Source organism: Populus trichocarpa, chromosome 1 (genome assembly GCF_000002775.5).
Source record: "Populus trichocarpa isolate Nisqually-1 chromosome 1, P.trichocarpa_v4.1, whole genome shotgun sequence".
In the NCBI taxonomy this organism is placed as follows: Eukaryota; Viridiplantae; Streptophyta; class Magnoliopsida; order Malpighiales; family Salicaceae; genus Populus; species Populus trichocarpa.
Genome location: NC_037285.2, coordinates 30,405,258 through 30,459,550, shown reverse-complemented (window position 1 = coordinate 30,459,550; position 54,293 = coordinate 30,405,258). Strand labels below are relative to the sequence as shown.

The following is a 54,293-nucleotide window of genomic DNA, read 5'->3' as shown; positions in this document are numbered from 1 at the left end:
ACTGGAGGGGTGCAGGTTGCCATGTTGGCTTGTGGTGGCCACGAAGTGGTGGTTGGATTTGGATTGTTGAGAGGAATAAGTTGGAAGGAAAGACACTTTTTTGCTGTATGACCCTGAATGCCACAGATTTGGCAATAACCAAGGTATGACCTTGGTGTCGGTCGACTACTGTTATGTGTGGGTGGAGCAAAATGAAACTGATTTGGACCTGTGTGGCGTGAGTGCTGGTTGCCATGTGAACGCCAGTTTCCACCATAACTTGAGTGATTAGGCAGACTACGATAGACATTGGGAAAGGGAGAGCGCTGGTTGCGACTGGCTTGTAAGGCTGTTGGTGGGAAAAAGTTAACAGCTTTGGGAGTTGTATGCAGAGAGGCTTCAAACATCAAGAGCTTTTCATGAAGCACATCAAAGCTTATGGCATTCTTCCTGGCTTGCACAGCCCTTACCAGTTCTCGATATTCATCACCAAGTTCGTCAAGAATTTTATCTGTCAGGTCTTCATTGTCAATTGGCGCACCTAATACTGCAAGTTTATTAGCTTTGGTTTTGACAGATTGTAGAAAATCTGTTATACTGAGAGTGCCTTTGGTTAGCAATCTAAATTGTGATTTCACTTGTTTGATTCGTCCTCTGGATGGAGTAGCATATGTGGCAGCAAGAATGCTCCATGCTCAAAGAGAAGATTTTGCTCTAGCAATAAATGGGATGATTGTAGGTGTAATGGATCCAATGATAGCATTGAGGATAAGCTGATCTTAACGTATCCAGATGATATATTCTGGATTCAATTGTTCGGTTGTGATGTTGTTGTTGTTGGTGGTAAGGTGTTCTGATGGACATGGCTTGGTACCATCTATGTACCCGTGTAAATCATAGCCAACAAAAAGTGTTTGAAACTGTAGTTTCCATGACAGGTAATTGGAACTGTTTAGTTTGAGAGGAGCTTGTGCTGTGACATTGATAGTCACCAGATTTGTGGTTAAGGAATCACTCATTGTGATTGAAAGCAATGACAGAAGAAGAAGAAAAAAATTTAATGAGATTGCTCTGATACCATGTAAGATATTGTAGGGTTTGTGTGAAGCACTGTGTAGTCAATTAACTACAAGCAGTGTATATATATATATATGTTGTAGAGAATCTGCAGTCAGTTACAGCAAGTAGAGTTTAACTCTACTACAATCTTATCAACCTACAACCTTATCCTAATCTTTATCTCTTAGGAATTTAAATTCAAATAGTATATACAGGGATACTTGCTTACAGGAAGTTGATATCTCAAATAAAATTTACCTGTATTGGACAGATGGTTTCACGTTTCTGATTCCATCAAAGATAAACAATTCAAGAATCCCCGTAACCAAGCATGCTTTTTGGTCTAAAACTGAGCTAGTATTTGATATTATAGTAAAGATATGTTAGAAATTAAAGTCAACATCAATGGAAGCTTCATTTGTGGATAAAACATCAATAAATAAATGAGATTGTAATCAGGTAATGTTTATTTTTACATTTTAAAAGTGTTTTTTAAAAAATTTAAATTTTATTTTATTTTTTTATTTGCTTCAAATTAATATTTTTTTGTGTTTTTAGATTATTTTGATGTTCTAATTTCAAAAATAGTTTTTAAAAAATAAAAAAAATATTATTTTAATACATTTCTAAATGAAAAGACATTTTGAAAAGCAACCGCAACCACACTGTCAAACAGGTTCTTAAGAAACCGTTTGGGAACGCGTTCCTAAAAAATTCAATTTTTTTTTTGCTAAAATTTAATATATTTTGTATGTTTTGGATCGTTTTGATGTGCTGATGTCAAAAAAGATTTTTAAAAAATGAAAAAACATCATTAGCATGCATTTTGGCAAGAAAAGTTATTTGAAAAGCAACCGCAACCGCAACCACACTGTCAAACATACACTTAGATCCTAAACTTCATATATTTGTTTGACAATTTACCCTTTTAGACTAAATGTTATTGCTTTATAAAGAGAGTAAATGGGTTGTACAAAAACAAGAAAATAAATAGAAGCTTTTTTTATTTCTTTTCTTCAATATCAATTTTATTATAGTATCAGAGTAACATCTTAGTGCTTGATATTACTCACTTTTGCTTTTGCCAATATTTTTAACCACTGTGACAAACTTCACCAGAGAAGAAGTCAACGAAGGTTATGGATTTCAACGATCCCTAATATATTCACCCTTCATATGACATTCGGCACACTATCATCACTTAACCATTGAAAGGTGACAATTACGCAACGTGAAATCACGCTATGATGGTGTCTCTGGAAGCCAAGAACAAGCTTGGCTTTGTTGATAGGGCAACCATGGAACCATTAGATAAGGATCCTAAGCATGGAGTTTGGAGAAGATGCAATCAGATCATGAAGTCATGGATCCTCAATTCAATCAATCAAACCCTGATCAATACTATGATTTTCTCTAACACAACTGCTGAAGTATGGCCAGATCTTAACGAACAATTCTCACAAGGAAATCTTTCTCGTATTTTTGAACTCAAACAACAAGGGATCGCTGAGCATCGGCAACAACAACAATCCATAACAGTCTACTATACAACACTAAAGTCCTTTTGGGATGTGTTAGGATCGTACAATAATCTATCTACATGTAATTGTGCAGGTTTGAAGCAGAATGAGTAAATGGAAGAGCAAGAACAAATCCTCAAATTCCTCATAGGGTTGAATGACAGATACTCTTCCATCATGGATAAATTCTTTTGATGCAACCATTTCTCAATATCAGAAAAATTTACTCACCCCTGCTCCAAGAAGAAAAATAGTGACAACTTGTTGATGCTCATGACAACACTATTCACGCCATGCATGTGAAGTGAAGCATAAAGAACACAAAGAATAGGTAACCTATAAACAACAAAGGGAAATACTTGTATTGCACACACTGTGAGGGGGATACACACATATAATTGACCAAACCCATCGAGGCAGAGAATGCAAATCGGTACTTTCCTGAATTCAAAGAAGAGGAATACAATCAAATAAGAACTTTAATTAGTAAAAACCAGTTTTGTGGCAATGTGACAGGTAACCTCGATCCCAAATATTATACGGCTTAGGTTATTGATAGTGGTGCAAGTGACCATATATCCTCATTCTCTCATTATTGGCATCAAATTAACACCTTACCATAACATTATTTGTTTGCCTAATGGCTCACAAATAGACACTTTGTCTATTAGCTTAGTACAATTCAAACTTATTCCTTAAAAATGTCCTTCATGTACCTTCCTCTCGTGTTAATTTACTACTAGTTAGTAAACTTACTCGTGATTTGAATTGATTCAAGGGTAAAAATAAAAAAATCAAACATTTAATAAAAGAAACCAAACAAAAATCTAAAATCAAAATAAAGAGGATGAAACATGAAACCAAGACAAAATAAGAGGAAAAATAACATTTCAATCAAAGATAAAATCAAAAATAAATTTAAAGTTCACAATATAAACTAAGACATAAATTATATAATTAAAAGCAAGAGGACTGAGCCAAATAACAAGATAAAATAAGATGACAACATGGTAGCAAGACAAAATAAGAGGACAACATGAATTTTCTGATTGGACATGTTTTTCAAGGTAAAGAGAGAGAAAAAGAAAAGAAAAGAAAGAAAACATCATCGGAGTCGAACCGCCTATTGAACCACCACATGCACCATCTCATTTGGAAGATGACGCATTGATCTTTCTAACGCCATCATGGATGGGCAGTTTCCACCATCTAAATTCTCTGCATGCTTCGCTGGAAGCATGTAAAGTGGCTTAACACGATGGCACGTGAACAAAATGCACCAACAAACTTTCTTCTTTAAATATTTTTTGAAAAATACTAAATTACCCTTGTCTTGATTCCATTACTAAAAAAACCAAAATAAAAGGATGAACAAGCATTTATTTCCAAGTTTAAAATTTTTTGATTAAAGAAGTAACTGAGTAAATTTACTATTCATTCTCAAAGCAAAAGATGAGTGAGCCCTCGCATCCTAGTTAACATATATTTGTTTCAAGAGGCACCAAAGTAAATTTAATGAGTTTTTCTAAACAAAAAAAACAAAATCGCAATTTTTTTTTAATTTCAAGAACACCTGTCATTATACTATACAATTAAAAAGAGAAAGACATCCTAGACTATAATAAAATAATAATAACAGATTAGTTCATGTGCAATTACAGTTACACCCCCTGAGGCATAGTGATTTCTCCACCTCTTTTAGTTTTTTGTTTTCTTAATAATTTTGCACTGGGACAATTGAAGCAGCAAGATAAGAAGCACATGACAAGAAATGGCTAATGTGTAAAATGATGAGTGAAATAATTCAAACACAATGGCCAAAAACATCTACATTATTTACTCACATCATTGATCCATTTAATACAAGCATGGAGAGGACTAAAGTAAAAAACAATCTCTCCCGGTCCAAATCCCACTGTCTCATTTCCATACACTGTAAATGCTCCCGTTATGTATTTTTCAACAATCCTACTGGTAGTAGATATTGACAAAAAAGTAGAAACTGAGGAAATGAAATTGACAAATTCTGATTCAAAATTGTCCCCAGAGTGAGCTGCCTTTGCAATCTAACAAACCACCAGGATCCAGTAAAGGTCAAAGCAGCATAGATCCTCCAAATCGGCCTTTAAATATTTACAGAAAACAGTGTCAGCAGACTAGTGTGGATCTCAGTGTCCATCAAGCTCTCCGTTGACCTTTTCAAAGATTTCCATCAAGATCGAATCGTCTGCACATATATGCAGAGCAACTTCATTCAGAATATCAAAAAAAAAAGAAGGTAAATTCTTAAAGATGCACTGAAGCATGTAGCTGCAAAAGAAGCACGGAGAATTACTAATGCATCATTACACTGATGGAATGCCCAGAGTAGATCCATGCAAACCAGCCAGTCAAGTAATACGCAATTCTAAAAACAATTCTGGAAGTGACTAATACGTGTGAATGTTTTTTTTACTTTAAATTTCAAAAGCAAACCAGCTAATTATTTTGTTACAGAACCACTTATAAAGGGCTGGCTTCTCAAACATTTCAAAACAAATCATTCAGAAAAGATGCAGTGATAAAGTCTACCATCTTGGGGGTGGTCCTTCCTTTCAGTGTCTTCCTAGCTGTTTCAGCAAATGCTTGTGCTGCCTCTGCGTCAGCTTCTGCTGTCTCAGCCTCCCTTGTTGCCTCTTCAGCTACTGCTATGGCAGCTTCTGCCTCCGCAACTGCTCGAGCTGCTACCTCAGCAGCCTGTTCTGCAGTCATAGTCCTCATCCTGCCCAGATCCAAATCAATCTGAGACATTGTAAACATATTGAAACCATCCCTTTCAATTTTAGGAGAGATCCTCTGTCTTCCTTCCAATAGTAAGGGAGAAACCCTTCTTCTCTCGGCAAACACTGAAGTAGGTGCAATTCTATACTTCCGTTTAACCTGCAAAAATACAAAGCTGCTGGATGAGATCAAGCAGCTGGATGAGATCCAACATTAAGACAATCAAAGTACAATTAACGAGAAAGTATACCAACATGGTGACAGAGTATTTCTTTTTCTAGCTGAAGCAGGCTTTACACAAACTAGACATTCAACTCAGCTTAAAATCTTTTTTCAGACTCGAATTCTAATGGGAGATGAAAACATAATTGAAGAAAGACAATATATAATGTTGTGGATGATACACATCCTCTCACTGACTTCCTTATACCCCCAAACTTCAGGAAATTACTGAGCGTAAAAAATAACTAGCAACTAACAAAAGCAAACCTCTAGATCTCTAACATCATCTAATGTGTCCAGCTGGTTATCAACAATAGTCGGTCATAATCCATGTGTCTAAATGCATCACTAAATGTTCAATTCTGGTCCAAAAAATAGCGTTACTCGTAACAAATAAAATTATACAGGCGACATTTGAATTAACAGCATTTAATATTCTACGCCATTTAATTGCAAGCATAGCAATTACTAGTGTCGAATAAGTTACCATTACACCACAATATTGGAACATAATTACCTTAATCAGTTTACCATTAGCTGCCAAATACTTCAATTTCGCTGATAATATCCTCTTAAAGTCATTTGGTGGCCAATATTGTTCCTAAAAAATAAGACAGGAAGGTAAGCTAATTAAAAAAAAAAACTTCTTAACATGAAATTATATAAAAGACACAATATTTGCTGCAGAATGATTCCTTCAACATGATATGGCCAAAAAAAGGGAATGACAACAGCAGAAAATGTCAACAAAAATATTACATTGCCCAACAAATTGTTATTAGCACCTGTCCTGGATATCATCCTGGCTGGAATTTGTTGGCTCACCATATTATTAGTCGTGATGAGTGAGTAATTGCAATATAAAAGGGCGGTAGGTTTTAAATTTATTTTTATTGCATTATCAAGTCAGGCAAGGGCAATCTGGTGTAAATTGCTCTAAAATTATTATAAAACAGTTATATATATATATTCCTTGAAGCAGAAAAGTCAAAGTAGGACCCTTGATATTGTTTGGCTTCAGACAAGCTATATGATAGAACCTTCTAAAAATAACCAATAATTGTTTATCTCTGTATAAGATAAATAACAGAGAATTATCTGAAAACCATCCAGTCATGTGGATCAATCAAATTTGAACAAAATCCAACTCTGAAATGATTGAACAATAATAATAATAAAAAAGCACCTCAACCTTCTGTCTAAATTGTTGAAGCAATAGTAGTATTGCCATTTTTGTATTGCCTGTTTTAAAACTTAAATTTGCAGATTTTGTGTCTAATTCTTAAATTAGCAGTTGCATTAATAAAGGCTCATGCTACTTTTAAGTTGGATCTACTACAGCATTTACAAATGGAAGAGTACCTCTATGTATGAAGCAATTGCTGTCTTATGTGAGCCCCCAGGCTCCTTCAAGCTAGTTATTGCCTCCATTATAAGATTATCCAGCCTGCAACAATGGCTACTGTTTATCAAAAGTCATAAAAAAGGTGAATAATATCTAACAGTTACTGATTGTGCTTCATATAACCAACCAATGGCCACATGCACTAAAAATTCTTCAAGGTCAGATAATGAAATTATAACAGGAAAAAAAATCTGAAGTCTCAAACACACTAAACAAACAGTTAAAAGAAGCTAATAAAATGTGACACAAGAATGATAGCTAATGGGTGGCCAGTGAATACAAGAGAATGCACGAATTCAGTGATAAGTGCTTGGTTTCTTCTTTTTTTTCTTTTTCTTTTTTTGCTGATAAAAAAATGTCCAACCTTACAGTAGTTCTCTTTGGATTAGCAACCAGCAATGCACCACTGCTAACTGCAAGAGGCTTGGCATCTGAAATATCTTCATCGGTTTGATCAACAGCCATAGGGTTCTCATCCTGTCTTAGGACATGGTGCACCATCTTAGGTGCTAACTTAGGCTTCTCTCTTGATCCATAGCCATTTACCATTACACTTATGTTTCTCCATTTGTCCTACCCACACAAAACACCAAACAAATCTATCACCCTGAATTGCATCATAAAAACATAAGACAAACCTCTGATCCCACAAATTCACTAAATTGATCAATCAAATAGCGGAACATCTAAAGCTTACAGCAAATTCTACAAACATGAACGCCCTCCTTTAAAAGAAATGCTTAAGCAAGCTAACCTTAAGATCCACATTTGAACGCAGATACAAGACACCACTAAATTCTGGATCTTTAAGAATCGTGCGCCATTTTCCAGCTCCATGCTTAATAACTCCAGCTTTTAGCGCTGCTTCTTCTTCTGCTGTCCATTTCTGTTTCGGTGCACCCATCAAGCGTACCAACAAATAAACTCCTCAGAAACACCTATCAATTACCAGTACGTCATATAAGCAAATGCAAAAGAAAAAAAAAACCAGGAGAGAGAAATTAAACCATCAACAGACAACACAATCAAAACCCGCAAAAAAAAAAATGATTCTAGAAATCAAACAATACACGTCCATGACATGTACAGCTACTCCTAACATTTTTTAAGCTCAAAGCATAGGAAACGGAATTTCCATGCATATCTTAACTAATTGAACAAGCATGCTATTGATCTGATCAGAAAAAAAAATTATATATACAAAAAATATCAAATTTCCATAATTCACACACAAACCAAGTTTTTCTAGCTCAATTTTTATTCAATTTCACTTGCTCACCAAAATTACCAACAGAAATCATTGAAGTCTAGCAAAAATATAATTCTCCAAAAGAAACCCGAAAAAGAACACAGATTCTCAATTCTTATTGAAAATCGCCGCTTAACAGCATCACAGAAATGAGAATTGAAATCGGATTCCGAAAACAGAGCGACGGTATTGAAATAGTAGAGAATTAATGACCACGAATCGATGCTATCATCTAACGAACCCTAAACCGGTCGGAAGATTTTTTAAATGACTGAAATATCCTTGCTGAATAGAAGAGAGTTTTTCTTTGTTTTTTTATCAAAACATTCTGTAGCTTCTTCGGTCAATGACTTCTAACCAAATCTATTGTTGCTTCTACAAGCTAATAGTTGGCTATCACATAAATATTTATCATGATGTATAAAATATCTATGTAGTTTAAAAATAATATTTATGAGTTAAATAATTAATAAATTTTTTAATTATAACAATTTAATTTAATTTTTTTAGTTAAGGTGGTTAATACCTGGTATATAGTAAGCCAAAGTGGCTAATAATTGATAACGGTAAAAGGTCCTTTTTGATAAATAAAATTTGAAAAATATATATGCTAAAAATAATGAGAATGAAGAGATTATAAATCCTTTATATAGATGGTTCAGGGGTATTTAGAGCCCTTAAACTTTGTCATGTTGCTAGAATGGAGGGGTCAAATAGTCATTTCCTCCTTATAGTATTAATGAGGCATAAATATCTCTTACACAATATTAATAAGAGATAGATATTCCTTATGCAATATTAATGTTTATAAAAATATAGCAAGCCCTTGGAAGACTTTTATACACCTATGCATGTAGAGATATGAGTATTTTTAACATTAACATTTTATGTTAAAATTCATAAGAATAACACAAATGAAGCATCGTGGCCCAACATGGGACCTATAATGATCGTCGGTTCAATACTTACTTAGGCTTAATGTATAGCTGAATCCAAGAATGGTGGGTCTAGCAGCTTACTCGACCCATATGTACTTGGACTTAGCGCATAATTGAGCTCAATGATGTTGGGTCTGACAGCTCGCTAGACCCATATGTGTACTTAGATTATCACCTTGTCTTTGGCCCTTTTAAAAATGAACTTCGACTAAAAAATAAATTTTAAAAATATATTGATCCATCAATAGCTCCCCAAGTCTTTATGTATTGAATATGTAAAGATTTGAAAGGTTGTCATCTTTAATGAGACTTTTTACTCCTCCATGAGATAGGTTATCTCAAGTAGGATTGTTGGGATTCTGTCCTTATTGAAAAAGAATCTCTAGGAAACAAAATAGAGCAATGTGCATTTAATGTAGTAATTGAATAGATTTCTAAAGATTTTGTGGTGTCATGAAAGGTTATTCATCCAACAATGATGATGAGAAATTATTGCCTTTATAACCTTTGTTATAACCCAATTTTGACTCATTTGCTTTTAATTTAATTTTAAGGGGGTTAAAATTTGAAATTAAAAGATCAGGGATTGATTTTAATTAAAGGTATGATTTGTCAACTTGTGAAAAAACTAGGGAATACAATGTGTTTTTGTCATTCTCTCCTTATATTAAGATTAAGATAATGATAGTTATACTTTTTCAAATTTGATTCTTAATCAAATCCAAATTTCAAGAAGAGAATGAGTTTGTTTGAAATTTTATTTTTCATATGTTATGAGACTTTTGTATTATAAATACAGATCTCAATGCATAAAAAAAAGGACAAATCAAAGATTTTGGAAAGGCCATTGCTAGAAAACCTAAGAGAGCACATAAATATATATAAAAAACAAAAACCTAATTTTTTTTACGGTGCCGACACTCTCCCTTATCTTCACCGTTTTTTCCTTGGCTGGAAATCACCATAACCAGCGAGCACCAAATCTCCCCCTCCTCACAAGCTACAACCCCTCATCATCAGGAAAAAACAAAAAAAGACTAGAGCTCATCTTTTTCTCTCCCAGTCACCGGCCACCAGCAAAGGAAACTAGTGACCAAGCCTCTCCCCATCAACTCTCAACCGTGGGGAAATCTAAAGAAACACACACACAAATTTCCCCTCACTTCCTTTTCTGTGGCCGATCCCTCAGACCAACCACACATTATCTCCTTCCCCTATCAGCAGCTCTCATTCTCCCTCAGCCGACTACCAACAACAATGGAGAAGCAGCACTTGAAGATCTTATGGCTACAACCACAAGCAGCTTCAAAACAATGAAGAGTTTTCCTCAAAACTCAGCTACAGCAGCAACCTCTTCTCTTTTGTCTAACACTTCAAGCAACACCAATATCGTAATGCAACAGCAACAATAGTCACATCCTTCCTCCTAGAGCATCAAATAGCAGCAGTAGCACGACAACCGAATATTCTTCCAGCCTCTATTGAAGCAACATTTGGAAGATCTTCTTCGCGCCAGCACCTCGTCTCCACCTTGAACAACAGGTTGGATTGATAACCGCAAGCAACACCCGACCGTCTCCTTCAGCGTCACCTCCAGCAATAGTCATGCCCGGGTAAATTCTTATTCTTTCCCTATTTTGATAAATTAATTACATTATTATTGTTGCATGCATGCCTGAATTATTCAAGGACAGGGACTGTGCTTTTGTTGGTTGAGTTTTGTCAATGGAGTATTATGTGGGGGAGGAGAAAACAAGGGCGTCTTATGGCAACCAAAAGAGAACAAAAAAAAACATGCGTGTGACCTGATCCTGAAGGATGGGGGTAGGGGGACGACGACCGGAAAGAAACACCAAGCTTTTTTTCTTTTGATTTTTTTATGGGGTGGCTGCACACAATGATGTTCTAGGTTTTTTCCGTGTAATGTGCTTTACTCTGCTTCTTTGTAATGTCCTCCCCTCGGTTTTTTGTAATGTCCCCCCTATATTTATAGTATAGGAATCCCACTCCATATGAAAAATTAAATTTTAAACAAATTCATTCTTTTCTTTAAGATTTGAATTTGATTAAGAATCAAATTTGAAAAGGGATAACTACCATTATCTTAATGATAAGGATAAAATGACAAAAATACATTGTAGTCCTTAGTTTTCCCACAAGTTGACAAATCACACTTTTTATCGAAATAAATCCCTGATCTTTTAATTTTAAATTTTAATCTTTGTAAAATTAAATTAAAAGCTAATAGACCAAAATTAGGTTATAACAACCCTGACCACTTTCGCTTCTATTTTTCTTTTACTTTCACTCTTTGTAATTTCTCTGTAAAAACAAATTGTTGAAAAAGCCTTAAACAAAACTTGCTCTGTTTGTTAAGAAAAAAATTGTCATTCTAGGTATTCCAACCCCTAAAATTTCTCTCTTCTTCCTTTTTATCAGAAAAAATGAACTCTAAAAGAGTTATATCTGACCCTAATAGTTTGGATGTTGCTTCCTCTAGTGATGAGTTCAGGTTCCAACTAGAAATTAGAGGAAGCAATAAGGGACAAGAGTCCATTAGACTGGGCTCTAAAACTAGAAGGGGTGAAACTTCAATGTCCATCTCTGAAAAGGGGGGAAAGTAGTTCTTAATATCGAAGAAGTCCTTTCCTTGTTACTTTTAGGGGACACTTGGGAAGAAAGAGGTTGCCTCAAGCCCCTAAAAATGATGCACCTAGCACCATAAACATAGATGAGGTAGCCTTTGTAAATGATCAGTAGCTAAAAGATTACATGGCTAAATTGCCTTTCAAGGATGAAAGAATTATCCAAATGAACTTGGCCTCCATCCAGGGCCACTTTGAAATTATTGCCCCAATATATATGTACGAGTTGGGGTATAACTTTCCTCTCCAAGGGTTTATGAGAGAAGTTTTTTGGTATTATATATTGGGTCTAGGCCAGCTATATCCCAACAAATAGATAATCTTATATGCTTTTGACAAGTTTCTTATGCTCGTTGGAATCAAGCATACCATAAATATCTTTAGAATTTGTTACCACTTGGTTATCGGTACTGATATTGACAATGATATGTGCTAGTTTTTTACCTTTGCCAACAAACTCACTAGATCCATTAAAGGGACCTTGCAGAGCAAGCCTGAACTTGTCAAGAAGTGAAAATGGATGTGGATGACAATGATATATAATGGGACGGTCAACCCTAGAGATAAGATGCAAGAAATCTAGGGTTGAGCCTAATATTTAAGAGTACCCCCTCTAAGGTGAACAATAGGCCCTGTTTGAGCTCGAATGATGATAAAACATGTAATGTGTTGGCCTCGACCTCAACCGAACACGACGTTAAGAAGATGACCAATGGGAATTACCATGCCTTGTTGCAAAGTATGCAGCTTCTTTATCTCTTGTTTTTGTGCTTCAAAATATTCATTTCTGACCTTGGTTTTATGTAGGGTTAATAACCAAAGGAAAATGAAAAATTTCAGTAAGGTCTACGAATGAGAGTTTGTTTATATCAAGAAGAGGATCTTCATCTCTTAAATTAAGTGGATCTAGGACCGAAGTAGAGATGAAAAATGATCTCATCAACATAAATGAGCTTTCTTTTCCTAAAAAAATTATTCATGAGAAAGCAATGGCTGGAGCTACTACTCTCGTGGAAAAGAGAGGAGCCACCACTCCTCTGGTTAAGGGTTAGCTGGAGTTGACCCTTCTTGAAGTGATTGTGGGTGTTGCTATCATTTTTAAGAGAAAAATGGTCTCCACCCCTGTGGAGTTTAACATTGTAACCTCAACTATGAAGACCTCTCATGTGGCACTGCCAATACATTTACCCTCGATTTTAGTTGTATAGACCTCTTCAATTTTTAGGACTTTTGCCCATGATGTTTTTCAAGGAGTTAGATAACTTGGGTTTGAGAATGCTTATGCCAACCTTATTTTTGGTCGAGCCCTTTATGCTTTCCCTACGTTGATCAAAGAGGAAAAACAGTCCATGAAGGCTATTTTAAGTGAGAGGTCTAGCTTTAGAGAAAATGGCCTAAATATGGTGAACACCTATAAAAGGTCCAAACCATACCTTCATACATCTTGATGATGTCTAATGAGAGCTACAACTACCATCTAACTTTTACTGGATAAATGGCCTTCAATGTAGAAAACTCTCTTGTCTGACCTAACTATTTTAGCTTATCACTATTATTTTTAATAATTATTTGTTCTTGGTAGATTTTGATGATGTGCGCTCATTTTAAGAGGTGTTGAATGACTAAGAGGAACCAAGTAAAGAAGGGCATTGCTAAGTTTAGGGCAAACCATATTACCTTTTAAAAAAGGAACCTCAATATAGCTTATACAATGTTGAAGGATGAAATCGAGAGATTAGGTCCTTCATATGAGATCCATTAAAAAAGAGTTTTGTCTGGCCTATAATGAAATGGACTCCCTGAAGTAGGGGATAATTGAGATGAAGGTATCTCAATATGCTCTGAAGGTTAAGCTCCTTGTTGTTAAGAAAAAAGCCTAGAGCTCTCGTACGTTTTTAGAGGCTCTGATGAACTCTTTTGAGGAGTTCTATAAGTTTTTTGAAGGGTCTACAACTCTATCTTGGATAGTTAGGGACAAGATATTTCTTGTCATATCCAACTTGTATTTCTTTAATATGTTTAGAGGAATGCAAGTGAACTTCGGTTTTGCCTTACATCCCATCCTTATGCCCTTCATTGATGTCTTTCCTATTAGGGCTGCAGCTACCCAGCATGGAAAATACCTTACTGAAAAGTCTGACCTTAATATTTAAACTTTAACCCCCCCAACTCCACTTAGCTTTGTAAATAACCCAGATCTTATGAGGTTTGTCACTTTATAATGAATCATTACATTTTATAAACTTGGTATTTTATTCATTTTCATGTTCAATGAGAAATATTTTGTTAGATTTGTGTAGTCTGTGGGTCCAACACACATACATATTAAAAAAATTTAAGAGAAAATCCTTTATGCAGTTTGTATGAGTTGAATGCCTATACTTAGAAAAATATTCAGGAGAAAATCATTTATGTAGTCTATATAGTTCCAACACCCATACTTAGAAAGATTTTTAAATTGTTGCAAGATTTGAACTTTGCCTAACCTTAATAGGACTCTCCCCTTACTTGGAACCAACAGAAAATCTAAGTTGCAAGTATATTCTTATTCAAAAGTTCCTACTCCTTTCTTCTAGCTGTATGTGAACTTATCCTTGGTGAATTGGTGATAAACCCTTAGACATCGCTTAGAAAATTGGTGAGGGCATCACCTAGAGGTTGGTGTCGTTGAATTAAAGAGGCCCTAGACCCATCCCTTTGAGAGGTATGCAATCATACTAGGAAGACTAAGTCAATCTCTTAGAGAATTGTGCAATCGCATTAAGGATATCGAGACAATCCTTTCCTTGGATAAATGTGCAATCATACTAGGGAGATTATTGATCAATCCTTTTCAAAGGAAGTTGTGTTATCTTATTAGAAAGACCATGTCAATCCATTGGAATATTATGTAATCTCACTAGAGAGATTGAGTCAATCCCTTCCCTAGAGAAATATGCAATTGCACTAGGGAGATAGGGTCAATTCCTTCCTTGGAGAAATATGCAATCACATCACACTAGAGAGATCCTTAATCAATACATTCCAATGTGAGTTGTGCTATTGCACTAAAAAGACCATGTCGATCCCTTAGGGAATTATGCAATCTCACTAAGGAGACCAAGTTAATCCATTTCTCGGAGAAATATGCAATTTCACCATAGAGATATTTGATCAATCTATTCAAAGTTGAGTTGTGCTATTGTATTAAGGAGATCACAACAATCTCTTAGAGAATTATACAATCATTATAGAGAGACCGAGTCAATTATTTCCTTGATGAAATGTTCTATCACACTAAGATCCTTAATTAATCCTTTCCAAGATAAGTTGTTGAGAGGTCTTTAGGCATTACATGGAGAAAATAAAAACATAGTCATTTTGAATTAATCATTCATATATATAAAAAAAACTTACATTCTTAGTCATTAACTGTGGTATATTTTCAAATGATCAGAGTGTCAAGCGCAAGAGAGACTCTTCTCGTCCATATCTTGTAGATGGACAAGTAGAAGAAATTATATTCTGACTTAAAGTAATCAAATTATTGCATAGCCTTTGGATTCTTTCCCAAATAATGCACATTGAGTATTCATAGTAAATCATGTCTTCCAAGCTATTTTGGAACATTCTTGATCATTAAAGTAGTTTTTTTATACTAAAGTAACTTCATCGGTACCATAAAAAAAAGCACAAGAAAGTACAACATTCTTTTTTTGATTGAGTAATGCCAAAACAATTTATAGAGCTCCTCTTGACTAATATACTAGCGCTAAAACATGATATAATTTTAGCATAGAGGTCGCTAAAACCTATGATAGAGCCAGGATCTAGGTTGTTATACCAGGCTTGTTGGGCCTGATTTTGCCCTTGAGTGTCAAGTACTACCTCATTGAGGAGTTACACTTACTTGATGAGTTGTTGGAAGTTAGGTTGGGTAGAAATGTCCGTTATGATATGGAGGTTTGTCACGCGTCCTATTCTAGGAGTGTTTTGATTATCTGTCATTAATAATGATTAGGGATGTCAATAAACTAGTTCTGGAAGAATAATTAATGATTTTTTTTTCATTTTCCCACAAACGATACTAATGATGATGTTTCAAAATATCTAAATAGGTTAGGAATGAGGCTTATGTGTTGGATAATTAGTTAATTTATTGGTTCTAATAATCTGATTCATTCTTCTTAGCTAAAATGGTTAGTAACTGTTACCTAATAAGCCAAGATGACTAATGGTTGATTCTTGCAAAAGGTATTTTTTGGTAGATTTAGGGACTCTCAAATACTTAAATAAGTATCTTTATAAAGAGAACATGCAATGATATTTTAAAGAGATAAACTCTAAAAATGTACATGCTAAAAATATTAAGAATAAAGAGATTGTGGACCTTTTACCTAGGTGGTCTAGGGGGTATTTATAGCCCTTGAACCTTGTCATATTGATGAAATTGAGGGACTAGAGAGTTATTTTATCTTGATATCATTAATGAGGGATAAATATCATTTACATAACATTAATAAGGAACAAATATCTCTTACATAATATTAATGTTTATGGAAACATGAGAGGCTCTTAAAAGACTTTTATATACCTAGAGATGTAGAGATATTAGTATTCTTAACATTAACATTTTGTGTTAAAAATCATAAGAATTAACAAATGAAGCCTCGTGGCCTAAAATGAACCCTATAATGATCGTTATGCCCATATGTATTTGGACTTGGCATGATACAAAGCCTACGGGCAATGGGTCTAACAGCTTGCTAGACTCATGTCCATTTAGGCTCAATGCATAGTTGAACTCAAGGACGTTGGGTTTGGCAGCTTGTCATATCCATGTCCACTTGGGCTTAGCGCGTACCTAAACCTAATGATGTTGGGTCAGGAAGCTCGTCAAACCTATATATACTCGGGCTCAGCGCGTACTAAATCAAAAGATGTTAAGTCTGGTAACTTGGTAAACCCATATTTGTTTGGGCTTAGGGCATAACTGAACCCGAGGATATTGGATCTGACAGCTCGCCATACCCATATGTATTTGGGCTCAGTGCATAGCTGAACCCAATGATGTTGGGTTTGACAACTTGTCAAGCCCGAGTCTGCTTGGGCTCAGTGCTTAGCAGAACCCAAGAATGTTGGGCCTGGAAGCAAGCCTAATCTATGTCATCTGAGTCTAACATCTTGTCAAGTCCATGTATATCGGGTTATTACCCTACCTTTGATCCTTTTAAAAATAAACTTAGACTAAAAAATAAAATTTAAAAATATATTGATTCATCACAATGGTTGTGTGTGTGTGTGTGTGTGTATATGTATATATAAAACATTGAGCAGCATCCAACCACATTTATAGAGAAGAGGGCATTCAGCTGAATCGTTGTCAATAACCGGATGTTAAAAGACAACATCATTTTGAATCTTAACCGGATACTTTTATTTGATGTTCCTGGAAATTATGGCTTATACACGGCTACCAAAGCTAAAATGATCCGAAGACACCGTAAAAACAAGTTTTTTTTGTTTTTTAATAAAATTAAATAATAATAATAAAATAACACAATGTAAAAAATATCTAAAATGACAGAAACTTCATTTGAAACAATCCTCCTCACATTAACATGTACATGTTTGATCTAACGGTGAGGTGAATGAAGGTGGGGTTCAGAGTTTTTGGAAAATAATATTTTTTGGCATAGTTTACAGTTTTTTATTTTTGTAAAATGAACTATGAGGTGATTGTGTTACCCCCGATTGCTTATTGCTCTATTTCATTATTACCAAGCAGGAAAGTTGAGATAATAGTTTTACTAAGTTATAAATAACACAGCTTGAGTCTTTTAATTATATTAGATTCTTAAATATTTTTTTACATAGTTATTTTTTTTAAAACTATGTTAAATTACCAAAACACTTCCGTGAAAACAGCCTCAAAATACAATTAACCAAAGTGGTTATGGCAAATGCGTTAACCATCACCTTTTATAGTGATAATTTTATTATTCTGCTAGGTGTTAACTACTTGAGACCCAAGTTATTCTTGCATCTATGGTTTCATGGGCTAGATGGGCTTAGTTAGGCCTAGTTTCTTTAATTCTTGCGCTCGTGGGCTCAAATCAGGCTCTTGTGTATGCACAATATAGAATCCCATCACAACATCTAATCTGTATGCATATTATAAACAATACCAAGAAAAAATCATGGTAATACCCAATAACTTGGGAATTGAATCTTGTTTGCTCAAGGGATGAGAAGAATCAATGGTATATTTTGAAACTTAAAACCTAATGGCGTTCTAACATATAAGGGAAAAAAAGAGGGGGAAAAAAAGCCACAATCGTGACTCTTGAAGCATGAAAATTCTAAACATAAATGTGCAATAAAAAAGCATGCAACGAGAGTATTTGATAATCTCTTAACAAACTGGCTATCAAACTGGTCGTTTGTAGCAAGACATATAGAGCTTGCTAGGATTGGAATGCAATATTGCACCATGACATTCCATTTTCAATCTGTTAAATCTATACATAAAGTGAGACGTTTGTGATGAACAAGTCCATGTTCTAAAAACAATGACATGTGAAAACTAGTTATATATCTCTGTAAATAATGTTTGTTTACAAGTGTTTATGGCATTTGGGTGGTGAAATCATGTGTGAGTTTTTCATGAATGCTCACTTATCCAAAAGAACATGTGAAATTACAATATCCGAGGACCTCCTCAAATATATTTATTGCTTTACTTTTCACAATCAGACCAATCCCCTCGAAATAATCATAAGTCCATATATTTGATCCTTTTGTAGGACAACAGATAGATCAATGCAACAGTTTTTGTTTATACGTTGTTTTTTAAAGTTTTTTTGCTTGAAAATGTATTAGACAATATTTTTTTTAAAAAAATCATTTTACCCACGCTCCTCTGGATAAAATAGCCGTCTACAAACGCTAGGTGAGGCTTCTTATCGTGAAGGTGAGCGTTGAGATGCAGCAATTTGTTGAGGAGGAGCTGAAAGTTGTGGTGGTGGATTCTCTCTCACTTGTTGGTTTGTCAGGACTGTCTGGGTAAGAAGTTGTATTTGTTCCCCCAGTTGTTGAAGGATCGCTTGTATGATAGTTGAGATATCTATTGTAGCAGGAAGATCGGTAACTCGTCTCATTCCTAGAGTGTCCTAATTTTCTACCATCAATAATTGTAATTAAAGAAAACTGTTTCTATGACTTTTTATAGAGCTTCTCACAGACGACACCACTGATGATGTTTAAAAATTCAGGAACATAAAAAATAAAAGGTTATTTGGTGTTTGGGATAGGTGCTAATTTATACGTTAAGTATTTGGATTTCTTCCCAATCTAAAGAACTCCAAATCTATTAAAATGGTCTTGAATACCTGCAAGAAAAACAATCCCAAATGAGGGAACTTTTAGATCCTCAAATGGTAAAGTCAGTATCTTATAAAATATCAAGGTAGTAAAGAATTTAATATCGTGACCACTTCTCATGAAGCTCCCATAATGTATTTATAGCACATAAAATGAGTGTATGCAGGGTAATTACCCTGATAGCATTGAATGATGGATAAATATCCCTTACCTAATAAGAATATGGTGGGTCCATGAAGGACTTTGATACACCTAAAAAGATGTAGAAAGACTAGAGTTTAAGACGTCAATTAGCTAGAATAAAGATTATAGTTCTTTTCTGAGGTTTGACCTAAAGGAGGTTGGTTATTCCTCTGAGGTTAGACCCAATGAGGATGATAATTATCTTGGACTTGGCTGACTACCAAGTCCAGATGTCTTAGGTTTGGCATGCATGCTAGACTCATGTTATCTTAGGCTTGGCACACCGCTAAGTCCAAGCGCTTTAGGCTTGGCTAACTGCCAAGTCTAAAAGTATTGGGTCTGGCATGCATGCCAGACCCACACCATTTTGGACTTGGCTGACTGCCAAGTTCAAGCGTATTGAGTCTAGCATGCGTGCCAAACCAACACCACCTTGGATTTGACTGACCGCCAAGTTCAAGCGTATTGAGTTTAGCATACGTGCCAGATCCATGCCACCTTGGACTTTACTGACTACCAAGTCCAAACGCCTTGAACTTGGCTGATTGCCAAGTCCAAACGTATTGGGTTTGACATGCGTGCCAGACCTACGCTATCTTAGACTTTGTGTACTGCCAAGTCCAAGCGTATTGGGTTTGGCACGCGTGCCTGACTTATGCCATCTTGGACTTGGCTATCTGCCAAGTCCAAACATATTGGATTTGGTATACAATTCAGACCATACATTTAATAAATAAATAAATAAAACTGACTCATCACCCAGCAAAACAGCCTCTCCAAAGCAATAGCCAAAATCCCCAAGAGAACAAACTACAAAACAAACACATGAGCAACAGAATGTAAGCACTCAATGCACAATGATGGCCCACCTCACCCACTAACTAAGAAAAAGGCTCACCATACACCTAAAGACCAGCCACAATAAAGTCATCCCAGCCCAGCCAAAACCCAACAGCCTCGTGACCTCCACACGACTACCCTCTTGAACGCAGCCACAAACGCCCCAACAAACGATCCTAGACCAGTCAAAGCCGATCAAGAGACACTAGCAAGCTTCACAGGCCGAGATGCAAATCTGGAAATAACGTTCAACTCAAGCGAAAAGACCGGAAAAGTTCAATTTATTGCCGAGAAAGACTGCTAGACTCCACAATGTATTCACTCAGAAGTCACAGTCTTTTACTGAGGACATTTAGTTTTCTGTTGTGATTTTGTAATTTGTAGTGCAATAAAGATTTTGTTAATTAATACTAATAGCAACCTAATATTAGTAGGCATCGTAAGTTATGAAGGGAAGAACCTTGCTACAACATTAATTAACACGTTTCTCATCTATTTAAACACGAGATGGATTTTGGAGGAGACTACCTATGTAGCCCGCGCTCCGCCGCGGGTCAAATATTTTTATTTTTTATAAAACATTATTTATGTAGATTTTTTCAACGCATTTTGATAGTTTAAAAAATATAACAAATCAAAAAATATATTTTCATGACAACCATAGTTATCAAACCCGACATGGGGGTTAACCCGGCTAAAGGGTCAGGTTCTGGGTTAGATGGGTTGACTCGGGTCAAATCGGGAAAATTGAAAAAAAAATTAAGGTTTTAATATTTTTTATGAAAAAACTAAGAAATAATTCATGTGGATATAAGCTATATATATTGTAAACAATTAAGTTTAAAAGATTATCTCATAAGGTTTTTTTATCCCACATTGAAAAAAAATAACTTTTTTCTTGTGAACATAGAGCATATATACTAAAGGACTTCAAATCCTACTTTGAAAAAATAAAACATTACTCTAATATTCATATAGTGAACTTTGAAATGAGTTAGTAATCAATTGAAAAATATATAAAAAAAGGGGTCTCTAGGTAGAAGAAAAAAAATTGAAAAGAAAAGGACTCTACCGGGTTTTTGCCGAGTTGCCCGAGTTCCGGGTTGATCCGGCGAGTCAACTGGTTTCCCCCAGCCCAATTGCAATCCCGGATTTCGAATGAAATAGACCCAGCCAACGCTACTGGGTTCTGATGGTGGGTCCTGCTCGCAGCTCTAGGCCCATCGCTACTGGGTCCTGATGTCAGCAATACCCAACAACAGTGAGTCCTGGTGGCAGTAGGGCCCACCGCTGCTGGGTCCTAATGGCAGCAGGACCAAATTTTAATAGGACCTGCTCGCAGCTCTGAGCCCACCGCTGCTAGGTCCTGCTGTTAACAATACCTAGCAGTCGTCTACAGTGCAATGAGTCTGTAGTGTCGTCCATAATAAACGAGTCTGTATCCATAATAAATGCACAATATTTTTCCCTCGCGTTTTAATATAGTGTGTGTGTATAATATAATATAATATAATATATAATAAGTAACTTAAAGGAAGAGCAAAGCAACAATCAAAAGCCGTGAAAAGCAACTATGCAAGCCCACAATTAAAATAATATATATATATATATTTTATTTTTAAAAAATTATTTTTGATATCAACATATCTAAATAATTTAAAAATATTAATTTAAAATAAAAAAATAAATTTATTTTATAAAATAATTAATATATTTAAATTAGTTTAATTTATTAATATCAAAATTAAATTTTAAAAAATAAAAAATATTATTTTAATATATTTTTAATCCAGAGTAAATCTTAAGTTTTGAAAATAAAAAAAAAAGCGTACAAAACCCTATCGTTGGTTTAATCATAGTTTTAAAATCTGGTCCGGCCCAGTGGTTTAATCCAGAATCCTGAGTGACATGGCTGGTTGACCTGGTTGACTCGGCTGGTTGATCTGACAAGACTCGATCAAAAACTTAGTTGCAATACATTGATTATTTATTTTTTTAACAAAAATAATATTATTTTAATTTATAAAAAGAATTAAGATTGAACAACCCGGCCGACAAGCGGGTCAAGTTTAAAAACTCTGGATTAATTTGGCCACCCATCCGCCATTAACAAACCTTAAACAGTATATTCATTTCTATCCCACAAGAGGTAAACCTGTCATTTTCTTAACAGGCAGACAGTAGATGCCAGTCACTGTCAATCTGCTGCAGTTGATAGCTTTCCTTTCATACAAGAATAAAATCTCTCAAATTCCAACAAGCAAAAATCCTAGAAACTAAAAAGAAAGGATAAATGTAAGAAAAAAAAGAGTTAATGCATTTAGTCAGATCAATGACTGCCTAACTGCCTCCTCTAATACTGCCTACAATTCTCTTCCCTGTTGCTTGTTTCTGCCATTTAACATAAAGGAAAACAGAGAAAGAAACAATGGCAGTTGGAGGCGCTGCTAAAGTTGGTGTGTTCGCACCATTTCCTGTCAAAGACCAGCTCCCTGGCGTTGATTTCTGTGTCTCCAGCTCTCCTTCTTGGCGTAATAATTACTCCTTTGCTTTGTTTTTAAGTTTGAATGCATTACATTATGGAAACTCTGTTGTCTTCTCCTTCTTTTTCTTCCTACGACTACTCTTCGTTTTCATGCCTGTTTTTGCTCTTGATTACCACAGTCTCTTGACTTCACCATTGATGAACCCCCCCCCCCCCCCCCCCACCTGACAAAATTAAGATTTAAATACTTACATTTATTTAAAGTTCAGTACTTGATTGTGATTATGGTATAGCCAATACTAAATTTTAGTGCAGTAAATCAATTTTTCTAAAAACTTGTTCGATTGAATTCAGCTGAAGCAATACTACTAGGTTTTCAGCATTACCTAGTGATGCTCGGGACTACTGTGATCATTCCTTCCATATTCGTTCTTTTGATTAGCCGTTTCAATGTAAAAACCATATATGTGATTAACAGATTTTGATTTTGATTTTGATTTCAAGTTTGTGTTTCCATAATTTCCATCTAGCTGGATATTTCTATTTTTGTAGGTGGAGAAGGCTGAGATGATTAACACGCTGCTCTTTGTTGCGGGTATAAAACTCTCTATTGCAGACATGGTTCGGCACTCGGCTTCCTGTGGTCATTGGAGGATCCTATGCTTTTAGCATCCCCACAATAACCATTTCTTTATCTACTAACAATAGCACTAATGTCATATTTCTTACTCCACGTCAGGTTAAGTTTAGTTCCCTCCCTCACTTTGTAAATGCCATCCTCAAATTTTATGCCCGTGTTTGTTTCTTGGAGAATATGCAAGGAAATGCTTAAAATTACCCGTTATTTTTGGATAACATCTTCCTTATCCATGTTTTAAACGTCTTTCTTCCTTTGTGCATTTCCCAATAGCTTTCCTGACCATTCTTGCTTCTGTTCCTACAATTTCCAACTGGAGAGAGTTTAGCAGGTCCATAGAAAAACTGGTGTTCCATGTCTTTAGTCGGTTGCCTCAAGATAATTTAGTTTGAATAGATGGCCGTTTAAGCTTTGCGCAGTCTAGTAGGCTTGATCTATTAAGCTAGTGATGTTATAGATGGAACAGCTGTCAATGAAACTACATGTGTTAGTGCTGCTTTTTCTTCCATTTGGGTATCAAGTTTTGTTTAATATGCTTCTCTTTGTTGATGCTTGTAGCTGGCAAAATGTGTTGAAATTGGAATCCTGGCACTCCTTTTCGTGGTCTTCATATCTCAGGTGATCAACATCCTCAATTATTTTCTTGTATCGTTGATTAAAAGAATTCACTGTTTTTTTTTAATTGAAATCGTGCTTGTAAGATCAGAGCCTCTCTAGGATCTTAATTGATATTTATGTTCATATTCCTAGTTGGCAGAAGAGATCATTAGCAAGAGGCATCGTCTCTTTCAATAAATTTGGTTTCTTCATCTAGTACAATTGGCTTATTAACAGAAATTGAGGGTGGACTACAAAAATAATTCAGTAGCCAAGTGTTTTAGTAGGTAAATAAAGGAGCAGGGTTGGTTTCCGGTTCCTAGGCAATGGCCTTGTGTCCTCACTATTTGCTCTTCTTTAGATGGTGTACCTTGGATATCCTGAACTAGTATGTTAAATTTGAGAATGCAAGGACCTTTTTTCCACCCAATTATGTGCTCTAACTGGATACAAGTTACAGAGAGTTACCTTTTCTTTATTATTATTCTTTTCTACTTTTGGTTTTTCAAGTTTTCGAATAATTTTACTAATATCATTGAGTTTCTTTTTTCTTTTCTTACACTATAAACAATATTGCAGTTTGTTCCTCACATGATGAAATCAAGGAGCACCATATGCAGTCGGTTTGCAGTTCTGTTTGCCATTGCAGTTGTATGGGCATATGCCAGCAGTTTTGACTGTGGCTGGTGCATATAATAATAAGCATCCAGACACACAACTTAGCTCTCGTGTTGATCGTGCTGGGCTCATTAGTGCTGCTCCTTGGTGAGCTTTGATCTACTATAGAAACCTTGAATCATTTAATTCATTTTTTACCATAACATATAAATTCACAGGATGAATTATTAATATTCAGGATAAAGGTTCCATATCCATTTCAATGGGGACGTCCCACTTTTGACGCTGGTGATGTTTTTGCGATGATGGCTGCTTGTTTTGTTGCTATAGTTGAGGTACGATTTATCAAGATGATTCCCATCTGAACTCCTTTTATAGATGCCAAATACAATGGTTTGCCTAATTTAAGTTCACTGACAGTGAGGATTTTGCCAGTTCTAAATCATATTTGTGGATGCTTGTTCTTTAAATAACTTTAATGCTTGGTGTATGAATATTGTCAGATAGAAGATGGATTAATAAACTTTCTTTTGCGAGAATTTATATGTGGATGAATAGTTGAACCCTATCATGAATTGCTTGAATTTTGAGTCCCCATCTCCTGTTCTTTTATAATTCTTTTTGTTGAAAGTCCCCTAACAAGCACTCCACTTATTCAATCAATGCTGTTAATGTTATTTTACTTTTCTGCAGTCTACTGGTACAATTATTGAGGTATCAAGATATGGGAGTGCCACTCCTCTGCCTCCTTCTGTACTCAGCCGTGGTATTGGATGGCTGGTAGGACATAACCAATTGGTGTCTCATTATATATTTTTTCAGACCTTTTACGTTCTATTTGTTGTTTCTGGACACAAAACTCTTTTCTAACTTAACTCATACCCCGGAAATGGATCCACTACTTCAGTGTAAAAAAAAATAAACTTTTTGAAGTTGTTTTTTTTTTTGCTTTTGTTGAAGGGTGGATTGTTCAATGAGAATGTGATGATAATCTGACCTTCATTTGACTATAGTTTACCACATTCATAATCTATAAGCAAAATGCTTAACCTACTTTCAGGTATACGACCCATATGGTAGAATTCCATGGTTGCTGTTGTAAAATTTGTTGTTTGGTACTATCAGAGAAAAAATTTAAGGAAAGCTGGCATTGGTTGGATAAATTAGAGCTAAGGATCTTGATTTTACAATCCATATGTTGATTTGCAAACTATTATGTTGCTTGTTTAAGATGCTCTATTTATGCATAGATGTAAAATATCGTTGTTGTTGGGTGTGATGAATTGATGGAGTCCTAATGCTAGTATTCTTTCCAACCAATTCAGTAATCTAATTTTTCTCTGTTATGCTTACAGTGAAAATGCAGGTCTTTTGGGATTAACACGAGTTGGAAGTCGGAGAGTTGTTCAAATATCAGCGGGCTTCATGCTTTTCTTTTCTGTGTTAAGTGCAGTATTCCACATTGCAATCTTTTATTCTCTTTTTATGAATGAATTGAATTTCATTTCTCATGGCAATCAATGTTCTAGATTCTCTTTTTGTCCTGTCATGATTATTGACCACTGTCCTTTTAAAAAGGCTCCTTATCTTTTTCCTATCATTTCAACTTGAAGTCTTTATCAATTTTGCGAATAGAAATCTGGCACCATCATTGCATTGTTTACTCAGTAATTGTTCTTACACTGTTGCAACTTATCTTTAACAGGAAAATTCGGGACTGTTCTTGCTTCCCATACCATTGCCAATTGTGGCAGCTCTTTACTGTGTCCTCTTTGCCTATGCGGGTATGTATTACTTTTCTATGTTTTTTATGGCTGGATCTAAATTACCAATCAATTTTACCAAGAGCAAAATGATGTTCAGTGGGACAGTTTGCCTGATTCTACAATAGAAATGTTAACGATGAAGATTAAAACACTAAAGACTACTGGAAGTCACATAACTCAGTTAAAGTTTTGTATGTGAATTAACGTTACTAACACATGTTACTGCCAGCTGATTACAAGAAGATGCTAGAGAAAAGTCCATAGTCACCACAATAGGTAGTTAGGCCCTCTGTTCTTACTAATCAGTGTATACCTCTATTCTGTAGTTGTTTTTGTAGAAACCATATGGCATTCCTAATTCAAGACTCAACTTCATAAACTGAACAGATAGGAATTGCTGTGGTAAATGAAATAGTGAGCGACAGGAGAAAATGAATTTAGTTTCTATGAGATTTTTCATCTTTCTGTCTGTTGGTTAGGAAGATTGATACATGCTGTCACTTTTTTTCAAGCTCACATAATAACTCACTGGTTGGAGCCAAAATAGGGTGGTATCTTCGTAGTGCAAAGAGGAAGGGTTGACTTAGTAAGAAGTTTCACATGGAAAATAAAGATCAAACAAGAATCTATGTGTTCTATACTAGTTTTTGAACGTGGTATATAAAGATCCATTGGGATCAATTTGTTTTGTAATATCTCTTAGTTATGCTCCATTGTTGTACTGTCAACTTCTCTTCAAGGAAACCAATGTAATCGACTTTTGACTCTGATATTTTTGTGGGAGAAGCAGCTTCTGCTGGTCTGGGATTTCTCCAGTTCTGCAACTCAATAGCTTCAGAACAAAGTTCATCCTTGGCTTTTCTCTCTTCTTGGGCCTTCCTGTGCCACAGTACTTCAAGGAATACCTTTTGGTTTCTGGTCGTGGCCCTGTCCACACCGGTGCCACCTGGTTACAAATGTTTGAATTGCATCTGATCTTATAGCATAATCGTTGTTCAATAAATTTATTAAGAGATTTGTATTTTGATGAAGTTGTTCTGATTTCTTCAGTTCAACGACATAATGCAATTGATCTTCTCCTCTCCAGCAACAGTGGCAATTTTAGTTGCTTGTTTCTTGGACTGCACTCACAGTCTGGCGCACAGCACAACCCGCCGAGACAGTGGCAGGCACTGGTGGGAGAGGTTCAGATATTTTAGTGGCAGGCACTGGTGGGAGAGGAGTTCTATACACTACCGTGGAATCAAAACAGGTTTTTCCCTTCATTCTAATTTTGGAGCTCTTCCTTGCCATCAAAGAAAAGCTGAAAAGAAGTGAAAATAAACAAAATTCTGAATTTGTTGCACTCCTAGTAGCGTGTTTGAGAGTGTGGTTGCGGTTATTTTTCAAAGTGTTTTTTACTCGGAAATGTATCAAAGTAATATTTTTTTTTATATCGGCGCATCAAAATGATTTAAAAACATCAAAAAAATATTAATTTGAAGTAAAGAAAAAAATAAAAAATTTTTAAGTTTTTTCAAAAGTGTTTTTGAAATGCAAAAACAAGCAGGACCTGCGTAATGTTATATATCAAAATGAGAATTACATTGTATAGGAATAGTTAAGCCAGACACACCAACTTGGTAGTCTAAACTTGTGATTGCAATATTATTTATAAATATCAAGTGCAAACAGTAATGATCTTTGAAAAATTTACCGCAGATAGAATTTTATTCACGATAAACAAGTAACAAAGGGAACCTAATTCATGTGCCTTTATAAGAAATTGATGGTAGCTTTATTAAGCATTCTCGAAGATAATGCATGTCATATTTTTAATTTTAGCTTGTGATGAACCTTTTTATCTCGCTTCTTTTATGAGAATAAGAATCTGTCGTGCTTTGTGAATTGGCCTTTTTGATTGCCAAGGATTTCTTTTCTTTTTATTTTATTTGGATGAACCTAACATCTGTTTTTCCTACAGATGTTAGAATGCAATTCACCATAGCTAAATTCTTTTACAGCAGGTTTTTATGTAGCTTTGTGTGAGAGCTGGTGTTGTAATTTCTCAAAAATCACTTTTGAAGGTGTATGAAATAGAATTTAGTCTCAATCAGATGCTCTTTTTTTCTTTTTTCTTTTTGCTGTGTACTGTGGAGTACATTTTGGCAAAGCTATGTGTCTTGGCCATTGCCACACCTTTAAAGTTTAAACGTGACAAGAAGTTTATCTTCCATATCGCATCATCCTCTCAGGAGGACTTTTCACGATTTTCTGAAACGAGTCAGGGAGTGAATAGTGACTAAAATCTCGAAGCCCTTTTTCCCTGGTCATCTGCTGGACCCAATTCCCGTTGAACAGGAGTAACATGAAGTATTGGAACAGGAGTGTAGAACTCCCAAGTCTAAGGCCTTTTTAAGTGTCACTTCGGCCGGCAAGAAAGCATGGTTGAATTCGGGGATTGAAAATTTTGTGTTGAAATCAGTTTGGTCCATGCTCCATCATGTTGAACGAGAATTTCTGATTCCTTCTAGCTGTCTTTCCTTCCCATTCATTATTCCTTGCCTTACAGTTTGATTGTCAGACTGCCTCGATTCATGGAAGGTTCAGAGTGTTGGCATGTGATCCTGGATGTTTAGCAGTCGCGGGTTCAATTATATTTGTGACAAACCCATAAAGAATTGCATTCCAATTCCGTATGATTGCAACCTCAAGAGTACTTTTTCACAAATGAACAGCTAATGGGGTTTTGGCGACCTTTTGTATACCTTCCAGTTCACTGTGGATGCACAGGGACCCATCGTGTAAACAGGAGTACTTTTTGTACAGGGAAAATTTGTTTTTAAAAACGCTTTTAACTTAAAAATACATTAAAAAAAGTAATAATAGAAGAAGCTGAACATAAATTCTAGCTCTGTTTATGTGTGTTGTATGGTGCTGAAGCCCGCAGAGACTCGAGCGAGAAGCAGATGAGCGTGGTTTAAATCAAAATAATGTCATGGGCAAAAAACTAAAAAGAAAAAAAAGAAAAAATCAAGGTCATATCATATCACATCACACGGTGAGCCGTGTCCTTGATTTATTAAGGCACAAAACCATAAATAGCATGCAAACGCTGATTAATAAGTTGGCAAAAAAGGTTATTTGTTTAGTGCTCCATTTAGGTAACAAAGGAGAAGAGAAGAGAAGCTGTCAAGTCATTTGGAGTAAAATCTGCTACTACGGAAATCAGGCCAGATAAAATTCGACAAAAGAAATGCAAATTCCTCAGTAAAATCAGCATCCTTCCCAGATTTTTTTTATTTTTTAAAATTATTTAAAATAACTAAAAAACATAAAAGAAATTCAAATTATAAGATATGTCATCAGGCTCTGTGCAAGAAGAAGCACCTTGCATTATCCATCCGCCCCGCTTCATGGAAAAAGACAAAAGAAAAGAAAAGGAAAAGGTGGTTTGGATGGAATGAAACCAAATTGTTACAGTTGCAAATCTCGAAGGTCAATAATGTGGTGAGCCTGTGCTTCGATACGATGGTATTTGACAGCCAAATACACGATACATCAACCCTAGTTCCCATATACAAAGTGTACGGAACACATGGGCTTGACTGTGAGCGGGGTCACTCAAGATTTCTTCAGCCTGTAGGGGCCTTACAGCTAGGACAAAAAGTCAACAACTCCCTGTATATTGATATCGATCAACAGCGATGACATGTTACTATGTTAGTAAAATTCGATCTCTCTTGTTAGGTCTGAAAAACATTGATATCTTATTTGTCATTGGAAAGATTTCTACATCTTGGTTGGACAAGTTGTACAGGGTCTGCCGCTTAATTTTGTGTTGGGTAAGGCAACAAAACGCGACCAAATACAATTTTAACTGCGATAAAAAACTACCTCAAAGAGGAGGCGAACCCTAACCCTTGTCTTAATTTGAGCACAAAACATTTAACATGTCGATCCATCGAGCAACAATTCTCTTTGGGACTTAATTTTTATCTCTCAGAGTCAAATCGTGTGTTGTGTAGAGTAAAATCTCCAAAGGGATCTACTCGCACTGCGCCTAGATTAAGCGCACCCATGGTTTCTTCCTTCTTTTTTTTTTTTATTTATAACTCGGGGTATCCGGGTCAACCTACGCGTACCATGATTAATTTCTGGATCCACTGAATACCCTACAAGCTCAGTAGGCAGGTAAGACACCGCGGGAGTGACAGACATGCACACTGAGATAGGAAAACCCTACAAAAATCGCTGGGCCAGAAACCTCGGTGCCCCGTTTCCCTCTTTACATGCATTTATGCACATGATAGTATAGTTTCTATTTACTTCATGCTACCAAATAGAAATGCTGTGTTGCCCGTAACAGACAATGGAGGTAGGTTCAACACACAAATGAAGGGAAAGTAAATTTATTAAAATATTCTTTTAAGATTTTCATTTATTCCTTGCATTGTCTATATAAAAAAACATATAAATAAAATATTAATTTGATAATTTTGAAGGTGGAAAGCAATTTTAATGGGTGGAAACTTTACAATAATTGCGAGATTTAACAAAAAAGAAAAGGGAAAGTAAACCATAAGTAGCAAAAAGCTCTCCATTTAATTTTGGTCAAAACAAAATCACCATTCATAAACCCACGTGAAAAGATCAATACACGGCACGCCCCTCTCCATTTTCTCATCCCTCAACACACGCACACTCTCTCCTCCATTATTCAAAGCTCTGGAGAGCCAGACACAAACAAAAAAAGAAAACCCATCAAGAGAGGAGAGAGAGACGCACACAACAACAGCATCCACCCGAAACATGTTATCCCCAGAAGACCCATAACCAAGCCATGTCCAAAACCAGACAGCCACCACCAAACACCACCAACACTCTCTTCCTCCCTCTTTCTGCCGCTACCAATGCCGTTTTCCTGCCATTAACAACCCATAGCCACCCCCACTATGTCTCACTCTCACTCCCACTCCCACTCCCACTCCCACTCCCACTTACCGGACCGCTCTGCCTCCGCACTTAACAGCCTGTACTGTGGGGAGGATGTCAGTGAGGTGGTCCAACGGGATGCCGACACGTGGATCTCTAGCCACCTTCAATTCCCACCACCATCACCATCCATCATCGTTTCTCCACCATCCGATGAGAATACCATCACCAAACTGATTGACTCTGAATCTCACTTCATGCCCTTGTCGGATTATCTCCATCGTTGCCGTCACCGCTCCATTGACATCACGGCTCGCCAAGATTCCATCAACTGGATCCTCAAGGTACCTACAGGTGTATAGATACGTAGGTGTCTACCCGTGTGTATGTATTGATGTGGTGGTGATATCTATTGTTTTGGCAATGCAGGTGTATGCCCACTACGAGTTCAGGCCATTAACGGCGTTACTCTCCGTCAATTACTTCGACCGTTTTCTTTCCTCTTACTCTCTTCCGGTAAATAAATAATAAATCGCCCTCCCTTTTTTCTCTTTTCCTGCTAAACTCCATTCTCGCCCGAGAAAATATCGGATTTTCCAGGAACATTCCATATTTATCATCAAAATATCCCATTTTCCAACTTTCCCTTTAAAATATCAGATTTCGCGGGAAAGTGAACTCACATATTACACAAAAGAGTGATTTTTATTATCTTATTGATCTAAAGCTCGGGTTTTCTTAATTGAAACAGGAAAATGGGTGGCCGTTTCAGCTACTATCAGTGGCATGCTTGTCTTTGGCAGCGAAAATGGAAGAACCTGACGTGCCATTGTTATTAGACCTTCAAATACTTGAACCTGGATTCATATTCGAGCCCAAAAACATTCAAAAAATGGAGCTTCGGGTCATGGCCAATCTCAATTGGAGATTACGATCAACCACTCCATTCGATTATCTTGATTACTTCATTTCAAAGCTCCCTTCTTGTTCCTCAACAAAACCCGAGAATTTCGATCGGGTCTTGAAAAAATCAGCGGATCTCATTCTCAACACCACCCGTGGTAATTCAAATCTCACCCAAAATCTGATTGACGTTTGACAATTTTTATGAAACATTTTGAAATCTTCTTGGGATTTTTTCAGTGATTGATTTCTTGGGTTTTGCACCGTCGACGGTGGCAGCTGCTGCGGTGATATCCGCTGCGGGAAAGAATTTTGATACTATACCATTGAAGGCTGGTGTTGGGCAGTTCTTTCATGAGAGAGTAAACAGGGTAAATATTTATAATCTTTGGGGCGTAATTGATAATTTCTGTTGTCAGTGGGGTCTTTTCTGGAAATATATACATACATACATATATATATATATATATATATATATATATATATATATATATATTTTTCCGAATATTCACCACCTTTACGAGAATTAACTGAGAGATATTGAAATCTGTGTAATAAAAACTAAAAATGTGTTCTTTTTGAAGGAAATGGTGAGAAGCTGTCACCAACTAATAGAGGAATACCTGATCGACACGTGTCCTACGGCTCGGCTTAAGGATTTATCGGATGATGCCCTAGTTGATCCGGCTAGCCCAGCTGGCGTGCTTGACGCAGCCGCTGCTTGTGGGAGCTGTAGCACGCGTTCCGAGAATCCCATCTCGGCCAGCAGCCAAGCCCCCGAAACTGAACCGATTATTAAGAGGCTAAGATCTACTGCACCGGATGTACAGGAACCGTAGATAAGACCATTACCCAGCGCCTTAGATACTCGCTCCTGCTCCTGTTACCTTTATTAGAGGGAGAAAAGTAAAGGCCTCCTTTTTTTGGCTTGTTTTTATGCGTTGATTATAAAATGAACGGACGGGATTGGATAAAAATGAAGGGAAGAGGGATTTTGTTATATTACTTTATTGAATTGATTAATCTTCATATAATTTTTATTTACTATAAAGTGACATTTTTTTATGGGTCATAATTTTGTTATTGGCTGGGCTTTTTGGTCAAAATGTAAACTGGGTGTTCATGTGAGGTCTAATGATGTTTCAATTATTCTCGTAAATCATCTGTGCATGAAAACTGATGGGGTCGCACAGGAAATCTAATGATCAGTCTTTCCCTCTTTTTTTTCTTGACAAAACTACCCTTGTGAAAATCCATGATTATCTTGTTGTTTCTGTTAGAATATGATGGGCTTCTCGGTGTCGTTTTGAATCCTGTTTCTAAAAAAGTAAAAATTAATTTTTTAAATATTTTTAGAATATTATAATATTAAAAATAATTTTTAGTATTAAAAATATTAAAATAAACAATTGCTATTATATTTTAAAATAAACTCTTAAAAGGATTAGGTGGTATAAGTTTCTGACATAAATATAAGAAAGCATTACTTGAATAATAATAATAAAGTATTTTTTATTTAAAAATATATTAAAATAATATATTTTTTAATTTTTTTAAAATTTATTTTAGAAATCAATATATTAAAATTATTTTTAATTAATTTAAAATAAAAAATAATAATTTCCTTAAAAAACACAGCGTCTCCTAAACAATTTAACTCTCCTAGTCTCCTGTACAGTGCATTAGAAAATGGAAGGGATTATCCATTTTTCTACACTGCCTTTGTTATAACAAAAAAAAAAAAACTGATTCGAGAATTTGCAATGTAACATTGGAGGAAGCTCACCCAGATTTTTTTGGGTTTGGATCTAATTTGTAATGGGGATTTTTAGCAAGCATATTAATCTAGAGACGGGTAATTTATCTGAGAATCCATTGGATAGACAGGAGATCAGTAATTCTAGATAACCTATTACAAATATCTGATGGACAGGAAATGAGTTTTGTCAAAGTGAAAACTAACTCGCATCGGGGATGCGTAGTAATTTTGGCCGGCGAAGGAGGGGGTGTGGTGGTGAATTTGGATCAGGCCCGGACCATCGGGGAGGTGATGAGGTGGGCATGACGGATAGCTGCCACGTAAAGGGGGGGGGGGATGGGGAGGGGGATTTTGAAACTGGAGGGAAAAGAAGCGAGCGGCGGTGTCGTGGGAGACAGAGAGGAGAAATGAATCAGAGACGACCAGGTGTAATGAAGACAAGAGTTGTAGCAATTGAGGGCAAAGATATGATAGATATGATGGGGTGGGGGATACTAACCTGTCAAATCATCATCTAGGAGGTTGTTCGGGAACAGGAGAACCAAAAGGCTAGGGTCCATGAACTTCGTAGGTGTGTATGTATGGGCTGTTCTACTGGTGTCCATGGGAAAAAAGGTTTGTGCGCTTTTGTCACCTTGCAATCAATTGCGAGTTAGCTTTCAGGACAATTTTGGAGTGTCGCTTGATCTCGATTCTCAGCATAAAAAAAGAAATTGTTTTTATTTATATATGTATAATCAACAGGAGATGTTTCGGCTGGTTTTTCACTGTATCGGAAGGGGTTTTTAATTTAACTGCTGCTATACAGCATGGACACGAACATTTAATTTATTTGTTTTTGATTCAATTGTTGTAAAAACGATACCAGACAGAATGAAGCATGTTGAGCAACTACGTACGTACATGCGCCTATAGTTTGATCTCCATCACACAAGTGAGCCTGTCTCTAGCTACTCCATGGGAGAGGACGGACAGAATTCCTTTGAGCACACGATGCAGCCTGTTGTTGACAACTAATTAACGACCCCTTCATTCAAGATATTACAGAATCTCTACCATGTTTCTGGCTCGGAAGACATTTCAACTAGCCATTTCAAAAACTACGTACATTCCTGATATTGAAGAGCCATCCTGTAGAATTAAAAACGGTCTCTCTCTCACTGCTTATTCTTACAAGCGAGGCATGTATTTTGGTGTATATATGTAGCTATATATATTCATACCATTGGTTCTTGCAGCTGATAGACTGATTGGTCTGTGTTCTAGATACATTTTGATCCTAGGCCCAGTGTTCATCTTCGCATGGCAGTGTAAACTGCGGAACCGATGGACATCCTCTTTAGTCTCTCCTCTACATAGCATCCTATTTCTACTAGCAGCATGTTTTTGTCTATTTTGTTTGTCATGACATTGTTCCAGTTCCACACGGAGACCTGATTACACGTTCAAGATGGCCAATTTCAACATTTCCTACCATCTTCTTGTGACCATCATAAATTGAAAGCACGTTTTGTTGGTATTTAAAGCGTGAGGGAGGGGTATGTGTTTTGAGATTTAAGATTCAAAACAATTCCATCCAAGTTAGTTGAGTTATGAACAATTTGATTTTTAAATAAGAAAATCCAAACATATGGAATTTGATCCTGCTAGTTTTTCTACCTTTCTGCAACTTCTGTTGTTGGTTTCTTAAAATTGTTTGCTTCTAATCGAATAGATGGCCCAGTCACCCTGCGTCAGGTGCTCTCTCCCGCGCATCTTTTCTTGGGTCTTCTGTACATCGAGATTTTCTCTTTTCTCAACCCTAATATTTTGTTTTTCTTTTTGGCTTATTTCTCTAGTAAATCACCTTTGGTTTTTATAATGTTTTGATCATCTTCTCCCTTGACCCCTTCCCTAACATCACTGTCACCTCTCTCACAATTTGTGGCTGCTATTTCCCATAAAAACAAATTGGTCAAGAGGGGTCCCATATCCAGGCTGTATGCAAAAGGTTGAAAAAGGGACCCAGCCCCCTCACCAAATTTCCTGCAGTACAGGAACAGAACACAAATGAAGTAAAATGTGTATGCATATATGCAAGAATGTGTGTACATGTGAAACTGGGGTAGGGGCAGAAATGGGCCCCAAATGGCTCACAAATGTTCAGAAAAGGGCCCACTCACAAGCTACATTGATGGTAGGAGTGAAAGCCCTAACAGCTTTTGGAAAAGAAAAAAAAGGTCTAACCTTAGCGATGGGGTGAATGGAAAGAGCCAAAGCATGAGACAATCAGGCGTTAACAACCCAGATCAACACCTCCCATAATCGGCATCCCATTGTCCTTCGATTGAACCACGCCACTTGGCCTCTCCTGCTAAGGTGGTTTGTGGGTTGGTTTTGTTGATTTATGTTATGCCCTTGCCAAGCTATATATTGTAGTTTTGTAGAGCAAATCATCATAACTTAATCCCTGCAATTTAACAAAAATAATAAATCATTTCTCGAGCTATAAATCGTGTGCTTTGCAATGGAGTCCTGCTAGTGTTAATGATCACTGTGAATGTTGGTGGAATAAATCTTAGGAAGACTGTGTTCTAAAAAGGAAAAAGGAATCGGAGTGCCTTGCGCTGCCGTCCGCTCCATCCATCTAGACCTAGAGGCCCTTCTGCCAAATTCTGCAGCGGGGAAACTGCCATCACACCAGTGCCTCCATTAGAAACTGTGGAGTTTCTGCGTGGAGAAAGAAAAAATGTCATGTGGCAGTTAGCCGTGTAGCTTGCACAAACTCCTCTAATTCGACTTGGTTAAGCTGTTGACGAGACTTGGCGCTAGAAATTGGAAACCCACAATCAGCTTTTCAGCATTTCTAGGTTAACAATCAGAATTGAGAAAAAATAAACAATGCGAGAGGAAGGACAAGAGTATATATGATGGATCCCACAGAGATTAGGATAAAGAAAAGGAAAAGGCAGGAGAGGAGAGAGATTTATTCACATTGACACTTGAAGTTGAAATTCAAGCTTCGTCCAACACATGGTAAAAGATGACGAGCTTTCGTGGGAGACTGAATTATTCTCCTAATTGTGTTTTACAGTTGACATCAACTCACAACCTGTGACAATCATCACTGTAGATTGCTTTTAGAATTGCAGTTTTTTATGTACATGAATGAATGATTGGAAGAAAATCAAAATCTCGAAGAAAAAAGAAAAAGCGGGCAGTAAAAATAGCTTCGTGGATTCAAAAACTTTACGCGAATTAGATTTTTCTCTGTTCATGGTGATCTGTATTTCAAATGCATAGATATAAAAATATTTCAATAATAAAAAATCACATAAATTCTACTTAATTCAGTTATGTCTACGTACGTTCATAAATTATTATTATTATTATTATTATTATTATTATTATTATAGTCAAGAGAAGCACATAAATTCTACTTAATAAAAATCTTCATGAATAAAAAACATGTAGAATTTGAATTAATTTTTTTTAAAATGCTTTGTTTTTTTAATGATGGGGTGTTTATGATTGCAATGCATAATGTTTTTTAAAATATCTTTTTATTAAAAAAAGTTTTTTTATTTCTAATATCAGAAAATCAAAACAAATTAAAAAAACATTGGAAAAATAAAATGCCCCCTCTACATCCATGTACGTATACCGTATTTGGTCAACTGCTTGGTCAAAAGCAAGATAGGAATAGAAGATGTTGATAAACTAAACGGAAAAAAAAAAAAAAAAAGAGTCGCAAAGTTGGACCATGAACAGAGGAACGCATTAAATAATCATATTTGAGTGCCATATTTCAATATTCTTACCTTTACAAAGGGACAGTGCCTTCACTATTTGCTGGCGGAGAAGGGATTTTTTCCCCAGTGATTCAAGGACACCCTTCTAATGTCTGGTTACCTACCACAAGGGTGACACGACACCACAGATGGCTGTTGGGTAGCTGCAGCTCATAAATACGGTATGGACTTAAGCTTATAAATATTCATGTGTTGGGGAGTGTAGTTGCGGTCGTATTTTAAAATGTTTTTCATGTTGAAATATATTAAAAAGATATTTTTTTATTTTATAAAAATTATTTTTGAGATCAGCGCATCAAAACGATCCAAAACATATAAAAAAATTAATTTTTAACAACATAAAATTTTAATTTTTGTGGAACACAGTTGTATCATGTTCCCGAACATTAGCATGTTCGAAATATATATATACATACACACCATGCTTATCCGTATCAAGATCGAGCTTGTTGCCATGCCTTCAATGCACTTGGAAGAAGAGTCAACGTTTTTTTTTCCCATAGTAGTTTGATCTCTCGTAATATGCTATCGTATTAAGTTTTTTCTTCCTTTTTTTTTTTATTATTTTCAAGAAAGATTTTAGTTGAAAACTAAAAAGTTTATACATTTAAATGAATAATTATATGTGTTAATAAAAGTAATAAATTTGTTTAATTTGTAACGACTTAAATTTGCTCTCTGATAATCACTAGTTTGAGTCCCCTCAGGGCCACTAGAGATTTACATAGTTGTTAATTTCAGGACCCGTAAAATTAATCAAGATGTGCATAAGCTGGTCGTTACATTCATGTTAATACCCCCGGCAAAGTGTATACTAATAATGAAGAGGTGGATCAGTAATTTAACGCAATTAAATGGCACAAAAACAAGAATAAACAATTAAGATTTAAGAAAGAGAAGGTTATTTATTTGGGTTGGTTCGACTTTCGTAATCGGGCTAGACTTGTTTAGCTGTCCACATTTCTATTGTATAAGAATCATAGCCTTAAGCCCAAGGGAAATCACGCGCATTATAATTCAACCATTTCTATTGTATAAGATTGCCGGTTTTTTTTTAGAAATTTTATTTGAGAAATATTTTTAGTTCTGATCGATTTACTTAATCTAGTATATAATATGTTGAATTAAGGAAAACTCCACATATCTCGAGTTTGTGTTGGAATGACAAACACGTGAACTATATAATTAAAAAGTCTCGTGCTTAACCATTTTAGTAGGTGATTAAGTGATAAGAGTTTGAAATCAAAAAGTTTGCTCTCTCATGATTTTAGGTTCAAGTCCTGTAATTACTAATATGATAACCACTGAAGATTTACATAGTCGTTAACTTCAGAACCATAAAATTTATTAAGATACATGTAAATTAACCCCGACTCTCATATTAATAATAATAATAAAAAAAAGCAGAAGAAGAAGAAAGTCTCGTGCCCATGCTTAAATTAAATACACAGAGTGTAACTCTCAGGAGTATAAGAGTTTTATGTATCACGCGCTATGGTGGTGGGCGTGGAGAGATGCATGACGTCACTGAAGCAATCTTTGCCCCTGATTACGAAAAGCAAGGAATAGGAGTGGCGGGTTTTGCCAAAAATGATTGGAGAGAGATGTTTCTGCTAATTATGCTCGGTGCGGTCGGTGTGCCTCGGCCCATTCGTGCCTCGTCCGTACGATGTACTTTGCTACACGACAAAGTTCTCTATGTTAGATTGTTTTTTCTTAAAAAACCTTTTTAATAATACTAAAAGAGCTTTATTGGGACCCATAATTTGGGGACCAGACAACCCCCTCGCCCCAAGCACGACTCTGGCTGCCAGCTTCGGTATGGTTTTTCTGATTTGTTTAATAATGTGGTGTAAATTGTTTTTTTTAAATATTTAATTTTTTTAAAAAATAATTTTTTTATATTTTTGGATCGTTTTAATATTAAAAAATATTTTAAAAAAATAATTTTTTTTATTTTAATATATTTTTAAACAAAAAATACTTTGAACTTCAAACACGCCAATAGTGTACACAAAGAACCGTGTGGGCTTGTGGGGACTATGGGCCTCTTCATCTAATTAAGTGCCATGTTTTGCTCCTTTTGTTCACCGGTTTTTCACTGTTGATTAATTATCGGGACTTCACAAATCAACAACCCATCATCGTCATCGTTGAAAAAAAACACTGTCAATAAATGAAATTAAATCCTAGCAGTCAAATCAAGAGCCCCTATGTTTGCCAATCCTTTCAAAGAATTAGTAGTTTATAGGTTTCCATGCAATTCACCACCAAAAGATTAGAAGAAGAAGAAGAAGAAGAGGAGGTAACCGTGGACATAGATGATTTTATCAGGAAGGACCCAAATTCGATAGAAAACTTATGGGCCCAACGCTACTGAAAGACCCAAATGAGCAATTTGCGAACTGTGGTCCATATGAGCTGTATGGGACAGAAGATACCCATTAAGGTTTCAACAAGTGGGTGGGGGGGGGGGGGAGAGAGAGAGAGAGAGGTCTGCATATGCATGGTCTCTTATCCTCAATAATCTCTTATCCTCTCAATCTGATGGGTTTGATGGTAACAACACTTGAAGTATCCGTAAGAGATCTGTTTGAATAGTCCATAGAGATAATGAGTGATCCAAGAAGAAGAGAGAGCACATGGGGTTAATTTATACAAGTTTCTAAACTTACTATATATCTTCGGTCACGCCATGTGATAACTTATGGTTAATTTGTTGTTTGGATCTTTGACCGAGTGTCCTCAATCCTCTGAACCATGCACTGATATAAAGAAATCTCTGTCCTCCACTGATAAGGATCATATCGTAACACATTTTTGTTCCATACACGCGTTTTATCTAGATATTAGTTTATTTCCAACGTTATTTGAAATCCATTCCCGCTGCTGTCGTCAACGGTAGAACTCCTCCGGCATCCGTCCGCTTCTCGAGTTCAGGACTGAGTCTCGATCTCTCCGTTTGCTGTTCCTGCTGCCCCGGTGAAAGAACGAATAAATGGGCCATATCAGGCCGATGCCTCCCCTTCAATTTGCAAGATTGAAGCTCTGTATCAGCTTTTTGATGTTGTTGAAGTAGCTGTTTAATTATCCATTTCCGCGGGTAGGACTATAATTTGTTAAAACTTTAAAAAACTAGTATATTTTGGTATTTTTATTAAACTTGAAACAAAACTTCAAAACAGTTGACCAAACTATTTTTTTAATTCAAATTTTATATTAAATTATGTGTGAGTTGTCTGAACGCAATTTTATTAAGTAAATAAATTAAAAAAAAAAAACATATCAAGTTAAATAACGTATGAGTTATTTATAAAAAAAAACATGTCACGTTAACTCTAGTTAATTCATAGAACTCCAACCCTTGAATTATGAGCTTTATTAGATTAAATTATTTTATATTTTATTATATAATAAAAATATAATAATTAATTTATAATTAATCTAATATTAAATGATAAAATTAAATAAAAATTATATATTAAAAAAACAACCTATAAAGCTTGTCACAACAAAGTCTAAACGCATGCAAAATCAAATATTGCTACCAATATGAATCAAACCTTTAACCTTTTAGGTGCTGATCCAACCGAGTGAAACAGAAGTTGTTATAAAATATTTAAAAAAATAAAATAAATTTAGTTCACTATTTATATCAACAATTAAACCCACCCTGTTTTTTTTTTTTACTTGTGTTTGTCCGTTTTGATTCAGAACTAGCCGCGCACTCATGTCTTTGACCATCATGTGTCGTTGGCTGGCTCCAGCTTCGTACAGTGATCGGATTGCACGAACTAAAAAAGAAAGAGAGAGAGAGCCGACGTTTCTTATCCAAGTAGGCAAGTACAGTACTATAGAAGTTTGTGGAGGAAAGCATGTCCAAACAATTTCTCAACAATAAAAAAGTTTTTTTAATGCATTAGATCAACATCGAAGAAAAATATTTAATTAATTTTGATTATTGAATAAGTTGTTTTGAAAATATCTTTATAATTAAATAAAAAATTTCTTTTAGGAGACGTATTTTAACTCGAAATTATTGTATTTGCATGGTCAGCTCTATTAATTCTTTCTAGTCTTCCAACACATTTAAAGAGAAAAACTATAGTTTTATGTTTAATGGAGTGTTTTCTAACTATTCCAGGGGATCCCAGCACAAGGCATGTTGATGGTCGATTCATATCTCAAAGGATACATGTTCATTGATAATATGATTTTGTTATGACTCGACTTCATAGTTTAATATGCCATGTAGCTAATCGATTGGTTATATATGATATTATTATATTTATATAAATATATATTTATTATTAATAAAGACTTAATTTATCTTTAATATTCATATAATATTAGATTAACAAATCTAGAGTAAAGATAAAATTCATGAGACAAAAATGATTTCTAAAAGAAATTATAAAGTTGTTATAATTATGAGATTCATATAGCATCAAAGCATTGTTCTTAAAATATTCCTGGTCGGTGCCCTTTTAGATACTGGACATTCATTAGAGCTGTAAAGACCGATACATATTATGTTCTTTTCTTTATGAAAGGAAGCAACTATTCTCATAAGCTGAGATATAAAAGATACCTATAACTAATATATAGGTGTTTGTTATAAGACATATACATTGAATTAACCCATGTAAGAATTCCATATGGAGAGATCATCTATGTCTATAGAAAGGATCACGTGACGATTGCGTAAGTGATCCTTAGATTTGAGATCACTAAGTTATCTCATATAGAGAATGTTATCATTTGATCACGTTACATGTTATTTTAATCAAGGTGTCGAAAGGGCAAACACTAGGTAAACCATGAACTATATAAAGATACTCAAGTGATCAAGAGAGGATTCATCATCTTAGATGAATTAGAGAAAATATTTCATATGTTCTAAAAGAGTATTGACTGAGATATCCTTGGCCAAAATAGAATGAGATTTGAAAAGAGTTTCAAATCTTATTCAAATGATCAATGATTATTATGTAGAGAACAAACATGATCTAACATGACAGACATACTCCATGCTGTAATATTAAATCAGAACATTATTGATGAAAGGATATTAATTACACTGAAAAACTAATAACTGAAAGATCAAGTCAAACTACTAATGAATTTTCTAATATTTGGGGGGGGATTATGACACGTTGCTAAAAAATACACCTGATCTTTAAATATAAATTAATCAATTGTTTAATTGATAATACATTAAACTATTTAATTCTATTTAATTAGAATTATAATTTATATTTGGGCCAACATATTAGGAACCTAATTTGTCACTTACATTAAGAACCATTAGTCATAAATTAAACTAGGCCGGATAATTTAATTAAGTATGACTTAATTAAATATATTTTAGAAATTAAGGACTAGAATATAATTAATAGAGAGATTATATTTCTAAATATAGAAAAATCAAGTAAGGAATTGATTGAGATAATTTCTAAATTTATCCTGAATTAATATATGGATATTATTCAGGGGCAAATTAACATTTTACCAATTTATAGGGTTTTTCAGATTTTTTTATAAATAGTAAGCTATGCCTCTTATTTTTTAGAGGTTGTCTGTTAGATAGAAAAACTATGTAAACACAAAATTAGAGCTAGCAATCTAGGCATAAAAATCTCTCTCTTCTAAATAGGAATTTATGAGATTTCTCACTGGTGATTCGTGTGAATTACCATTGGAGGTCGAAAAATTGGACGACTTGTAGTTTGCGACGACTTGAAGTTTGTGTAATAAATCCCTAAACAACTTTAGATCTATCAAACGAGATCCTAGGGACTCCAAAATAATTTTGTTTCATAGTTTTGTTGTGTGTATGATATTCAGGAAATCCAAATAATTAATAGGTTGATAGATAAAATAAGTAGTAATATATCCCTTCGAAGCATACTTGATGCTAACAAATTGATGAGACCAAATTTCATGGATTGAAAATCAATTGTGAGAATTGTTTCCAAGTAAGAAAAAAGGTTGTATGTTCTTAAAGAACCAATTCCAAATGCCCCTGTTGAGGATGCTAAAGAAGAAGTTAGGAATGAACATTAAGCGTCATGTTGATGACGATGAACATGTTGCATGTGTGATGTTAGCTAGTATGTCACATAAATTCAAAGCTAATACGAGAAAATGAATGCCTATACTATCATTATGCATCTCAAAGAATTGTTTGATGAGGCAAGTAAGATTGAGAGGTATGAGACATCTAAGAAATTATTCTGCTGCAAGATGACAGAGGGTTCTTCAGTGAACACCCATATTTTAAAAATGATTGGCTATATTGAGAAATTGGGCCAATTGGGTTTTGTCATGGACCATGAGTTAAATGTTGACTTGGTCTTACAATCATTACCCTAAAGCTTTTCACAACTCATTATGAACTATCACATGAACAAATTGGTTAGTACATTGCCAGAATTGCTTAAGATACTTAAGACTACTGAAGAGGTCCTTAAGAAGGAAAAAATACATAGTTCTTCTAGTTCAGTTTTTTAGAATGTCTAAGAAGAAGGATAAGAATAATAAGAGTGTTGTCTCTAAAACAAGCAAACCTATTGGGGACATCATAAAAGATAAGGACATTTGTCATCATTGTGGCAAGAAAGGACATTGAAGGAGGAATTGCAAGGAATAAAGCTTCTACTTCAAGAACTAAGGAAAAGTAGAAGATTAGTTGAAGGCAAAGTTAACCTACGACTCAGTAATGAAGCAAGGGTTGTTGCATTAGTTGTAGGAACTAATTATTTTGTTTTGCTTAATAGGCTGATACTAGAACTTTATGATTGTTATCTTATTCCAGTATTTTAAGACATTGTTTATATTTTATTTAGTATTAAATAGATTTAAATTTATTATTGAGGACAAATATTATTCTTTTATAATAATAATGTTTTTATGAATCCGGTAATTATACGAATGATTTGTATATACCTGAATTTAAAATGCCCAGGTTTAATATAAACTATAATAAAACTGAAATATAGATTTAAATAAGTATTAAGAAACTTTGATTGGATCAAGATGATTAATATTTTACCAAATATTTCAAAGATTATCTAAAAGTGAATGAGATTCTCTATATCTCTTAGAACATTACATCCAGATAAAATATATTCTCAATGCTAAAACATTAGATGCTTAGCCCGAACTTTAAGAAACACAAAATATCTATAAATTTGGTAGGATATGTCATTCATCAATGAGATAAGAATCTCTTATGGAACTGTGAATGGCATGTTGCTCATAATTGATGAGCCTGCCAATTACTTGGAAGTAATATATGATATTTATTTCAAGAAATGACTTAAAGTTATGAACTTCATGTACTAACCAAGTTTGAAACTTAGTTGATCCACTTGAAGGGATAAAACTCAATGGATCTAAGTGGGTCTTTAAGAGAAAGACTAACATGAAAGGCAATGTACAATGCAAGCTTTAAGGAATAGGAATATTCAATTTTGATGGTATAATCAATAGATTTGATTTCATAAAAAATATGAATAAACCTAGTGTTTACAATAGGTTAGTGAAGGTGGTGTCATTTTCCTAATATTATATGTAGATGACATATTATTGTTAAGAAATGACATATCTTTACTTTAATTAGTAAGGTTTTGGGTGTCTAAGAATTTTTCCATAAAGAAATTAGGAGAAGCAACCTATATATTAGATATAGAGATCTATAGAGATAGATTTAGAAAATTACTTAAATGATCTGAATCCATGCTTAAGGTATGAAAGAATCTAAGATTGAATTATTATCTATTTTGCATGGAACACCTCTCTTTAAAGACATGTGTTCTAAGACACAGATTGAGATAGATATGATAGAAATGGTATCCTATACTTGGCTATAGGATCTATTAATGGAGAAGATAAATTAGAAGTTCAAAATTATTTGAATTAAGATTTGTTTTAATCAAACGGTGATTTTTGAGAGACTGAACAATGATTTCAGCCATAATAAAAATGCCACAAGACTTAGTTTAGTTTCTGTTAATAATAATTATGGTTTGCTATTATCTCTTCTTAATGTTAAATACACGTGTGGCCCTACATAGAATGATTTGGTACAAATAATTAAATTTTTGTGTACAGATGTAGCTAAATATTTTTCCAGATAAAAAGTAGTGCACATTATCATGTCCCAATTTTTATCTTAGCATGTGTCATGTTCAGTCATCCATTTTAGTCATCATTTATGTCTATCGAAAAGCTTACGTAACATTTGTGTAAGTGATCCTTAGACTTGAGATCACTAAGTTATCTTGTATAGAGAATGTCATGCTTTGATCTTGTTACATATTATCTTACTCGAGGTAACGAAAAGGTAGACATTGGGTATATCATGAGCTATATGAAGGTACTTAAGTGATCAAGAGAGAATTCATCACCCTAGATGAATTAGAAAAAATGTTCCATTTGTTCTCAAATAGTGTTGATTGAGAAATCCTTGGCCAAGGTGGAATGAGATTTGAAAAGAGTTTCAAATCTTATTCAAATGATCAATGACTATTAGATTGATACTCTATACTTTAATGTTAAATCAAAATATTATTGATGAAAGAATATTAATTGCATTGAGAAACTGGTCATTGAAAGGTTAAGTCAAACCACTAATGACTTTTCTAATATTTGAGAAATCATGACACGTTGCTAGATGATGCACCTGATGTTCAAATATAAATTAATCAATTGTTATTGATAATAAATTAAATTATTTAATTTATTTAATTCTATTTAATTAGAATTATAATTTATATTTGGACCAATATATTAGAAACCTAATGGGTTACACACATTAAGTACCACTAGCTAGTCAGAAATTAAATTGAGATGATTTAATTAAGTATGATTTGATTAAAATATATTTTAGATATTAAGGACTATAATATAATTAATATAAAGATTATATTTTTAGACCTAAAAAAATCAAGTAAGGACTTGATTGAGTTCATTTTTAAAATTATCCTGAATTAATATATGGATATTATTCAGGGGAAAAATGATATTTTGTCAATTTATAGGGTTTTTTTGATTCCCCTATAAATAATAAGTCATGCCTCTTATTTTTTAGAGGTTGTTTGTTAGATAAAAAAAACTATGTAAACACAAAATTAAAGCTAGTACTCTAGACATAACAATCATTCTATTCTAAATAGGAATTTAGGAGATTTCTCACTTGTGGTTCGTGTGAATTACTATTGGAGGCCGAACAATTGGACGACTTGTGGTTTGTGACAACACAACCTTTAAAAAATTATTCAAAGCTGTAAAAAATTAGATCTTTAGGTAATAAGTCTCTAAATAACTTTAGATTTGTCTAATGAGATCCTAAAAACTCCTAAATAATTTTATCTTATAATTACTGTTATGTATATAATATTAAAAAAACCAACACCACACACAAAGAAGAATTTATATATGCGCATGCGTGCTTTCTTCGGCTTAAATTCCAAGAAGGGTTTTGCTAGCACACAAAGAAGAATTCTGCTACATATGACAACGTGCAACGATGTCATGAAGAGGGGAAAAAAAGTAATGATCACCGGAGGTACAGTTGCTTCCACGGTTACCATTTGAAGCTGCTAGCTAGCCAGCCAGCCAGCCAGCCAGCCAGTTGGATATCTCCATGATTATATATTGATTATATATAACCATCTAATAGTTTCGGCTTCATTCAGAAGCTGAGAGAAAGTAGAGGAGATCTCAGCATCCAATTTAATGTGATCATGTGGTGAGAATGAACACACTCATTTCAGATCGAGAGAGGTCATCAGTGAGAGGGTCATCACATGGTAGGTATATTAATTAGAACCCTAGATAGATAGATATACTTTCACCATACGTACGTGTGTACAGTATAAATATGTAACTACTGAAGCGGTAGCTGCTACTTCGATCCCGGCTCAATATTTGGAGTAAATATTGAGGTCTTTACTTTACAAAATGGGTGGAGAAGTTAACCTTGGAATGAGCGCCAAACATCACACAAGTGAGAATACTAAATGGAAAATCTTACAGAGAATTTCAGGTTGAAGTGCGTGTGCATGTGCATACATGTGTGTGAATATTTAGAAGCTCTCGCGTATGCATTTTTATGCAAACATATATGCACACGTGCCCACATGCATGTGTGATTTCTATTTCTTCAATATATAGATCATCGAGGGACTGTAAAATTAAAGGAATATATATATATATATATATATATATATATATATAGTATTTGAAAAGAGGAGAGAGCATGTGGAGATTCATAAAAACCTAGTCAACTGAATTAGTAGCATCACACTCCTTGCGGACCTTGCCCCAAGAAATTTTGCATTCACTCTTCAGTCTCCACTCGTGCAGTCATGCCTTGCATTTGTTTGTGTGTGTGTGCGTGGAGTAATAACTTAACAATGGAGTCTTTAAGCTGTATTTCTTCACTATATATCAATATCACCACACAAGTGGTTCCATAGCTCAAGGAGATCAAGGGCCGCCTCTTCTTCTTCTTCTTCTTCTTCTTCTTGACTAAAATGGATGACTAAACATGACACATGCTAAGATAAAAATTGGGACATGATAATGTGCACTACTTTTTATCTGGAAAAATATCTAGCTGCATCTGTACACAAAAATTTAATTATTTGTACCAAATTATTCTATGTAGGACCACACGTATATTTAACATTAAGAAGAGAAAATAGCAAACCATAATTATTATCGACAGAAACTAAACTAATTCTTGTGGCATTTTTAATAGAGCTGAAATCATATTTATTATTGACAGAAATCATCGTTCAGTCTCTCAAAAATCACTGTTTGATTAGACAAATATTTTTTTTTATTTTTAATTTAATCCTTATTTTATTTTTAAAAAATCTCTTGCATTACCGTTGTATAATTAAATAAAAATTAATCTCTATTATAAAAAAATATTAAATATAATGACATGCTTTATGAGTTTACTTAATTAAATCGAGTTTATTTAGATTTTTTTAATAGTTAAATGTTATTTTTTACTACTTTAATTCTTTAATATTAAGTTGATTGAGAATTTAGTTTTTTTTTTTCTCAAGATTATCCCCGCAACTCTTCATATTAGCCCAGATTTACCCTATATATTTCTATCTTAATATTAAATAAAAACATTATTTAATTCATAATTAAAATTTATCTTTTTAGAAGATAATAACGAATTTTTTTTTGTCACATTTTTTTCTTTCTTTCCGCATAGCATGTGCCAATGGATTAGTTACAATAAAATCAGATAGAATTAAACTATATATATATATATATATATATATATATATATATATATAAAGCTTGGTGACAAGAGAGGCATCACTGCACAAGGGATGTGGAAGGGAAAATGGACGTGTACCTGGTTTTGTTAAGAGAGTAGAGTACAGTGCCTAGCTGTCTAGCATGTGAAGAGGTTGTGGCTTTCCCTTCTCTCTTACATGCACCCACTATTACTCTCCCAACTGGCAAATTTGATACATTCACATAGAGAGTATGAATGAGGAGAGTGAGGACAAAAATACTCTAGGATTTTAGCCCGATACGCTTTGGTTTTTTCCACACCTTCCCCACAGTTGTAAGTTCTATCCCTAGCTCAACACCAAAAATAGACTTACATAGAGCCCCACTGTGTTTGTTACTGCCCCTAGCTAGCTCTCCTTCTTGATAAAAAGGCAGGCTCATACAAGAAATGTTCTCATCTCTTGTAGTTTCTTTGAGACTTGTAAACAAAGAGAAATAGCTATAGCTAAGTACTAGCGAAGAGGAAAATGAATTTCCTGGCCTCAGAATGCAGTGCTGATTGTGAGTCTGGTTGGACACTATACTTGGAACAATCTTTTCTTTCTAACCCAAATTCTAAACATAGAAATAAGACCAACTTTGTTGATGCAGAGAGTGCTGGTTTTTGTAGAAAAGGTAAAAACACTAGAGAGGAGAGTGAAGAAGATGAGGAGGAGGAGGAGGAGGAGGAGGAGGAGGACTTGTCTATGGTCTCTGACGCATCTTCTGGTCCTCCACATTTCCATGAAGATGAAAGTTACTTCAACTGTGATAATGGCCACTTTTATCCATCACTCAAGGGCACTACATTGCTGAACAATGGTGCCAATTATAGGCAAAAAAAGAAAGAACATAGCCGTCAGTCACGTCACAGACAGGATCAAGAACTGCCTCCTTTTCTTGATGATACTGCTAGCTCTCCTGCATTCAACTTCTCCAAGGTTTGTTCAGAAACCTATAGGTTTATACCAGTATTGACTACATATATGATGCCGATTAGAGAACTTTCACATTTCCATTTCTGTAATATACGTTCATTGTTCTTGCAATTAACTTTGTTTTGTTGGGTTTTTTTTTTATTGAAAATATATAGCAGAATAATTTTGCTCTCTCCAACAGTAACCAAGATTCAATGGAGAGTGTCTTCGATCATTCACAAAGTTTTTCAGCAACTCATTTTCAGGTACTTGGCCAAATTTACCAGTTTAAGTTTTGTCTGCCTTTTTAACATCAAAATAACCTCTTGTTAGTGATACCAAGCATGCTCGTTCTTGCAGGGAAGATCTACATATCAAGACCACATTGGTTACACACACCCTTCTCTATCTGGAAACAAACTTCAAAATAACCAGTTAAGTATGTTTCATAATTATATTTAGTTCTAGCAAGGCATGGCAGATAAAATATAACACAATGTTTTAGCGATAAATAGTTTAATTGGTTAAAAACTATTCTAGACTTTCGATATTACTCTCTAACTTCCTTTAATCCTAATTTAGATCCTGATTTTATTTTTCGATCAATAATATTATAGCCTTTCTGTCCATTTTTTCTTCCATTTCTCAGCATATGTGGTCACATGACCGTGTAAAAGGATGACATGTGTCATGAGGCACACAAGCATCGTCCTTCTCGACGATCACATGATCATATTTACTGTCAAAATTGACAGAAAGATTCCATTACTGATAAAAAAGAAGAAGTTAGAGACTAATCTCTTTTTGACCACAAGTTACAGAGTAGTCTTTAACCAATTAATTAGCCACGTAAATAGAGCTTCAATTTTTTTTTTCCCTTTCAAATTCTTGGTAATGGTGAATGTTTCAATTTCTTCAGGTGGTTTAATTGAGGGAAGAGTAATGTATGGTGATACTTCCTGTCATTGGAATTATTACTGTTGAAGTTGCTCTAAAAGAGACGAAGGAAAGAGGGCTGCCAAATGTAACCAACTAAAATAAAGAAAGAAAGGGCTGCCAAAGTACAAAAAGAAAAAAAAAAGGGTCTCAAAAGATCCTCTTCCTTTAATTTTTCTTCTTTTCTTTTGAAGTTTTTCCTTTTCCTGTCAATGCAATGGGAACATACTTAAGAGCAAAATTTATTTATTTCTCTTGCCAATGAATAGTGGGTACAAAACTGTGCTGTGCCCTTTGAGGCAGCCTCTGCCTGCAGTTATCCCCAGTCCTTGTTGTTAATGGAGCCCCATGCTGTCTTTTTTAATCAGCACTTGATATCTCATAATTAAACCACTACCACTATGTCATCTTACAATGTGCAAATAAATATGTTTATTAGAAAATAATATAAATTATATTTTAAAATTTATTTAATAGTTCAAGTTTTTTGGTTGAATTGGTTTTTTGACTTGATATCAGTGCTTTAATAATCAAGTGATCACGAGTTCAAATCACACAATTTCTATTAATTTGATAAAAATTAAACATAAGATAGTGTGAGTCTGTACAAGTTTCAACCTCAAAAATCATTTACCTGAAAGGATGTTTTAAATAATAATATAAATTATATCTTAGATCTTATTTAAAAACTTAAATTTTTATATTGAATCGACAATGCTTCAAAACAGAAACCCTCTACACCGAAGAATTGGATTGGCTTGTAGGATAACCACTTTAGTTGAACAACTTGCAACTTTTCCTGCTTGTGAGATTTATGGTAAACTTGTTCAGAGGTAGAGAATTCCATGCATGTTTCACACTTCATAATCTTAATTAGTTTGATATTTATTAGCATATTTTTTAATATTTGAAGGATCATGACACGTTGCTAGAAGATGCATCTGATCTTCAAATATAAATAAATCAACTATTTAATTGATAAAAAAATAAATTATTTAATTTATTTAATTATAATTATAATTTTATATTTGAACCAACATATTAGGAATCTAATAGGTCACACACATTAAGAACCATTAGTCAGAACTTAAAATGAGATGATTTAAGTTTTTTGATTGAATTAGTTTTTTAACTTGGTATCTGAGTCTTGATAATCAAACGGTTATGAGTTTGAATCATACAATCTCTATTTATTTGATAAAAATTAAATACAAAGTAGTGTAAGCCTGTACAAGTTTCAAGCCCAAAAAACTTATATTTAAGGAGGTGTGTTAGATAATAATATAAATCATATTTTCAAACCTCACCTAACAATTTAAATTTTTTTAAGTGAATTGGTTCTTTCACAGTACTTCAAAACAGAAACCCTCTACACCGAAGAATTGGATTGGCTTCTAGGATAACCACTTTAGTTGAACAACTTGCAACTTGTCCTGCTTGTGAGATGTATGGTAAACTTGTTCAGAGGTAGAGAATTCCATGCATGTTTCACACTTCATAATCTTAATTAGTTTGATATTTATTAGCATATTTTTTAATATTTGAAGGATCAGGACACGTTACTAGAAGATGCATCTGATCTTCAAATATAAATAAATCAACTATTTAATTGATAAAAAATTAAATTATTTAATTATAATTATAATTTTATATTTAGACCAACATATTAGGAATCTAATAGGTCACACACATTAAGAACCATTAGTCAGAACTTAAAATGAGATGATTTAAGTTTTTTGATTGAATTAGTTTTTTAACTTGGTATCTGAGTCTTGATAATCAAACGGTTATGAGTTTGAATCATACAATCTCTATTTATTTGATAAAAATTAAATACAAAGTAGTGTAAGCCTGTACAAGTTTCAAGCCCAAAAAACTTATATTTAAGGGGGTGTGTTAGATAATAATATAAATCATATTTTCAAACCTCACCTAACGATTTAAGTTTTTTTAAGTGAATTGGTTCTTTCATAGTACTTCAAAACAGAAACCCTCTACACCGAAGAATTGGATTGGCTTGTAGGATAACCACTTTAGTTGAACAACTTGCAACGTTTCCAGCTTGTGAGATTTATGGTAAACTTGTTCAAAGGTAGAGAATTCCATGCATGTTTCACACTTCATAATCTTAATTAGTTTGATATTTATTAGCATATTTTTTAATATTTGAAGGATTATGACACGTTGCTAGAAGATGCATCTGATCTTCAAATATAAATAAATCAACTATTTAATTGATAAAAAATTAAATTATTTAATTTATTTAATTATAATTATAATTTTATATTTGGACCAACATATTAGGAATCTAATGGATCATACACATTAAGAACCATTAGTCAGAACTTAAAATGAGATGATTTAAGTTTTTTGATTGAATTGTTTTTTAACTTGGTATCTGAGTCTTGATAATCAAACGGTTATGAGTTTGAATCATACAATCTCTATTTATTTGATAAAAATTAAATATAAAATAATGTAACCCTGTACAAGTTTCAAGTTCAAAAAACTTATATTTAAAGGGGTGTGTTAGATAATAATATAAATCATATTTTCAAACCTCACCTAACAATCTAAGTTTTTTTTAAGTGAATTGATTCTTTCACAGTACTTCGAAACAGAAACCCTCTACACCAACGAAGAATTGGATTGGCTTCCAGGATAACCACTTTAGTTTAACAACTTGCAACTTTTCCTGCTTTGAGATTTATGGTAAACTTGTTCAGAGGTAGAGAATTCCATGCATGTTTCACACTTCATAATCTTAGTTTGATATTTATTAGCAACTTATTTTGGCCAATAATTAATCGGTCCTTCTTTGGCTGTGTTTAAATTTCAATTCGTGTTTCATGCGTGTCGGACTTGATGATTATGCCGATAATTAATTAGCTGTCAATTCTCAATTCCCATTTCATTTTCCATACCATGCATTCTCCCAATAATTGTAGCTCTCAATTCCTGGAAAACCAAGTTTATGAAGTACTAGCTACTTGCATAAAGTCTCGAATTCACCAACTACTCCAAATAAAATTCAAGAATTGAGGCCCTTGATTTAGCAATAAGAAAGCTAGATAAAGAAACCAACGTCAAGAGAATCACAGAGAGAGAAAACGAGGATCATTGGCAAATTGAAGCGTTCACATCTAATCATCTAACGAAGTAAGTCTATAACTGAGACGCTCAGATTCCTCTTTTTTTTATTTTATTTATTTATTTATTTATAATATCTTAGCACGTCTATATTCTATCCCAGCAAACAGTACAAGAAAGTACCATGCACAACCTAGTGGCTATCTAGACATGATTAAAATAATGATCAAATAATCAGATTTTCTTAGGTTTGATTTCTCCAAATCTACAAGAGAGAAAAACATATCATTGAAAAGGCTCGACTCTTGAGCACTGACAAGGACAAAGCCTCCACCGTGTCCCTAAGTGTTCAGACAAGGCTCCATTAATTCATGATGATAGTGCTACTAGCTAGTTTTCAGACTTGCA

At 34.5% G+C, this 54,293-nt stretch overlaps 4 protein-coding genes across 13 annotated transcripts; 3 read left to right on the top strand and 1 right to left on the bottom strand.

Moving 5' to 3' along the window:
• Window positions 1-4,372: 4,372 nt before the first annotated feature.
• Window positions 4,373-8,562, bottom strand: LOC7470752 (telomere repeat-binding factor 1). Of its 7 annotated transcripts, none has more exons than XM_024593769.2 (7): window positions 8,225-8,560; window positions 7,700-7,883; window positions 7,310-7,518; window positions 6,903-6,987; window positions 6,058-6,141; window positions 5,130-5,477; window positions 4,373-4,785 (listed from the first exon to the last, which is right to left on the bottom strand). In XM_024593769.2, the coding sequence occupies exons 2-7, from the start codon at window positions 7,847-7,849 to the stop codon at window positions 4,771-4,773; spliced, it is 891 nt and encodes a 296-aa protein (XP_024449537.1). In that variant the 5' UTR covers window positions 7,850-7,883; window positions 8,225-8,560; the 3' UTR covers window positions 4,373-4,770. The 7 variants fall into 7 exon arrangements, with proteins under 7 accessions (XP_024449537.1, XP_052304238.1, XP_052304239.1 ...); XM_052448278.1 differs by having other exon boundaries at window positions 8,234-8,560; XM_052448279.1 differs by having other exon boundaries at window positions 8,408-8,559.
• A 13,738-nt stretch (window positions 8,563-22,300) lies between these two features.
• Window positions 22,301-28,375, top strand: LOC18095173 (nucleobase-ascorbate transporter 4). Its single transcript, XM_024608439.2, is given in 12 exon segments — window positions 22,301-22,693; window positions 23,002-23,099; window positions 23,200-23,247; window positions 23,249-23,386; window positions 23,843-23,902; window positions 24,461-24,547; window positions 24,549-24,646; window positions 24,738-24,834; window positions 25,193-25,279; window positions 25,855-25,941; window positions 26,205-26,283; window positions 27,056-28,375. Coding segments are annotated over 10 exon segments (819 nt in total). The 5' UTR covers window positions 22,301-22,590; the 3' UTR covers window positions 25,858-25,941; window positions 26,205-26,283; window positions 27,056-28,375.
• A 2,502-nt stretch (window positions 28,376-30,877) lies between these two features.
• On the top strand, window positions 30,878-33,082 carry LOC7478664 (cyclin-D4-1). The gene is made up of 5 exons (XM_002298745.4): window positions 30,878-31,523; window positions 31,609-31,695; window positions 31,931-32,240; window positions 32,323-32,453; window positions 32,667-33,082. Exons 1-5 carry the CDS (start codon window positions 31,200-31,202, stop codon window positions 32,919-32,921), a joined length of 1,107 nt encoding a protein of 368 aa, XP_002298781.3. The 5' UTR covers window positions 30,878-31,199; the 3' UTR covers window positions 32,922-33,082.
• A 15,992-nt stretch (window positions 33,083-49,074) lies between these two features.
• LOC7478665 (protein SOB FIVE-LIKE 5) lies at window positions 49,075-51,191 on the top strand. Of its 4 annotated transcripts, none has more exons than XM_024581786.2 (4): window positions 49,075-49,883; window positions 50,036-50,125; window positions 50,220-50,298; window positions 50,779-51,191. In XM_024581786.2, exons 1-4 carry the CDS (start codon window positions 49,431-49,433, stop codon window positions 50,841-50,843), a joined length of 687 nt encoding a protein of 228 aa, XP_024437554.1. In that variant the 5' UTR covers window positions 49,075-49,430; the 3' UTR covers window positions 50,844-51,191. The 4 variants fall into 4 exon arrangements, with proteins under 4 accessions (XP_024437554.1, XP_002298783.1, XP_006369728.1 ...); XM_002298747.4 differs by having other exon boundaries at window positions 49,079-49,883; window positions 50,039-50,125; window positions 50,779-51,162; XM_006369666.3 differs by having other exon boundaries at window positions 49,091-49,883; window positions 50,220-50,293; window positions 50,779-51,162.
• Window positions 51,192-54,293: the final 3,102 nt, after the last annotated feature.

Coding starts and splice junctions, on each gene's coding strand:
- LOC7470752 (XM_024593768.2), bottom strand. CDS start 7,849: ATGGGTGCACCGAAACAGAAATGGACAGCAGAAGAAGAAGCAGCGCTA. Junction 7,519..7,699: donor GTTCAAATGTGGATCTTAAG/GTTAGCTTGCTT, acceptor TTGTGTGGGTAG/GACAAATGGAGAAACATAAG. Junction 5,478..6,057: donor CTAATGGTAAACTGATTAAG/GTAATTATGTTC, acceptor GTATTTTTGCAG/GTTAAACGGAAGTATAGAAT.
- LOC7478664 (XM_002298745.4), top strand. CDS start 31,200: ATGTCTCACTCTCACTCCCACTCCCACTCCCACTCCCACTCCCACTTA. Junction 31,524..31,608: donor CCATCAACTGGATCCTCAAG/GTACCTACAGGT, acceptor TTGGCAATGCAG/GTGTATGCCCACTACGAGTT. Junction 31,696..31,930: donor TTTCCTCTTACTCTCTTCCG/GTAAATAAATAA, acceptor TAATTGAAACAG/GAAAATGGGTGGCCGTTTCA.
- LOC7478665 (XM_024581786.2), top strand. CDS start 49,431: ATGAATTTCCTGGCCTCAGAATGCAGTGCTGATTGTGAGTCTGGTTGG. Junction 49,884..50,035: donor CTGCATTCAACTTCTCCAAG/GTTTGTTCAGAA, acceptor GAAAATATATAG/CAGAATAATTTTGCTCTCTC. Junction 50,126..50,219: donor TTTCAGCAACTCATTTTCAG/GTACTTGGCCAA, acceptor TCGTTCTTGCAG/GGAAGATCTACATATCAAGA.